Raw genomic sequence first — 67,742 nt, forward strand, 5'->3', positions numbered from 1 at the left:
CCAATGCCCCAGCTGTATTTATGGATCTTATGAATAGAATTTTCAGACCTTATCTAGATCATTTTGTTATTGTGTTTATTGATGATATTTTAGTATATTCCAAAGATAAGAGGAAGCACGAGGAACACTTGGGAATAGTTCTAGAAACTTTAAGAAAGAACCAGTTATTTGCAAAGTTTAAAAAGTGTGAATTTTGGTTAGATAAAATAGCATTTCTAGGACATGTTGTGTCTAGAGAAGGTGTGCAAGTAGATTCCCAGAAAGTAGAAGCAATCATTAATTGGCCTCGACCCACTAATGTGTCAGAAGTGCGAAGTTTCCTAGGGTTAGCAGGATATCACCGTCGATTTGTGGAAAACTTTTCCCGAATTGCTCAACCTATCACAAACCTAATAAGAAAAACAACGAAGTTTGAGTGGAGTGACAAGTGTGAAGTAGCATTCCAAGAACTGAAATTTCGTCTTACCACAGCTCCAATTCTTACTCTTCCTAGTGGTACCGAAGGTTTAGAAATATATAGTGATGCCTCCAGACAAGGGTTGGGATGTGTGTTGATGCAACATGGGAAAGTGATAGCTTATGCATCTCGTCAGTTAAAACCTCACGAGCAGAATTACCCTACCCATGACCTTGAACTTGCTGCCATTATTTTTGCATTGAAAATTTGAAGACATTATCTATATGGGGTTAAGTGTAAAATTTACAAAGATCATAAAAGCCTTATATACATCTTCACTCAGAAAGATATAAACATGAGACAACGAAGATGGTTAGAATTTATAAAGGATTATGAACTGGATATTCAATATCACCCTGGAAAGGCCAATGTGGTAGCCGATGCTCTTAGTCGAAAAAACTACACTACCCTTAACTTACTTACAATTCAGCCCGTTATCCAAAGAGAACTTCGAAGTTAGAAATTGAGTTGATTGTAGGTGAACGGGAAGGATATTTAGCGGCCTTAGAAATCAAACCAACCTTGAGTGAAGAAATTAAGGAGTTGCATAAAACATATCCGCAATTAGAGAAGATTCATGAAAGAGTGTTGATTGGGAAAGAGACTGGTTTCGTGATACAAGATTATGGATCACTTCGTTTTCAAAGACGATTGTGTGTACCAAATAGGAAAGAATTGAAAAATAAAATCATGAATGAAGCACATAATACCCTTTACTCTGTACATCCAGGTGGAAATAAGATGTATAAAGATCTTTGTGGTATTTATTGGTGGAGTAACATGAAACAAGAAATTGCAGAGTTCTTGCCAAATGTCTGACTTGTCAACAAGTAAAAATAGAACATCAACGCCCTTCAGGATTTTTACAGCCTTTGGATATACCCACTTGGAAATGGGAGTCAAGGGCAATGGATTTTGTTATGGGTTACCAACAACTCCTCAAGGGATGAATTCTATATGGGTTATAGTGGATAGACTTACAAAAAGTGCTCATTTCTTAGCAATTCATAATACTTGGGATCTTGAGCGATTAGCAAGAAAGTATATTGAAGAGATCATTAGACTTCATGGAGTACCTAGCTCTATTGTATCTGATCGAGATTCTCGATATGTGTCTAAGTTTTGGCAAAAGTTACAAAAAGCATTGGGTACACAACTGAACATTAGCACAACCTTTAATTTCACCCAACTACAGATGGCCAGACTGAGAGAACAATTCAAACTTTAGAAGACTTGTTACGAGCTTGTGTTTTAGAATTCAAAGGTTCATGGGAAAAGCATTTGCCATTAATAGAATTTTTTTATAACAATAGTTATCATGCTAGCATTAATATGGCACCTTATGAAGCTCTATATGGACGAAGATGTAGAACCCCTTTATGTTGGACCGATATAGATGAATCGAAGATAATTGGACCTGAAATGATACAAGAAACATCTGACAAGGAAAAGTTAAAAAGATGTTATGGATTGGGAAAAAATGAGTTAGAGAGAGAAACTCCCGCTTCTCTCTAGGTGGTTACTGTTCCATTGCTTTCTTCTTTCACCCTCTTTTCTTGGTTTACACCATTGCCATGGCGAAAAAGTCTGGAGGTTCAGGGAAGAAGGTTGTTAAGCCAAGAGGTCCATCATCGGACTCACAAGCTTTAAAAACTCGTTCCATTGATGAAGTTATGGTAGTGGAAGCACTGGATTTTGGATTGGGAGATGTATTGACCCCGAGATCATCGATACGTAGCTTAGTTCAGCAATCAGAGATTCGGCATACGTTCAATGAATGGATTGATTCTCTTCACAAGACTCAAAATAAGGAACGTAATGAGGTAACCCATGTTCCTATTTTGATTCCTTCATCTGATGATATAGTTGATGACATTGAGGTTATGAATATAAATGGTGAGAATGAAGTTAAAATTGACATAGAAGACATTCAAGAAAAGGTTGATTTCTGGAGCTCAGCTGTGATATGTTATGTTGTTGGATCAAATCCTCCTATTCAAGTAATAGAAGGTTTTATTCGACGAATATGGAAGAATTTCCAGGTTGATAAAGTGGCGATGGTGAAGAAAGGCATTTACATAGTGAGATTTAAAGTTATGGAAAATCGTGATATGGTGTTGAAGGGGAATTACTTCTTTGATAGTAAACCCTTGGTGGTTAAGCCTTGGAATCAGGACATGGATGTGGAAAAAGAAGAACTGAAATCAATCCCAATTTGGATCCAATTGAAGCTGGAATTTAAATATTGGGGTGAGAAATCTTTGTTAAAATTGTTGAACAAATTGGAAAACCATTACAATGAGATGAGGCAACTAAGAAGAGAGATAAGGTTCAATATGCGAGAGTGTTAATGGAGGTTCAATTGTCACAACAATTTCCGGAGTGTGTTCACTTTATAAATGAACATGGTGTTCGAACTCAGGTAGATATCCATTATGAATGGAAACCAATAGAATGTCATGTATGTCATCGATTGGGTCATGAGACAATTAATTGTAAAAAGGCTAAGAAGCAGCAATGGATTCAGAAAGCTGTTCAAAAGCCAGAGGAGGCAGTGGAGAATAGGCACATAGAAGTACCAGAAAAGGCTAATATACAGAAGGCTCAGCCTGAGGTGGACCCAGAAGGTTTTCAAAAGGCTCTTAAACCTATACGAATGAGAGTGGGGCAACACAAACCTACAATTACTAGCAATGTTTTTGGGACACTGGAAGGGGAAGCTCATGGACATGGAGTAGATGTAGATGGAATGTTAGATGGTGAAAAAGGGAAATCAAAACTAGGAGGGGGGGGAACCCTTCCTCTGACAATGGATAGGGTCTTAGCATGGAATGTCCGGGGAGTCAACAATCCTAAAAAGCAACTAGAGATTAAAGCTTTCCTCCATAAATATGTTGTGGGGTTGGTTGGCTTGCTGGAAACCAAGGTGAAGGCTGTTCACCTTGGTGAATTGTATCATAAAGTGTTTCAGGGATGGTGCTTCTCTTCAAATATAAGCTACCATCCAGGGGGTAGAATTATTTTAGCTTGGAAGCATGGAATATTTCAAGTAAACATTATTAAAGCAACAAGCCAGCTCATGCACTGTTTTATTGAGCCAGTGAGCAAAGTGCATAGTTTCTATTGCACTTTTATCTATGCTTTTAATCAATGTGGGGAGAGAGAAGTTTTATGGCATGATTTAGCTCAACTCTATACTACTGACCCATGGCTAATCATGGGTGATTTCAATTTTGTGAGATATCCTAATGAAAGGATAGGTGCTGTTATCAGGGCTCATGAGATGATGCCTATGAATAACTGGTGTGCTGGTTGTGACTTAGATGATTTGAAAAGCTCAGGGTATTTTTTCACTTGGAATAATAAGCAGCGGGGGTATAATAGAGTGTTCTCTAAAATAGATAGAGCACTTAGTAACATGGCCTGGCATGAGGTATTTCCAACAGCAGAAGTGAGCTTCATGCCTGAAGGTGACTTTGACCATTCACCTGCCTTGTTGACTGTTTATCCTAGAGGTGATAGTGGTAAAAAAACCTTTTAATTATTACACTATGTGGAGGCATTCTCCTCAATATGATAGCACAGTAAGGGATCAGTGGAATAAAAAAGTTGAAGGAACAAAGATGTTTGTTGTTGTGCAGAAGTTGAAGCTAGTCAAAGTTGCCCTGAAAAACCTTAATAAGGTAGGGTTTCATGATGTCCAGGTTGATGATAGTATAGCCTATCATGCAATGATAGATGCACAGGTGGAAATGCACAACCACCCAGGGCAGATTGCATATCCAGAGGCTGAGCAGATTGTTACTAGGCAATATCAAGTCAAGCATCAAATTTACACAGAATACCTTAAACAACAGGCAAAGCTTGAATGGATTAAGCATGGAGATGAAAACACTGTTGTTTTTCATCAGAGTATTAGAGCTAGAAGGGTTAAGAATCAGCTCTATGCCATTACTGATGCTCATGGTGTGTGGAAGGATAATGCAAAACGGGTGGAAGAGGCTTTCATTTACTATTATCAGAAGCTGCTGGGTACTAATCATGTTAATAGGAGACATGTGTTACAACAAATTGTTCAGAATGGTCCTAGGATCACTGAAGAGCATAGAAGAGTTCTGAATGCTTCCTATACAGCAGAGGAAGTGAAGGCTGCTATGTTCTCTATCCCTGGCAATAAAGCACCTGGGCCAGATGGATTTGGGGCCCATTTTTACAGAGATAACTGGGAGTTAGTTGGTAATGAAGTAACTGCTGCAATCTTGGATTTTTTCACTCATAAGAAGTTGCTCAAGGAACTGAACTCTACAGTGATTACTCTACTGTAAGTGGTTTCAAGCCTATCTCATGCTGCAATGTTCTGTATAAATGTATCACTAAAATTCTCTGCAATAGATTGAGAGGGGTGCTTCCAGACATCATTGCTGAGAATCAGGGAGGGTTTGTTCATGGAAGATATATTGTGCATAATATTATGGTTGTGCAAGATATGGTTAAACACTATGGTAGGAAATCAGCTAAACCTAGTTGTTTAATCAAACTTGATCTTCAGAAAGCCTATGATACTGTTGATTGGATGTTTTTACATGAGATGCTCATCCACTTAGGCTTCCCTAATCATTTCATAAAATTGATTATGGAATGTGTTACAAAGTTCTCCTTGATGATTAATGGAGTCATGAAAGGTTATTTTGGCTCAACAAGAGGTCTAAGACAGGGAGACCCAATGTCTCCTCTACTGTTTGTCATTTGTATGGAGTATCTGTCTAGGGTGCTAGGGAAGATGAGCCAACTGGAGCAATTTCATTTTCACCCAAAGTGTCAAAGCCTTAATCTCACTCATCTTTGCTTTGTAGATGATCTTATTCTATGTAGTAAAGGGGATTTTCCATCTGTATATCTGTTATTGCAAGCTTTCAAACTTTTCTCTGACACATCTGGTTTGAAAGCAAATGTGGGGAAGTCTGAGTTTTACTGTTGTGCTATGAATGAGGATGAGATTCAAAGGATTACTCATGTGTTAGGGTTGCAAAGAAGTTATCTTCCTTTCAGATATTTGGGAGTCCCTATATGTTCAAAAAAGATTTCTAATAGCCAATGTGAAATCTTAGTTGAGAAGATGGCTGCTAGGATCAAGATGTGGAGCTCAAGACATCTTTCCTATATAGCAATGGTGCAGTTGATTAATTCTGTTCTTATGAGCCTACATGTTTATTGGGCTCAGGTGTTTGTACTTCCAAAACAAGTTCTACACAGCATAGAAAGAATATGCAAAGCTTTTTTTGGTCTGGGAATACCTATACAACCAAGTCAAGCTACATTGCTTGGGAAAAAACTTGTAGAAGCAAAGCACGTGGTGGGCTTGGGTTTAGAAATATTCATGTTTGGAATGTGGCTAGTATGGGGAAGTATGTTTGGAGTGTGGCACAACATGCTGAGAATCTCTAGGTGAAATGGATCCAAGCTGTGTACCTAATGGATGCAGATTGGTGGGATTACTCTCCAAGAACCAGTGGCAGCTGGTATTAGAGACAAATATGTGCAACAAAACACACATTACAGCAGTACTTCAGTAGGGAAGAGTTTTACTCAATGAGTACTTACTCTACAAAAAAAAAAGTATATCATAAGATGATGGAGCAGCAAGAACTGGAGCATGTTCATTGGGATCACATGGTTTGGAATAGGATCAACACTTCAAAGCACAGGTTTATATCCTGGCTACCTATACAGACCAGATTATGCACAAAGGAAAAATTAGCTCAGTTTGGTGTTAGCAATTCAAATACATGCAGCATATGTGACATTGAAGTTGAGTCTCATGATCACTTATTTTTCAAGTGTGATTTTAGTAGAAGGTTGCTGAGTGAAGTTAAGCAGTGGATGGGAATTACTAGTAGATCTACTGATCTGGTTCGTTTGCAGCAATGGATACATCATAGTCAGAGGACTAAGTTCAAGAGGAATGTGTGGTATGTTAGCCTTGCTGCTGCAATTTACTTCAAATGGCAATGCAGGAACAAGGCTTATTGGGATCAAACTATTCCAAATCCTAGGCATGTATTTGTTAGTCTCAAACAAACTGTTAAGCAGCGAGTTGTTACTGTTATGCCTCAAAAGGTTTCTAAGGTTGATCAAAATTGGTTTGTAAGTTTGTAATGGATTGTCCTTGTTACTTCTCTAGGCTTAGGGGTCCAAACTAGTTGGTTTGCTTTGCCTAGAGAGTATTGGTTGTATGGTGTTTGAGCATTAATAATATTACACTTACTTATCAAAAAAAAAACATCTGACAAGGTTCGAATCATTCAGGAGAAAATGAAAACTGCACAGAGTCGTCAGAAAAGTTATGCTGACCTTAAAAGAAGACATGTAGAATTTTCAGTAGGTGAATCAATATTTCTAAAAGTTTCTCCTACCAAAGGAATAGTGAGGTTTGGCAAAGCAAGAAAACTTCGTCCTAGATACATTGCCATTTGAGATTATCGAGAAAATTGGAAGGTAGCTTACCGATTAGCACTCCCTAGTGAATTTTCTCGAATTCATGATGTGTTCCACATTTCACTTTTACGCCGATATATACCAGACCCATGCCATATCATTACTATACCCCCTATTCGAGTTGGAGAAGATTTGACTTATGAAGAGCAACCTGTTCAAATTTTAGATCATAAAGATAAAGTACTACGCAACAAAGTAATTCCGTTGGTAAAAGTGTCATGGTCTAATCACTTTGAAACAGAAGCTATATGGGAAGTCGAACAGGATATGCGAGACAAGTACCCACACTTATTTTGAGGTAATTTAACTTTAAGTTTCGAGGACGAAACTTCTTTTAAAGAGGGGATAATGTAATAACCAGGAAAAAAAATTAGTAAGAGATTAAAGGTTAAAGTATTATTATAAGATAAACTAGTCCCTAAGATCTTATATACGTTATTTTATCGTTTATATGATTATTTTAGGTGAAGTTATGTGTTTCCTTCGCTTTGTACATTTGTTCAGGAAAAGTTATATGTGCATACATATATCATTTATATTAACATTATAGCTTATAAAGTACTTTAAGGGTCAAGGATTAATAAAATTATCAATTACTAGTTTATGAGCTTATAAATATATCTAGTAAGATTTTTAGTAAGTACCACATAAATCTAGAATGCTCCAAACTCATAAATGGTTAACCTAATGACTAACGTTATTTAGTCTTTAGAATCGTCACTAATAATTTTACCTAAGAACTGACAATCGCTACCCATTTTCAGACAATACGTAAAAGACAATAGTTGTGGGTTTCAAATTGAACACCCAATGACACTTGACCATTGTTAAGTGAATACTTATCTTTCTTTATGGTGGTAAATCACCATACTTACGTGATTGCATTGATTTTGACCACTAAAAATGAACATCTCATTAGCCTAGGTTATTAGAGTGATGAACTAGAGTGATGAAATGTAACATAGAGAGGAAAGGGAAAAAAAAGAAGAAAGAAAGCAGCATGCATTGCCACAGCATAGTCAACTAACAAAAAAGTAAAACATTAATAAAGTTTCTTTACGTAAGCCGCAATTCATAAACTATAAATAGCATGAAGCTATTCAGTAATTTTTTTCAAAATAATATGAGCTGAGTACTGTAAGAACCAAAAAGAAAGAGAAAGAGAGTGTGAGAATAAATAGTAACTCAAAAATTGGGTACTATCAATATTATCAGGTACATTCTTGAATACCCCTTCTTAATGTTGTTTTGCTAGAATGTATTGTTATATTGATCTTTTTAGATAAATTATTAGTAATAGTTTTGCCTTAATAGTAAAGGTAGATTGTGATTTATAAAGTGTGTTTATAATGCAAATGGTATTTGTCATATTATGATTTATATACAAGGTAATTCTAAAAATACTATTATATGTGGTAATAATGATGGTATATAAAGATGTTACTATGATAAAATGAAATGGAGGTTTGTAGTATTATAAAATGGAGGTTCGTGGTATTATAAAATGGAGGTTCGTGATTTGTGTTGGAGGAATGAATTATATATGGAGTGGCGTACGTCATTGTAGGGGTGTGCACACGGAAGTATCAGGAGAGGCTAAAGGCCTGAAAAAAATTATCCGGAGTGTCGTACGTCATTGTAGGGGTGTGCACACGAGATTTGTTGGGAGAAACTATAACAAATAATTTTATATAATCGTAACCGATTATTTTATATAATTATCTGCAAAGTGTTTTTTTTTTTTACATGGTATTGAGAATGTACTGGACCCTTTTGGGTTGACTGTTATAAAATGTTTTGTTTTCAGGTACCAGTATTGGAAATGGGAAAGAGTGAGAAAAAAAAAACTTAGGATTAATATACTATATGTTGTTAACTTATGTTTTATAATATCAGTATCATGTTTTAGGTTGTTTTTGCCTTGTATTTCTATTATTAGGAATACGGCAGTAATGTCCTATAAACTCTTTATATCCTATAATAAACAAATATGTAATATTTGGTTCGATCCTGGTACTGGCATTTAATGTTCTTTTATTAGAATTATATAAATTACAGGCGTTACACTTCCTCTGTATATATCCGGTTAAACCTTTGTTGTTTACAACTTTTCTCTTTTTTTTAAAGCACGTAACTACCTAAGCACTTATGTTTCCAATGCCACTCCAAGATTCACTTTGCATAAATTACTGTGAAAAAAGAGAATCGGAAACTTTGGGACAGAGGGGGTAGATGCTTAACAACTCTTTATTAAAAAAATTAAATTGTTATTCAGAAAACTAGTCCCTTGTTTTTTTGGGTGAACAACCAAGGTATCTACTGCTAGTAGTAGTGACTAATCCCCTCGCCCCCGGGTGTTCCATTTAAGGGTAAAGGGCTGGCCAAGAATCTCTTTCTATTCCCAAAGGTTGAGGATCGAACCCCCGATCAATTGATTAAGGGATAGAGTAAGCAACCACTATACCAAGGCCACTTGATTAGTCCCTTCTTTTTACTAGCCACAATGCTTTTCTTGGTTTCACAATTTGAATAGAGAAAAGTTGGCATTTGGTTGTAGTTTTCATTTTCAAATTCAAGATAACAGTAAATTGCAGTCATATGGAGTGACAAATGTCATTTTCATTATGAATAATCTTAACAGCCTGATATCCGCAAGGATTTTCACCTTCCACAGGTCATTGATCAATGTGGTTCCATATTCGAGCCTTTAATGTCATTCAGAATTATTATAGTAATTAATGAAGATCCTCTTGGATTTAACTCCGAATACCACAGTCTACATGTTGCTTGTTCTCATGAATTCCTCATAATAATAATAATAATAACTAGTTATTAGGTCCGGGCTATGCCCCGGGTAAGAAATATTTCATTTATTAATATTGTGCTTTGATATGATAGCACTAAATACAACTTGGTCTAGTGGTTAAAACTTTAGTTCATGAACTTGAGGTCACAGGATCAAATATATTAGTATAGATAATAATAATAATAATAATAATAATAATAATAATAATAATAATAATAATAATAATAATAATAATAATAATAATAATAATTAATTTGAAGTAATACAGCATCTATAACATATCAATACTGGTTTGTTTAATCTAAAATTATGCAAAACCACGATTCTTTTTGTAATATCCAACCTCAACGTATATCAATCCAGTGTAAGATCTCGATGTTGACAACCCTGTATATTAGTTTTAAAGAGTAGCACACACAAAATGTATCATACACTCGGGTTACCGAGAACATAGTATATCCAAAACTGCTTTTTGCCCAATGCTCATTTGAAATCACCCAATTGAGCAAAATATACTAATAAATGAGAATTTCAAATGAGCAAATGAACAAATATATAAGTATTGAGTGTACTATGTAACATGTACATGATATACCCGTGTGTATGATGAATGAACTCGAGTAACATATATAAATGGGTTTGAGCTTCAACCTATAAATAGAGGTGCATCATATGCAAAGAAGCTCATGCACCTCATCATACAATAAAAACGAAATATATCCTTTCTCCCAAGGTCTGGAAATCAAATGGCAACTAAGAATAGCACATCACTCACCAAACTCATCATCTTTGGGTTCATGTGCTTCTTTATTACTTTGAGTCTTGGTATTGCTGCTTTAGATTATGTTCTGCATTTCTATTTTCTAATCATCATAATCATATACTTTAAAAGTTAATGAATTGCTGTCCGCACTCCCCTATCTTCCTTCCTGTTTGTGAATTTTGATAAAGAGAGTATATTGGAAGTTGCAGTTTAGTGGCGTATAAGTCAAAATCAAATTGCATAGATTGTTAGATATTTTTAATCAAATCTACGCACTAGGTTGCACATCGATGGGTATGGGTACGGGTACGGGTACGGGTGCAGATTGGGTACGGGAACTAAAAACGGCAAGATTTTGACATTTTAGGAAAGGGTACGCTTACTCATACAGGATACATATCGTATTGGGTACAAGTGCGAGTACGAGTACGTGACCTAGAATGCGAGTACGAGTACGTGACCTATAAGAAGTGCTCATGCTACATAGTTTACGTATGCTTAAAAGTTATATAGCATTAATAAGAAATTTGTTGACTTATGATTTATATGACATCATAAAGTAGCATTTTAAAGGACATTGCATCGATATTGTACAGTAACAATTTTTTTCTAAAAGAAATTGTTGGTCTTATAATTTGAAGAGGAGGTAATTTATAATCTAAGTTTTCTCAAAAGGATTACTATATATGAAGCATAGAGTTAATTTGTCATAATGATTTTGATCATATTTAATCCATTCTAATTACTAGTGACAAGATTAAGGCAATGCCATTATAGGATTGTTAATATTCAATAATTTTGGTTTATATTAAGTCATTAACATACAAATGCATTTGTGATATGCAGCAAAAGCAGCAAGAGAAGTCAAAATCGATGATAAAAGAGTGTATTTTTGCCTTCCAAATTCAGAGCCATGTAATGATACTACGGCGTGCTTAAAAAGATGCATGGTAGCCATACAACAAGGAGGTGTATGTCGTCCTCCCAAAGACGATCCAAGCACTACCTGTTGTGCCTGTTTTATTGATACTTAAGATAATGGTGATATGCCAATTACTAATAAAAGTTATTTGATCACTCTATATAGTCATTATAATAAATGTTAGTGTTTTGGCTCGTGCAATACAAATAATATCTCGTGTAACTTATACCATTAACATTATATAAACTGAGATTCTGAGAACATTTGAATATTGATGTGTGAAAAATGCGTTTTTGATGATAATGTGATTGCGGTAAATCAATAAGGATCACTCAATTAATGAAACTGAAAAGTTGAAGTAATTAAGACTCCATTAAATCTAGAATTTGTACCAGATAGATGAAACGCGAATGAATCATCAAAGGCTTCAAAGCACATGACATATTAATGCGCAATCCTAGTAAAATAACCTTCCTTTCAATGTAATGCTAGTTGATACTAGTGGCTATTGGTGCAGGTTGGGCGGGCCGGACCGTGGGTCATAGCGGGCTAAGATGAGATTTCACAGCCTAAGATCAGACTGTGAAATTCATGGGTTGGACGGGCTAGCCCGCGCGCTGAAAAATATTGGCCCACACCAGTCTGTTACCGGTTTTCACGATTTGGAAAGCGGATCTGGCGGTTCGTGGGTCTAGTGGGCTGGATCGGGATGGCGAGCCAACATGAGAATTTTTTTTTCAAAATTATTTAATCATTGAAATTATTCATTATTGTTACATAAAATCTTTAAAATGAATTAAAATATATATAATTATTAATATTAATGAATAATTTCATTATTTTAAATTTGATTGAATTATAATATATGCAATTCGATTAAAATATATACAATTTGATTAAAATATACGCAATTTGGTTCAATATTTACTTGGATTGGGTTGGGCTGGACCGGTTTCGTGGTCCGAGCTGGACAATTTTAGTAGCGGACTTTAGTGGGCTAAGCTCAAGAAATTTGGCCCACGACCCATGTTATGACAGACGTGAGAGAGAAACAAATAATGAATGCAAAACAATGAAAATCAGACAACCGATTTACGTGGTTCACCAATTTGGCTACGTCCACGGGCAGAGAGAGAGAATATTTTATTATGTGAAGAAAACCATATTACAGAGAGAATTAAGTATAATTCATCATATAAAACAATTAGGTTAATGACCTATTTATTATACTCCAGCGTCAAAAACGCATTTTCCGGACAAAACGTCGAACCGCCCGACTTGCCCGGGCGAAATCCGCCCGACCGGGCGGGATTTCACTTTCCCAAAACAGCTTGCGTGCCCGACTGAAAGTGCCCAGGCGAAATCCGCCCGACCTACCCGAGCGGGGCGCAAGACAAAACAGTTTCGTCAGTTCTTCGTAAAACAGTCATAACTTTCTCGTTTCTCAGCGTAATTGGGCATATGACCTATCGTTGGAAAGCTCTTGGAACAAGATATCACCTCCAATTTGAATCACATCAAAAAAATATATAGATCGAGAGATATGTGTATTAGAAGTCAGCCTTATGTCATCCCTTAGCTTTTTCATGTATTCTACCAAACACCTTCAAGGCACCATTCAAGGCACTATTCTTACAAATCTCCACCTTGACTTGAATCCTCTCACAATAAACCAGAATAACAAATGCATTGATCATAATGCCCAGAATCTCCCTACAACAGACTTGTCCCAAAAGACAACCAGACCAGATTAGTCCCTAAGGACCCCAGAATTGCGCGAAGGGGGCAACTAACAATCACGAACATTGAGTAAGTCCAAACAATGTTGAAACTTTGCGGAACCGGCTTGGTGAATATATCAACAGGATTATCAGCAGTTCCTACCTTCTCACCTTAATCTAGTCTCATCCTCAAAATGATATCTCACATCAATATATTAGTCCTCTCATATGGACTTGATCCTTGCTAACATATTGCACTCAGACTGTCACATACACAATAGCCTGATCTGATGTAACCAAATCACTAACTAGCCCTTTAGCCATATCCCTCTTTAGCATTGTCAACGCCATGTACTCTGCTTCAGTAGTAGACAAAGTAACTGTAGCCTGCAAAGTTGCCTTCCAACTAACGACAGAACCACCAAGAGTAAATATAACCAGTCATTGACCTCCTACTTCAACATCTCCAGCATAATCAGAATCGAATAACAGTGACTAAACACTGAGTATCATTCCCATAAATAGGACCAAGTAGAGTACCTCTAAGGTAACGAAAAATCCTCTTGACTGCCTGCCAGTGCTCCTTACCAGGATCACCCATGAACCTACTAATAACAAACTGCATGTGCAAGATCCGGCCTAGTGCAAACCATAGCATACATCAAACTCCCTACTGCACTAGCATAAGGAACCCGACTCATGTACTCCTTCTCCTCAGCAGTCTTGGGTGAAAAAGCAACAGACAAGTGATTATTGGAAGCACTTTGAGTGTCTATAGGCTTAGCTTTTGTCATGCCAAATCTTAACAGAATCTTCTAATATAACCTTTCTTGACAAGAAAAGTTTCTTCTGACTCTTTCCCTATAGATCTCCATCCCCAAAATCTTTTCGTAGCTCCCAAATCCTTCATCTCAAACTCAGCACTAAGAAGACCCTTCAACCTCTGAATATCAGACTTAGTCTTTGCAGCTATGAGCATATCATCTACATACAGGAACAAATATATAAATGACCCATCACTCAGCTTGCTGTGGTACACAACAATCATACAGACTCCTATTGTAGCCTAACTCAATCATGTAGCTGTTAAACCACTTATACCACTGCCTAGGAGACTGTTTTAGTCCATACAAAGGCTTCTTCAATCTGCAAACATAATTTTCTTTTCCAGGAACTCGGAACCCATCTGGTTGTGTCATATAAATCTCCTCTTCCAACTCCCCGTCTAGGAAAATTGTTTTCACATCTAGTTGCTCAAGTTCAAGATCCTGATGTGCAACTATTGCTAGTAGCACCCTGATGGAAGTATGCCTGACTACTGGTGAGAAAATCTCATTATAGTCTACTCATTCCCTTTATGTGAACCCTCTTGCAACAACCCGAGCTTTATACTTGACCCCCTCAGAGGGTGAAGACCCTTCCTTCTTCTTGAAAACCCATTTGCATGTCACAATCTTCCTCTCCTTAGGACGTTTGACTAGTTCCCAAGTCTGATTCTTATCTAGAGACTCCATCTCATCTCCCATTGCAGCGAGCCATAGAGTAGACTCACTGCCAGAAACAGCTTCTTTATAAGTGGATGGATCATGGTTTTCAACCTCCATATCCTAGCAACCTGTAGTGCATATGCAACCATGTCATACCTCTTTGGAGGCTCCACACTAGCTCTATCAAGTGCTATGCTTGGTTGATATACTTCAGATGTGGTTGAGTGATAACTAGAAGACTCTTCAGTAGCACCATGTTGATCTTCTCCACCTTGGTGCTGTGATTCACTCTCAGCCTGTGTGACTTGCAGCTCCACCTGTTTATCAACATCAATACTAACAGACACCACAGTAGACTTCACAAGAGAGTTAAGCATAGAATTTTCATCAAATATTACACTTCTACTAAGTATAACACGATTTTAAGAAGGTGACCAGGTTCTATAGCCCTTAACTCCACTCCCAAAACCCACAAATACACCCTTCTTAGCTCTAGTTCTTTAATTACCTTCATTTACATGATAATAAACAGTAGAACCAAAAACTCTCAACAGAGAATAATCTGCAGGCTTACCAGACCACACCTCATAAGGTGTTTTACAGTCAATACTTGTATGAGGTCCACGGTTGATCAGATAGCAAGCTGTACTCACAGCTTCTGCCCAAAATCTCCTAGCCAATCCAGCATTTGAGAGCATGCACCTTGCGCTCTCCAACAGTGTCTGATTCATGCGTTTTGCAACTCCATTTTGTTGTGGCATATTTCTAACAGTATGATGGCGAGCAATCCCTTCATTCTTGCAGAACTCATCGAACTCAGACCATCAGAACTCCAGACCATTATCAGTACGCAGCCTTTTGACCTTCCTTTCAACTTGATTTTCCACTAAAATCTTCCACTGCTTGAAGTTCTTGAAGGCCTCACTTTTATGCTTCATCATAATCACCCAAGTCATTTTTGAATGATCATCGATCATCGACACAAAATACCCGTGACCTCTAATAGATGCAACTCGGGAAGGTCCCCAACAGTCAGAATGGATATAATCAAGAGTACCTTTCGTTGCATGAACCGCTTTTGGGAACTTGCTGCGATGAAGCTTCCCAAACACACAATGTTCAGAAAACTCTAGATCCTGCACCTTGTGCCCACATAGAAGACCCCTCTTCGACAGAATTTGCATCCCCCTTTTACCCATGTGCCCAAGTCTCATATGCCACAGCTTGGTCAACTCCTCCTTGTGAATCTCAGATGATGCAACAGTAGCAGAACCTGTCACAGTAGAACCTTGAAGAATATATAAGGTACCAATTTTAATACCTTTCATAACCACCTTTGAACCTTTATAGACACTCATAACTCCACCTTCACCTTGAAAACTGAAACCCTTGCTATCAAGAAGACTCAAATATATCAGATTCTTTGTCATTAAAGGAACATGCCTAACTTCGTTCAAGGTACATAATGTACTATCATGAGTCCTCACCCTGATAGAGCCTATTCCAACTACTTTGCAGGCAGCACTGTTGGCCATAGAAACATTGCCTCCGTCTATCTGCTTATAAGTTGAAAACCACACCCTGCATGGACTAATATGATACGACAACCCAGAATCAAGAACCCACACATCCCTACAATGTGACTAGCTATTAACTACTAGGGCCAGATCTTCCTTAAAATTACCTCCAGTTTCTGCTAGAGCAGCAAAACCTTCATTCTTGTTCTGCTGCTTCTTTTTCTTAGGCCATTCATTTTTTCAGTGTCCCTTTTCCTTACAGTAATTACAGACATTAGTAGTTTTAGGACCCTTAGAATTCGAATTTTTAAAGTTCGTTTTCTTTTTACCATATTTCTTTTGTCCCTTACCCCCAGTAACTACTAATTCAGATGCCTGATTCTTTATACTAGAACCAGATGCCTGATGACGGACCTCTCTAGTATGAAGAGCAAATCTTACTTCTTCTAACAACAGACTATCTTTCCCAACAATAAAAGAATCCACAAAATTCTCATATGATACAGGCAAAGATACTAACAATATTAAAGCAGCATCCTCATCATCTACTTTAACATCGATATTTCTCAGATCTAGCAAGATAATATTCAGTTTATCTAAGTGATCCCTTATAGACGTACCTTTCTGCATATGCAGGCTGAACAGACGTTGCTTCAAAAGCAACTTGTTGGTTAGAGATTTCGTCATGTATACACTCTCTAACTTCAACTACAGACCAACAGCAGTTTCCTGCTCCGCAACTTCAGTAATTATGTCGTCAGACAGACATAACATAATTGTTGAATGTGCCTTTTCCTCCAGAATTTTCATGTCAGCGGTGACTGAATCTGTTGACCTTTTTGCCAACAGCGCCCACAACCCATGTTGCTTCAATAAAGCCCGCGTCTTGATTTGCCACAGACTGAAACTATTCCTCCCAGTGAATTTATCAATCTTCACATTCATCCCAGACATCTTTCTCACACAGATCGAACACAAAGCTCTTGATACCAATTTGTTATGACAGTTGGAGAGAGAAACAAATAATGAATGCAAAATAATGAAAATCAGATAACATATTTACGTGGCTCACCAATTTGGCTACGTCCACGGGCAGAGAGAGAGAGAATATTTTATTATGTGAAGAAAACCATATTACATAGAGAATTAAGTTTAATTCATCGTATAAAACAATTAGGTTAATGACCTATTTATACTCCCGCGTCAAAAATGCATTTTCTGGACTAAACGTCGAACCGCCCGACCTGCCTGGGCGAAATCCGCCCAACCGCGCAGGATTTTGCTTTCCCAAAATAGCTTGCGCACCCGACTGAAAGTGTCCGGGCGAAATCCACCCGACCTACCCGAGCAGGGCACAAGACGAAACAGTTTCGTCAGTTCTTTGTAAAACAGTCATAACTTTCTCGTTTCTCAGCGAAATTGGGCATATGACCTGTCGTTGGAAAGCTCTTGGAACAAGATATCACCTCCAATTTGAATCACATCAAAAACATATATAGATTGATAGATATGTGTAAAGTTAGCCTTACATCATCCCTTTGGTTTTTCACGCATTCTACCAAACACCTTCAAGGCACCATTCAATGCACTATTCTTACAACCCACCCACCTCTTTCACGGTTCGAGCTGGGTTGGACCGGGCTTTTTACAGGTGCGGCCCACACAATCCACGAGGCGGGCTGGGGTGGATTGGCCCGCACTGTTGACCATCTCTAGTGGCTACTATCAAGCACGAGGATTTGTTTATATCGAAATAATAAATAACTTTCTAGATGCTTGACCTTATAACAAAAGTTGTTGTCTTTAAAGATCTTTTAAATTCTAATGAATTACTCTCTCCGTTTCATAATATAGTGCTCACATTCTTTTTTGCGTGTCTCAAAATGTTATGCTTGTTTTCTTTTTTATTAATTTGCTTGGACTAAATTATACTCAATTTCTACACAAACTTTTCAAAATACCCCTACTTTTCTTTCAATATATGTGCCCCTATTTATTGTTTTACGCTATTCCAAGCAACACGCATTGCTTTTTGATGTTTTTAAAAAGAAAAATAAAATAAACGAGCTAGCTCCAAAATAAAAGTACCAAATAAACACTTTATTTAATATTGTTCTTGAGAAATCCTACTACTCCATCTATTTTCCTTAACTCCCGTGAAAAATGAGAAGTTAGTACTATATTATGAGGCGGAAGGAGTATGTTTTTCTATAATGAGAGGAAGAGAGGAACTTTAGAAGAAATACTTTAACAAGTTCAAATCTTTTATCCCACTTTTTTGTATCATTATATAAGTCACTTAATATTATTGGTCCATCCCATGAAAATTAAACAAACTTCCTCTTATAAAAAAAAAAAGTAGCATCAACCAATAAGATTTAGTAGCACTTAAAATTAATTCTACAATAAGCGGGACAGAAAAAAATTACGTTAAACTATGGTAGGGTCCAAGCAAGTAAAGTAAGATATGGGATCCATTATCATTCCTCCTGCTCACAGCATGCACTAAACTTAAGCAACAATCAATCTATGGAAAACCTATTGTCATTTCCTCTCATCATATAATACTCCCTTTTGATCACTCATTTTTTTCCCAAGTCTAAGCTTCTATGAATGGCGGCAATCCCACTCACACTAGTCCTTTTTACTCTCATCATCACCATCACTCATAAAATATTCCACTACAACCACCTCCACCACCAAAATTTTCACTTCCTTTACTCAATAAACCCATTTGTTACTTGTGAAACCAATCTTTATTATGAACCTACAAGAAGATATATGTCAAAACTCAAATCTTCAAATCAAAATTGCTTCTTGAATCATTTTCAAACAGCTTACTGTCTAAGATTCGACCCGTTTTTAATGGGATTAAGGCTCTGACGTTGTTGTCGTTGTAGTAGTTACTGTCTCGGATTGTCTTCTCAATCTCTAAAACGCAGCCTATTCAGTATTCACCAATGATGGGGCTGCTGCACTTGGAGTTGTGGCTTGTTTTTTTTCTTCTCTATGGCATGTTTAGTGTCAGTTTCTGTGATCCAGACGGTATGTCTTTTAACTAATGCCTTCATCTCTGCCTGAATTCCATTGCCTGCCCTTTATATGGATACCCGAAATTCATGCTGCTAATGAAAATATTCTATTATTAGTTGCTATTCTATCTACTTTTGAAGTGTTTTGAACTATCGTATGGTCCACCAAATTGTAGAATATTTACCACATATTAAACAACATTTAGTAGGATATATAAGTCATCTTAGATTAGAGAAATTGTTAAACCCTGATCATTTTAAAAAATGATATCCAGTAAAATTCCAGTTTGGAACAGCAAAAGTCAGTCTCAATTAGTAACAAAATAAGTTTTAAGTAGTGAAATCAGTTTTAATCAGTAAAATAATTTGTGTTATATAGAAATTGTGAACAGGGGTCTTTGTTGGTTCATATATATGCCAAAATGAATATACTTTCTAGAGTGGTAGATTTGAGAATGTTGTGTTAGGATTTTCAGAAACTTATTATAAATAGAGGAGATGGGTAGTATAGGAAGTAGCTTACTTCTAGAAAATTGGAGGACTTTGAGAGGAGCTCCAAAGCCTTCAACTCTGGAGAAGCTTCAAGGGTATGTGACTGTGACCCCAAAAACAGTGACATGCATGTTTGAAGATGGTAGCTTCACAGGGATGGTTTTATGGATTCCTCGTGCTTTTGTTGAGCTTGTTGTGTAGGACTGCTCTCCTTGAGAATCTCTCCATCCTTGGTGCACTCCTCTGGTTATGTAGTATATAAAGGAATAACCAATTACACTAAAATACGGAGCTAATACAGCTTGAACCACACTTGCCTGCACATGTGTTTCTGAATTCTGATTCGGAATTGAGGTACCCAATCCCCTTGTATAATGTAGAAAAATGTGTTGGTCCTCGTAATTTGAGTGAGATTGTCATTGCGCAAAAGTAGATATGGTCAGGTATTTCCTTGTTCTCTTTAATGGTTATGTTCTATCTATCCATGGATATTTACAACTTTGGAAATGAGGACTTTACAGAGCATTCTCACAAGAACCTTCTTTATCCCCTTAAGATATTGACTTTCGTCCCAGTTTCCTCAATCTTACATAATTGTTCCTCATCACTTCTGAGCTCGGGTCTTCATAATGAGAATGATAGCCAACGTTGTTTGACATGTCTACTGATGTTTTTGTTCAGGTTTTCTGAGCTTATCTTGTGGGGGAACTGCCACTTATGCTGATTCACTAAACATAACATGGATCCCTGATGATGATTATATCAATGTGGGTCAAACAACCACTATCAATAATGTGGACAGCACATCTTCATCTAACACTTCAATCCGATATTTCCCTGATGTAAGAGCACGTAATTGTTATAAGATTCCTGTGCAAAATGCATCATCTTCAGTTCTTGTTAGAGCCAAATTTGCGTACCAGAACTATGACAAGCTCATGAGAGGTCCAGCATTTTCTCTGTCCCTCGGTAGATCTATGGTTGCTACAATAAACCTCTCAAAGGTCGATCCTTGGATTGAAGATTTTGTATGGCCAGTTTCTAAGGATTATATACCAATTTGTTTCCATCGTATACAAAATGGTGGAGACCCAGTGATATCTTCTCTTGAACTTCGGCCACTTCCTCAAAGAGCTTACAATAACAGTTTGCATGGTCCTCAGAAGAATTTGCTAAGGACCTGTTATCGGATAAATTGTGGTTATACAAATGGTTCTCTTAGGTAACTTTTGTTCTATCCTAGTATGATTATATGCAAGGTTAGGAGCTCTTATACATCAATTCAAACATGATCAGGTACCCCTTGGATCAATATGATCGTGTATGGGATGCTGATGAAGATTTTTCACCCTCTCATCTGTCAATGGCTCTTTATACCAAATACGACCTCAATACCTCCTCAATAAATGAGGTACCGCCTATGGTTGTTGTGCAAACCGCCAGACTGCTGGAGAGAAGAAATCTGTTGACTTATGATCTACCATTAGATGAGCTTGGAAGCTACTATGTAGTTCTCTACTTTGCTGGGATTGTACCTGTTTCCTCTAGGTTTGACATATTGGCTAATGGAGGAATTATTCAATCAAATTACTCTGTGATTAGCAGAAACTCGACTGTATTTTATTTTACAATGGAGCAGATAAGGGGACTGAACATTACCCTCCAAAACATCAGCTTTTTCCCTCTAATCAATGCTATAGAGGTGTTCGAAATAGTTGATATACCTCCAGAAACTTCTTCAACCACAGGTAATGATGCCAATGATTTTACTTACATAGGAGCATTATATTATTTTTTTGCTTTATTAATTTTGTTTGTATTATTGGATTGTGCAGTTTCAGCTCTTGAGGTTATTCAGCAGTACACGGGTCTGGATTTAGGATGGGAGGAAGATCCATGCTTTCCAAGACCATGGAATCATTTAACATGCGATGGAAATCTTGTCACATCTATGTATGTGAAGCCATAAGTTATATCATACAAGTACAATGCAATTTCTCTCTGCAAATTCTGGCTAACATAGTCGGCCTTTTGTGCAGAGGACTTTCTGGCATAAAGTTGAGGTCAATCAGCCCTGCCTTCGGTGACCTATTAGATCTTAGAACACTGTAAGTTGTTTAACCTCAAAATATAGGCATAGAGCTACTTATGTTCATTTCTAATGTCAACTTTTGTTGCTGAATGCTCTAGGGACTTGCATAATGCATCCTTAGCAGGAGAGATACAAAACTTGAATGGTTTGCTACATATAGAGGAACTGTAAGCTTATGTTAGGTTATAACTTGTGAATTTTAGATCCCAATTTGGTAATCAGAAATCTTACTGCAATGATTTATGTCTGAAGAAATTTGAGTTTCAACAATCTCACGTCCTTTGGGACTGATCTGGAGAGCCTAGTGAATCTTCAACTTCTGTGAGTCATATGCTAGTCTTAAACAATAGACAGTTACCTATTCAGTAGAATGTAATCGTCTAATACTTGTTGATTGCTTTCTTTTTGGAGGGATTTGAAAAACAACAGCTTACAAGGAACGGTTCCTAACAAGCTGGGAGATTTGAAGAAACTTCACTTACTGTAAGAAAGCATATGCTGCACAAATTAGTGCAATTTCTTCCTTAAAATTCCACCTTTGTGTATATATCCTCTAACTTAACAGGAACCAAATTTCAGGAATCTGGAAAACAATAAATTACAAGGGTCTCTTCCGCACTCTTTACAGAAAGAAGGTTTGGTTGTCAGGTACAAAATGTTAATGTTGGAGCTATCTGGTAAATCAGCTTGCTGAAACCATTAACTTTGGTTGTGCTTGTGGTTCAGGACGTTGGGGAATTTGTGCTTGTCTTTCTCGACATTAGTATGCAACCATTCTGGGGATGCTCCAATTGAGGCACCTCAATTTACTGTGGTCCCTGAAAGGAAGCACAGAGGTCATATGCGTATAGTCATCATTCTTGGTGCAGTTGTTGGAAGCATATGTGTGCTTGTTACGATTGGTTTTCTCGTATTATTATATGTGAGAAAGAATGCACCTAAATTCAGTGATGTAGCAAGTATGTAGAACTTGATTTTGAGCATTTATGTTCAGTTCTAATGCTATTACACAAAACTGTGTCTTCTTCCTAACATGGGTATTCTACTGTAATTGCTAGGGGCTGAAGCTGATATTAGAAACTGGAATGCATCCACGGTATATTCTTACAAAGAAATTAGAAAAGTAACAAAAAATTTCAAGGATGTAATAGGGCGAGGAAGTTTTGGATCTGTTTACCTTGGGAAGCTTCCTGATGGAAAGATGGTTGCTGTGAAAGTTCGATCAGATAATACACAACTTGGAGCTGATTCCTTTGTTAATGAGGTTCAATCTCTTGTTTTGTCCATCATAAATTTTGAATTTATACTTGATATTGAACTTTAATCAATTTTTAAACCATGCATCATATACGAGGTTTGCATCTGTTTGTAGGTTCGTTTACTCTCACAAATTAGACATCAGAATCTGGTATCTTTGGAAGGGTTCTGTCATGAGTTAAATCACCAGATACTGGTTTATGAATATTTACCTGGTGGATCACTGGCTAACAGCCTGTATGGTATGGTTGCATTATCAGAAAGCTTAATACTTTGTAATTACTTCTCACATGTTTTGGAAATACCAAGTCTTTAACTCAATAATGTTCAGGTTCAAACAGTGAGAAGTTCACACTGAACTGGATACGGAGACTTAAAATTGCCATTGATGCCGCAAAAGGTATATTTCGCCTTCTCTCTGTCCTCCTAGAAAATATAACAATGAAAAGATCTTCACAACTACTTGAAAACCACATACTTTTTGTAGGTTTACACTATTTGCACAATGGGAGCGAACCAAGAATAATACACCGCGATATCAAATGCAGCAACATACTTCTTGATGCACAGATGAACGCAAAAGTTGCTGATTTTGGCCTGTCAAAGCAAGTAACTGAAGAAGATGCAACCCATGTAACTACCATTGTAAAGGGCACTACTGGATATCTTGACCCTGAGTGAGTATTATAATTTGCCCATGCAGAGACAATTGGTTATTAATTGTTGTTAAGTCTTTCTGATTCGATCTTGTTCCTTCATGCAGGTACTACTCTACCTTACAGTTAACTGAAAAAAGTGATATCTATAGCTTTGGAGTTGTTCTTTTGGAGCTCATTTGTGGTCGGGAACCATTTACTCGTCAATATGGAGCTCCAGACACCTTCAATTTGGTTTTATGGGTACGTACAAACTGATGTGTCCTTCCTGATATACATGTATAAGATTGTGACTCCATAATTTGTGTACTCCACAGCTTAGAGTAGATCCTTTCTGTGTTTCTGGTTAATAATTTGACACTTGCGTCTGTGCTTCACCCTTAAACTCAAACTAAAACCCAAACAGAAGTTTTTGGGGATCTAAAAACGTCAGCCTGAAAAAAAATTCGGAATTTTTCTGCCAGAAACTTCGAAACTGGAAGGACTCGGGTAATTAGCAGGTTTAATCTAATGGACTTTTCAATTCAAGGACCCTCAACATGTTGCAGGCTGACGTGATTATCACCTTTTTGTTCTGTTTTTTGTATGCTGGCGTTCAGCCGAACTAAATGTTTAATATTGAAAGTAGTAAGAAAATTACATGGTTTTGACTCATTTGATTCAGCAGAAATGGATGGTCAATTCTGTTTGGTGAAATTACCTGCATTCATAGATAGAATAGGGATTCTTCGTCCAAGCGCGCATTCTGTTGCCTGTGTCAGGAAGGCTGCTCTTCCCTGGCCACTTCGCCACCTTTGTTTGGTACGTAGTTTGTCAAAGAAAATCTCTTTCTTACTGTAATGAATGAATTCGGGGATTCCGACTGTGGGCTAAGCCCAGGGTCTTATTAGTATGACTGACCTGACTGAATAGTCTACTCGGATAATCCTGACAGCTTAGATTATGAGGAATCATTTACAGACTTGCGTGATATCTAACATCGTCATAATGGATTGTTGTGTGCAGGCCAAGCCATATTTGCAAGTGGGAATGTTTGAAATAGTGGATGATAACCTGGTACAAGACTTTGACATGGAGAGTATGAGGAAAACAGCAACTATTGCTTCAAGGTGTGTCGAGAGAGATGCGTCGATCAGGCCTACTACAGCTGAGGTACTGCATGAACTCAAAGAAGCCTACAGCCTTCAGCTTGCATATCTTGCTTCAAATGGACGAGCTACTTAAGAGCTTCAGTTCCAGTTCTAAGATGCAGCAGGAGTACGGTGCTTCATATAATAATCTTCATGGCGCTATATTTATGATACTAGCATAAACAGATACATATATTTAAGTCCGGCTTTAAGATATTGCAAGATAGAGAGATATACTATAGTTGCATACCTTGATTAGGATAAATGAAGAGAAATGTACAAGTATAGTTGAGAAAATTACAGATATCTTGATTGTATTTCAACCAAACTTTCAAGAATAACAAATACATCGTCTGCTTACACTGCTCAAAACTGCATCTGTGGGTAGCACAATATACAAATTCCAGGGATATCCTTTTTTGTCTTTGACAGAACTGCCCTCGTTCTTGCTTATGAGTTTGAACTTTTGATAATGTAACTGGTATAGCTCTTGGCACGAATATTAACTGATTCTAATATTTCAGGTTTCCCCTATGTGCAAAGGGTATCCTAAAATGTACTTCCTACCATTTAGAAAAATATATTTCCTTCATGCCCAAAAATATTGTCGTGTTTTACTTTCACTTCTCATCCGAATACTCGTTGAATAAATCACAACACGTGTTACTTAAAACATCGACGAGCATGACATAATTGTTATGGCTTCAAAATTGTGGCACAAAGGCCACCTCTAGGAAGCTAACCATAAATGACTATCTCCGCATAGCTAGCTCGTTCAGTCACAAAATTAACCATGCAAATCGTTGAGTAGATGTCCCTATGAGCTAGAGCTACCACATGTATATAGAGTTTCGGGAGAGAACTTTTCTTATATGACAATGTGAGAACAGTGAAATAGTAATCCCTTTTGATGAAAATGTAATATTTTATTAAGGTATTACATGGTTATCTTTTTTCTTTAAGAATTTAATCTTTTTGGAACATTAGTTAAGGAAAAAATGGTTACATTTTAGTCAAAATGGATTACTTTTGGTTAAAAAATATATATATATAACTTAGTGTTCTCAAGTTCTCACATCAAAGTTGTTCTCACTGGAACCCAATCATCTATGATTGTATGTAGTAGGCTATCACTCGAGAAAAATGCAAAAATGATCAAAGACTACAATAGCAAGACCAAGGTATAATTTTCAAAGTGCATCAGTGTGTTGTTGATTAATCTTAAAGGAAGATTTCATGTTACAGATCTACAGTTGTTTATAAACTCTATTTCATATATATCCATGCCAATAGAATCCATATTAAAATAATTGATTACAAGGTTAGAGAGATCAACTTTATGCAACTTCGTATGTAACAAACAAGAGCTGTAAGTATTCATTCTGAATGCTCTATCAGCTCGATTACATTACCATCATAATGTCATGATCCCCAAAAGTCACTATCATCTAAGCCACCTAATTTCCCACTCATGAAATACAGTAAAAGATTATTCATTGAATTACTGAGTGAATATATAATTGCACTAAAATTTTCTGGGTCAGGCAGCCAAGCTATATACCACCCTCTACCGCAGTCAATAAATATATATAATCATAGAGGGGTAAAAATCAATAGAATGATTGAATGACCATACAGAAGAGTCTTCTGTGATTAAGTTTTGGTATTCTCTTCTACCCTATTTGTATTTGAGGCCAGTCATTCTGCTATTTGGATTCAAAATATGCCAGGATGAGTTGTATGAATATTGACATTGTTCGGTCATGTCGCGGGTACTTGAGCAATTCTGGAAAGGCTTATGAAGAAGAATATCTCTGCCGCAAATAGAAAAACAATGCTGTTGAAGCGGCAATAGCACAAGGAAATATAGTCCAAATACCCTGAATCATTTAAGGGAAAACAGGTAAGAAAAACAAAGGTACGACTTCAAGGAAGGTTAATAAAAGGGAAAACATGTAAGGAAAACAAAGGTGCGACTACCAGCTTTGGGACAAACTTACCACAACAGTAGCAACAGTAGCAACGGCAAAAAGAGGGCGTTCTCTTAATAAAAACCCAATTGACAACTGCAATAACCACACATAAAAAGAAGTCCAAAATGTCAGCCTCTTAGTTTAATGAGAAACTGAAAGCCACTTATTACACTTAATGGCCCCTTTGGTAAAAGGCAGTAATGAGTTGTAAGCCAAGCTCTCTAAGTATGAGAGACAATAAGGCCCATGGTGATGCTTCTCCACCTCAACACATGTCTTTTACTTCATAAACTTCCGTTAAAACACTCAATACCATCTCTAAAATGGTCATGGGTGGTAATAAAATATCTCCCATAAAAAAAGAGTTGCATTGTCTTAATATACAAACTCATTACCATTACCACCATTATCACTGTTTACCATACGAGTAACATACGTTCTTGCAAACCAGAAAGGAAAAAAAGAAATGTGCTTGGAATGAAGTATTCTAAAGCTTTATCAAGAAATAGCTATTGATACTGGAAATAGGACTTCCATGGAAATTCTATGATACTCCAGGTTTTTGTACATACGCTTCTTGTTCAGTAGGCAGCAGATAACAAGTGAACATAAAGAATACAATTGCTAACCTGAACAGGTAGGGTGATCAATCCACCACAGCAGACACCAGCAAAGAAACACTCAGGAGAAACACCCTGTATTACATGGTAAAATATAAACAGAAGCATAGAACATAATTTTGTACTTATACAAACTATGTAAACATTGATAGAACAAAACTATGTACTTATGCAAACTCTTATTGGAAACATTATGTACTTATGCAAACTTTGATTGGAAATATTATGCACTTAGGCAAATTTTGAATGGAAAAATTAAGTAATTACAATGCAAGGTTATAAAAGACCAAAATATATTATAACTCAAGTACATATTCTACCTCCATAAAGTACTTCTAAGACACATATGACTGACCACTGCAAAAAAAAAAAAAAAAAAAAAGAAAACGAGAAGATGTTTCTACTCCATTGCAGGTTGCTCTGTTTCTTTCAATTATTATAGTTGAGGATGTTAGTGGCTGTACTTGCATTATGAGAATATCAAAAGCTTTCTAAAGGAGTTATAGACACTAACCATGGCTCCTGCAAGGAATGCCGTTGGATTTCTGACTCCAAGAGAGAATCGTTCAACTGTGCAGAAGGACAGAATGTAATGTACAAACAATTAGTAAATCATGCCAAGTGCTAAACAAGCAGCATACATAACAACACAGACCAAGAACCGACCATGGTCCAAAATGGAAGATCGCGACCAACAGCAGAAGGCAAGACAGGCAAACAATAAATCTTCTGAGAGTTGCTTGAACACTTATAAAAGCCGCATACATGGAAGTATGGAACTAAGTATAAAAGGTGTTCTCCTCTTCTCCATTAAGAAAAGGGGTGTTCACCTTTCGACTCTTTAGTTCTACTTCGTATAATAATACCATTGCTACAAAGCCTCCAACAAGACTGAAGGCTCCTATATGTGGTAATCTGACTGGACACAACCTCACCCTGTTACCCATACCATTGCAAGAGGCTCTAATAGCCAGACCCCTCAAGTTGCTTAGAGGCGTTGACATTCATATAGCATTTAGGAAAGTGGGGAACTTTTGCGCCAAATATTTTATTCTGCTGAAGCAAATTGTGTACCAATAATCAGATATATAATGTTCAAATCATAGAAGATAGAAATATAGAATAAGCTAGTCAGTGCCCCCAAAAATAACTTAGACAAAGACATCAAATGCTCAGAATTTTTTCAAACAATACAAAGATCAGATAACAAGGCAGTCAAAATCCCTAAAGAGACAAGGTATGAAGCTTACGCATAGTCCTAAGCAAGAGCAAGAATCCTAGTCATAAATTATATGCTTTTTTTATAACTATGAACTTAAACACCTGTCATTTATGCCAGTACATTAAGCATAACCGAACTTGTGACTACTTCCCCTAACCTTCATTCATAGTACATAAGAATAACCTACTCTAAAACTGTAAAACGTTAAAATGATTATGAAATAAGCCACAAAATAAGTTGAAGTCTTGGAGAAATAATCCAAAATATTTACCAAATCCACTAAGATTGCCATATCTTTTAACAGCATTTGCAATGTTCATAACCTTCTCTTTGCCTACCCCTACCTGCAATCACACAAAGGATATCTATAAGCTAAAAAAGAAAGAGAAGGGGAACATTAAACAATTTGGCATCAGAGTTTCAAGATTTTTGGAATACATAACATTTGCATTTGAAGTACAGAGGTGGAGCAAACCTTTGAATACAAATCATCAGAAGCTCCTGACTGTCTGAAAAGCTTCCCAAGGTAAAATGGTATCATATCACTGATGCAAACTCCCCTAAAGATCAGAAGATTTTGTGAGATCACCAAGAAGCAGAAAGACATTGAAATATAATATGGTCTCTGCAAAAACAAACAACACTAGGAATACGGATTATTCTTCTAGGAAATCTAGAAAATACATTTTTCGTTTTTTTTCAAGGAATTGAATAACGAAAATAGAATAGCCACTAACCAGTATACCCATAGAACCGTAGAAATTATGTATGGTGCATTGCTGGAGAACGATGCAGCAAAAGATTGCCATGTACCATCCAAACAAAGCTTCCGTGCCAATGTTATGCCAACCTATATCCACGATGATGATGTAGTTCACACATTCAGTTACAGTTCAGCAACATGAAGATGGCTATGGGACACAAAACAAACATTGGAGTTTGTGAAACAGAAGTACCAGCAGAAAGGACAGACCCATATATTTAAAGCCTCTTCACTGATGAAAAGTCCACATCCAGCAGCCATGAGCAACCAAAAGTAGATCCACCTGTCAATGCCATTCTATAGCTTTACATATAACCCACATTGAACAAAAATTTTCTCAAGCATGACAACAGTTTAACAAGAATCATTTCATACAAATAACTTAAATCACCACTGAACAACAACAATAAGTGCAATTTGGACAACATTGACCATGTAAAAGAAGAAAAGAGAAATTACACATCATGCAACTGTTGATGACACTGATGCCATAACACACAAGTTTTCTCTTACTTCAGCATGATTAATGCTTTTTAAAGGTGATCGCTTTTGTGAACCAAACAGACAACATAATGACATCATGAATAACTACATCATCCTTTCTGATTTCCATAAAAGGAAAAATCATTCCCTTAGCAGTTAAATGTAAGGCTCAGTGAGTAACTTGATACATACCCCGGAGCATACTGTGGAAGCACAACTCTGTAACCAAATGCTTTAAAAGAGAAACCAATAGTTGATGTGACTAAGCTTGTAGAGGATGAAACATCAGCCAGACGCTGAATCTCAATTCCAAGGGAAGATCCCAAATTTTGCTGCTTGAGGCAAATAGACAAGATAGTGACAGTTGCAGCCACTCCAACGCCGATTGCCAATTTTGCCAAAAATGAACTACCATTCCCATTATCTTTCGGGCCGCTGAACAACTCCTCATTCACCCTTGCACCTTCAATAAAGGAATCACTACTACTTGCAGCATCACCAACCCCTGCATCCTCTGGTTGAAAGCTTCTGATACTGTTGATGTCAAGTAAGATGACATTAATTTGTGAGAGATTTTTCTGCAGATATGACAACACACCTAGCATAAATTCTAATCTAAATATCACCCCAATAGAAGCCCTCCTTATCATTCAATAAAAGATTTAACCACACTGCCGAATGGCCAATGCTTCTTCGTTAAAGGAATTATAACTCACAATACTGAACTCTTCAAGTCAATAAGAAGACCAAGCACAATGGCATATGTCAGCCAACATGACAGATGACAAAAATCCCATGTTATGCGAATTGCGCCAAAATTCAAAGTGTAACTATTTTAGTGAAACGGAGAGAGTATTATATATTGAATCACAAATTTGTACAATGAAACCATGATAGCACCAGGTTAATACATGATGGTCTACTTTGGTTTTCATACACATATTTGTGATTCATATATAACATTAATGATTAAATATGCAACATTTGTTGTCAAATATACAACCAAAACAAATTCCTTAACAACTATATTCGGAATTTCTCATCAATTACCACCAAAAATCCCCAAAACATCAACAACAAACGAATTAAAAATTCAACAACATACTTTTACAAGTTAAAAACAACTAATTTTTCCTAACCACTTATACAATTCAAATAAACTATCAAAACCAGTAGCTTAGCAATTAACAAACAAACAACCCAGCAAAGATTCTGATACCAGGAAAATATATGCAAATAAACATACCGAAAAAAAGATAATTTGGAAAGATGGGCATCATAAAGAAGAACCCTTTTGCGAGAAAACACACTCTGACCGCCATTAAAGCGGCTTGAAAGCTTCGGTAAACGTGAATTAAAGACATGGGAAGTTTCTAGAAGCGGACGCGGAGATGGGTAGTAAGCCAAAACCGCCGCCATTGACGACATTCTTCCTTCAAAGTTCCAAGCTTTTTAAATGTTAGTAAGAAAACAGAGATATTAAAAATATCCTCTTTATTTTCTCTCTCCTCTTGTTGAGTGTAAGGTGAAGAACTGAATTGTCATTTTGATAGTAAAATTTCTGTAATTTGTAATCCAGTAAATTTGTGTGGGGGAGAGAGAGTAGAGTTAGAGAGAATGAGAGTGAAGGTTTGAGAAAGAGGAGGAAGAGTGCGAATCAGGAGGAGTATATGCTAAGTTTGTTGTGAGATATATCATATGTGTGTGTGTGTGTTGGGCTTTTAGTGGGGTCCTTTTCTTTGTTTGGTGGTATTTGTTACAAGTTACAATCTCCAATTGGAATTCTCTTTTTTTGTGAGTTTTGAGTATTGTGTCTTTTTATCAATGTTAACTTATTTAACCTATGTCAAGAACATGATATATGTCCTTTTTGAATTTATTTTTTTTTTATGGAGAGAGAGAGGTACAGCCTCAGGAATTTAGACACAAAAATAAAAACAACAGAAAAAAAACATAAATAAACTAGGGAAGCACAAAACGTGGCAAAGCCATGCCTACAATGTCCTCAAATAAAATTCTACCTAAGTTTAAAGGGGGGACTTGAATCAACTCAACTTTGTTGTTTTGGGTGACACCTTGGTTAACTAAGCAGTCTGCAGCTCTATTACCTTCACGATAGCAGTGTAAAATTTCAACCTCCCAGTCATTAGATGAGATTAGCTCTCTGCAATGGTTGATGATATGGACACATTCTCCCCCATATGCCTCTGAGCCCTTAAGGATCCAAACAGCAGCTAGATTGTCCATCTGTATTTGCAGCTTTGATATACCCACCTTTTTGAATGATACTATTGCTAACATAATATTGAATGTTGTGTTTGTTTGTTGTTCAATTAGTGTATATTATTATTACATGGTTGAGGGTTGCTAAAATACTAATAATTAAAGCTGATTTTGGACTCTAACAGATATGGTGATGGTTTGCATGCTTTACCAGCCAATGCGCTGGTAGTTCCTACAAGGCTAGTAGCCTTGGTAGGGGTTAGCCCTTGGGCTGACTTAATTTCCCAATTAAAAAAAATCAAAAAAAAAAGATATAGTGATGGTATTAATTAATTACGTGTTGATACTAGTAAATACTAATTGTTTAGCACCAACTATATACTTTCAGTACAAAAATTTGGTTTTCATGTGCATTGTTATTACTATGAAACATTGAAATTTTTGGATATATTATAATTATGAAACTTGTATTGATATTGTAAATTCTTATATTGGTATTCGAAAATTTTTATTTGATACCACCGAATATGTTGGAATCTGAAAATAAACTCTAATTGATAGTGATTAAGGGTTTTTCCATGGTACCCTAATAAAATTATTGAAAGGATGGGATACTTATTATGTCCAACTTTTTTGTCCTAACTAGTATTTAGCATGGGTTTTCAAAAGTATCTGACCCGATCGACCTGATTCGATTTTTCGCATACCCGATACGTTTTTTAGTTTTCGGATAATTCCGATCGGATACAAATCGGAAATTTTTTGGATATCCGGAAATATCGGAAACATGGAAAATTTCCGGATATTTATGGATATCCTATCCTAAATATACGTTTTTAAGGCTAGTTATCTGATGACCCGATCCAATCTGAAACTTAGTTTATGAACCTTCCATTTGAAAATTTCAATTTTTTTTAGTTTTTGGATGTCCGATGATCCGATCCGGAATTTCGGATATCCAATCCGTTCCGATACCAAATTTTTTGGATTGGATACGGTCGGATTTTGATATCCGAAAGGAACAGTATTTAGGCTCGGACGATGCCTCGGAGTTTCTCTGTGCTAGAATTTAGTAATAGTTTAATGAGTCATCTCATACTCATTTAAAAAAATCTTCTCATTCATTATATGGATTTCAAAAGTTTTCCATTCATATATCATCATTAATTTTGATTAAATAAGCAATAATAGTATAGTGGAGTGATGGTTGGATATCTTTCTTTCATACTTGAGGTTGTGGATTCGAATTTTCAGGTTAAAAATGCTTCTTTTTTTTTACTATATGAGAAAGAATGTTATTAAATGAGTGATGGTGACATGTGGCATATATACGTTCTTAGGAACGCTTTTATATTAGTATAGATAGATATAGATAGATAGATGAGGATTATGGATATCTAGTGAGCTTAGATAAGATGAAATTGTATATTGCTCAAAACATATTATTACACCATCTGTTGATGTTTAGAATAAGACTCAAACCACAACATAATGTAACCTTTTTGAGTTCAAAAAATATTCCATATACAATTTTAATCATCATTGGACCACCTTGGCAAGCTGACAACCTGATTTTATTCGTTCATTTTCGTGTTATGACCTAACTACTACGGACATCAAATAATGTAAAATGTTCAATCCTCCCTTGACCCCCTTTGCTTCCCCCCTTGACCTCTTAAGGGAAAACCGAAAGAATAACTATCGACTTTTCTTTGCCTTCTTTCTTTGCCTTTGTGAGTACGAGAAAGAGGAGGGGAAAAAATAAAGCAATCGAAATCGTTAAAGTAAGTGAAAATTCAAAAGAGCTTCTTATTAGAATCTCTTTTTCTATATAGGTAAGATGAAGTATCCTACTGAACTGACACTTTGCTCATGTTTAATCATTCAGGTTTACACGTCAGACTACTTGGGAAGGAGGGAGATGGTAAGGGAAACCTCACCCTCCAAACTGTCCTTGTGAGGCATGATCCTGTGATTTTAAAGAAGTGAGACCAAATCTTTACTACTAGGCCAAGTCTTGTTGGATATCTCACTAGAATCTCTTAGCATTCCAGACGAATCATTCTACCAATTATGTTTAATTCCTTATTCTTGTTTCATGATGTTACTTTGGTCTTACATACCTGTTTTAACTGGTGAACTAGTCAAATTTCCTTGGTGGATGCTTTTTTGATTTTATTTAAAAACTCTCCTTTTGCCTACTTATGCATGCTTGAGTCAATCACTACAACATTTAACATGCCATTTTCCCTTTGGGTCCTTTTTTGGGGAAGAGGAAGTGGTGACCTCTAACAAATACATCTCATGTTGGAACCTATGTAACACAATTACACTCAAAAAGTAATTGATGGAACTAATAAAAAAACATTAAAGAGATGGTATTGTGTCAGACTCGTCTGACAAACCATTCTCGTCGGACAAAATCACGCGCGTCTTAGTTAATTTATTTTTTCAGTTAGATTTATTGATTTTTCAGTTGTTCTTCATATTGTTTCATTTACTTGTTCAAAATTTACTATTTTTTTTTCAGGTAGACTTATTTATTTTTCAGGTAACTTACAAAAAGCTGCCATTGAATCGCTCAAAATCCAATTTCAAATAGCTTTCATTATTTAAAAAAAGAGAAAAGTAATAATCACTTCCTCCACAACTTGTTGCCAAGTAATTTTGCTAACTGACACATCACACATGGGGATATTAAGATAACTTTTATCTACTACTTTTCAAATTATTAAGATTTTTTTATTTTTTGAGGGAAAGCGAGATATGTTACTCCATAGATAATATAAATCAGATAATATAAAAATCCCTTGATGTTCTAATTGAACTGGTAATATATTCTTTATATTATTATTATATGTTCTTTATAAATTACTATCATGCTCTATTTCCATGGTCATATGTTCTTTTTTTCATAATGGTTTCATGTTTTATTTTATCAATGAATCATACAATTTTTTTTCCAAGTCAATACCATATTCTAATTGAACTGGCAATATGTTCTTTATAAGTTACTATAATGTTATAATTCCATGAGTCATACGTTCTTTTTTTTTCATAATGGTTTCATATGTACCTTTTATCAATCAATTATACAATTTCTTTTTCCAAGTCAACGCCATATTCTAATTAAACCGACGATATGTTCTTTATATTATTATTATATGTTCTTTATAAATTACTATGATGTTATAATTCCATGAGTCATACGTTCTTTTTCTCATAATGGTTTCATATGTACCTTTTATGGTACCAAAAGTAGATAGAAAATTGCGGGTGTTCTAGCAGAATCCCCGGAATTTATGGGGAGTTATCAGCTGGGATTGTTGGGAGTTATATCATTTTTTTTAATTAATTTCCTTTTTTCAAATTTGCGTTTCATATTCAAGGTTATGCGTTTTGAAGTAGGACCACGTAGAGGAAGGTGGTCTCTAGTCCACCATCCATGCTTTGCTATTCCAATTAGACTAAAAATTTTCAGTTAGACTAACTGATATTTCAGTTGGTCTTCGTATTCTTTCACTTAGTTTTACAAAATTTTCTATTAGACAAATGGACCATACTCAGGTCAATTGCTATTTTTCAATTAGTCTTCTTGATTTTCAGTTGGTCTTCGTATTATTTCATTTAGTATAATGATTCTTTCATTTATGGTCACTAGCTAAGAAATCAAGAAAAGATAAAAAAAAAAAAAAAAAAAACAGATCCACCAAAAATCAAACCAAATTATACCTAGAAACTTCATCTCTGATCCTCTTAACCATATTTGCGATGCAACAGTAATCAAATATAAAATTACGAACCAAAAAACAAAGTAAATTTCAACAATAGAAAAGCAGAAAAATTAAGAGCAAAACTAGAAATAAGGAGAAATTAAGAGAGAAGAAGATTGAAAAAGAAAAAATCAAGGACGAACTAGATAAGAAGTTTTAAAACCGTTAAAATATAAAACCTAACCGTTAAATAATTTTTTTTAAAAAAAAAACAAATATTAACAAAAAAATCCCACGCGCGTTAAGTTGGGCTCAGCCCGTCCGACGGAACCTATTGGGTCATACGGTGTGACCCAATAGTTTCACAACATTAAAATATTGAATGGTACTAAAAACTCTTTTATTTATATTATAAACCTCTCCTATAAAGTTAAGTACACAACTGGGTACTAAATCTTGCCTTTTGTTCCAGTTTTGGTACTCAATTTTCAAAAGTTTCAGTTTGGCTACTCAAAACTAACATCTGTTAGTTTGATACTGATCTTTGCACAATAATCGTTATCAGCACACAAAACAAATGATGATTGTGACGTGGCATAAAATTAGTTGATTCAATGCATTAAAACTCCCGCCCAATTCTTTAATGCATTAAACTAAAACCATAGCAACAAAAATAATTGAACATCCAAAGTATCTAACACCTTGTAAAAATTGTCATATTTTTGGAGCTAGCTAAAAGATGCAGACATTTTATTATAATTCATATAATTCTAAGTTCCCAAATCCATCACATAGTTAGACATTTACAAACCGGATAAAGTAGTTGTTTAAGTTCTATTGTTCACCCCAAAAAAATAAAATCATTAGTTCTTGCGTTTGAGTTAGCATGGAGGATGGAGAGGTTGATGATTTTGGTTGCTTTTTCACTGAGCAGCTACTGTTGGAAGTCTGCTAGCTACAAGAAGACACAAACATGAGTTGAAAAGTGTTTTCTATTCACAGATGTATAACTCAAGTTCCTTAAGCTAAACTCAAGTTGCCCAATTTTCAAACTAATTTGTCATATCAAAAAGTGTTGCGGGAATGGCTATTCTAAACCTACGTATTCCAATTACATGTTTTCAATGACCAAAAACAGCGAACGACAATCAATCCCAGGAAGTTATAGAGACAGATGCTTATAATTCACAATAAATAGTTCGTATATTAGCAGCTCACACAACAATGTAGCACTAAATTTGCACTATCAGACCAAAAACCTAACCAAAATTCACCAGTTTAGAGGTCAAATTCACTAATTTTTACTTTTCATAACAACAAGTTGGAGTAAGAAAATGTAATTATTCATAAAACAACAAAATTTAATTGATGAACACATTAAAATACAAAATACTAAACAAAGATAAGCACATAGAGTCAAGTAAAAGGCAAGAGGCGAATATTAAAACCTCAGGAACTCTATTGAGGTTCTTTGCGCAATAATAGCAAAGCATGTCATCTCATAGTCTTCATAAATTTTAAAAAAAGGCGAAGCTTTCCATCATCATTTTCGCAGAACAAATCATGGCATTCCCCCCCCCCTGATAGACATTCCCTCCCAATGCAACCCTTGTTCTTCATCCGGATCACCCTTAATCTCCATCTTCACCTCAGAAACCTTCTCTTTTCCCTTCCTCATGGGTGCATAACTGTCATTGGGGGTAATTATCTCTCTTTTATCCTCAGTATTAGGCTCACTAATTTTTATCCCCTTTCCCTTAGAGTTTTGAAGAGAAACCCTAGTTCTAAGTTTAGGTCAAGGGAACTTACAAGAAGGGGTGTTAAACACTTCCTCTTCAACCGTTTTCATTACTTTTTTCAACGCTTTGAAGGAGGCTTTTAATAAATTGGATGCTTCACAGAAGTAAACACATCTTCCAAGCAAAAAGACTTCCATCCGAAATAGAATATGCCAGATTTATGCATACATTCCTTTCCTCCTTTGTTTTCGCAGCAGCGGTTGCGTCTTTTAGGGTTGCATGTTGATCATCTTTTGATGAGAAGATGAGGAAAGGGAAAGAAATTAAGAGAGAGAAAAAGATGAACAGAGGAAGGAAGAAGATGGAGAGACTGTAATCAAATGAAAAGTGCAAGGAAGGAAGACAGTGAAGAGTTAATAAAACCCGCCAAAATATATTGCCTAAATAAGAGTGCAAGTGTTAGGTGGGGGTTTATGACTTACACGCGCCTAGAAAAATGCTTCAAACGACGAATTCAACAGATTTCACCAAAAAGTAACGTCCGTCCATTTTGAGTACCCAAACTGAAACTTTTGAAAGTTGAGTACCCAAACTGGAACAAAAGGCAAAATTTAGTACCCAATTGTATACTTAACTCCCCTCCTATAATACTATGAAAAGGCAAATCTATTATGATACACTAGATGATACTAATGTCATGTATACAAGTGACGAGAAATGATAAAACGCTAGCAGCTACAGACACTTTTGTCTATAGCAAAAGCTAACATCCATGTGGCAACATATAATTTGCACACATGTCACAATATTGTTTATCCAAAACAAATTACTTTTTGCAATTTTTGAACTTGTATATCTCAAGAAATATATTTTAGAAAAAAATAAAAAATATACCAATATTCATATATTTTTATTCTCTACAAATAGACATCCATTTTGATATAATTTCATCATATATTTATTTTACTCTTATCCTTATAACACACTTGTATCTTGTTATTACAATGCACCTATTTTATGTTAACATACACTTGTTTCTTATTACCATAAACTTGTTTCTTAATACAATATACTTGTTTCTTGTTAAAATACAATTGTTTCTTGTAGCACACTTGTTTCTTATCTATATATATATTTAAAGTAGAATCCTTGAGGCCACATGTCGCAAAGTTAGAGCTTTCAAGCCCACGTGACATGATGTGGCATGCTCCGTTGATCAGTATTTTCTCAAAGCTCAATGAGAGTGTCCACGTGTCACACGAATCAAAGGATATCAAATTCCCATAATCACCCATATCCTTTCCCTTAATCACGCATATAATTGATTCAGTAATCTATATAATTGATGTCAATTACGGATTTTAATTGATACGTAATCTATATAATTAAGGAAACTATTATTCCAATAACGTAATCTATGTAATTTACACTTAAATTGCCTAATCACGCATATAATTTTGGCATCATTATCATCAAATCTTTATATACATAATCAATACTAAATCATTGCCAAATTAGATTAATTTGATTAATTTGATTGATACGAAAATCTTCATGATGGCCTCAATCATGCAATTAGATTGATACTAGAATGGATCAAAATTAGGAAACTTTATGGATGAAAATCAATTCCCTTTGAATTATAACTTGCACTATATATATTGAAGCTAATGTTAAGGAATTATGTTGGTTTATTTTATAAGCCACGATTAATAAGTCTGAGCAAAAAAAATCCACCAATCTCTCCAACATCCAACACAGTACACTCTGAATCCACCGGTGGTCGGCTTACCTATGCCTTCTCTTCCACCTTCCTATGGTGCACTGGTGCTTCCGATGAACAGCGGTATACCAAAAGAGCAGAAGGACAGACTGTCTAAGAAGGAGGGTTGGACCCAATTTTGGGTTTCTTAATCTAATAATCTAAACAAAAAGAAAAGGAAAACTTAGTTACAAATTGAGATAGATGGAAAAGGTTGGATTGGTTTCATAGCATTTTCTGTAACATGAAAATTAGGAATGAGGGTGGTTAATGATTGAGGATATGAAAATTAATTATTTTGGCTAATCTTGAGCTTTCCCTGTATTGGGTCTGTTTTTTTTTTTTGTTTTGGTTTCAAGTTTGAGGTTTAATGAGGGTGGCGGAGATGAGATACAAAAATATAATTCCTTGTGAAATCAGATGATGATAATTGATAACGATGATTAATGATGATGAGATTAGTTTTAGGAAAAAAAAAATGAAATCAGATGATTCTTGATGAGCGATGACGATCGAGGGTAACATGCTTGATGATGATGATAAAACGATGCTTAGTGAATTGTGATTTTTTTTTTTTATTTGAAGTGAGGAAAAAATAGTTTATTATCCAGCTAATCATAGCCTCTCTCTCATACTTCAAAGAGCCATACTTCGCTTTTAAAATTTTGATCAACTCAGTATGACTATCAATGGATCTTCTTACTCAGGGAATCAGGGGTGCTTACCCTTACGAATACAAAACAGGCAAAATGAAATCAAATAGTTTTTTTATTCAAAACCAAAAGTCAATAGTTTTATTAAAGATTATTATAATTTCTTAAAATCATAATTAAAAGTACGGTACTTATTAAGGGGAAAAAATAGTTATTGTTTTTGTATTTGAAGTGAGGAAAAAAAAGGAGCCAAATTTGCAGACCTATAGGCAAGAATTGTAATGTTGTGAATTTTGATTTTTTTTTTTTAAATACTTCTATAGTGAATTGTGATTTTTTTTTTGTATAATTTTGTTGTGAATTGTGATTTTTTTTGTGTATTTGTGTTATAAGCAAGACACTTTTGTAACTTTTTTAATTTTGGTGTTGTTAATTGTTTGGTTGGTTAAACAAAATATGAAAAGTGAGATTTTCTAGGAAGCAGAAGAAGCCAAAGTTTATTGTTTGGTTGAAAAAAATATGAAACTTAGAACTTTCTGTAAAATGGAGAAATTTACTTATTCTTTTGGGAAGTTAAAGATAAGGTTATACACTTTCTAGAAAATACAAGTTCATGTGAAAACTAAAATTTTGGAAAAAACTACTTCAGACGTTGGACTAAACAAGCACTTAATTTGTACTTCAATAGTTTTTTTTTGTAACGGGTACTATCATAATAAATATTACGCTTTCCCTCATTCAAATTCCTGGATCCGCCCTTAATCCTCGAGATTTGTAGACCAACTTTTGACTTTTGGTTTTGAACTTTTGTGGAACAAAGGTCGAGCTATTGTAATTGATATAACATAATAAAAGAGAGAAGAGAAAATATAAACAAGTATCACAGAGCATTATAGCTATTGTAATTGATAGATCTCAACCATTGATAAGGTTGACTTTAGATTTATCAAACATATAATACTACGATTGATAAATTTTCCAAATTTGAATTAGTATAAACATCAATATATCTTCTGATCAATAATCAAATCTCTCCCGAATTTGAAGGACATTAATCATCCGTCGCTTTATTTTGTTTGGCAATTATTAATGGAGGTTGAAATGTGATTGTAGGAATCACAATTCACAAAAAGAAGAAACTAACTAATATCGGCTCTTACAGTGATAAGCAAAACAATTTGTAATTAGGTAGATCAAGAGGAGAAAAAATCGTGGAAATTAGTTATACTGTTGAAGTAAATTAGATCTACAAAAAATTACAATAAAAATGGAAGGTATGAATCTAAGACTTTAAATGGATGGTTGATGATGGTTAGGATATGTTCTCCCCAACTTATTTTCAGTTCAGTTAATAGTTCAGTTCTAATCGGTTCAGATCGATTCCTACGTTATCATCTAATTCATCTAATTTAGTTAACTTTATAGATTAGGCTGCATTTAGGACTTGGTATACACTCTAATGCACCTTCTAAATTGAGTATTTACAAATTTATAATAAATGGTATTGTGAGATATGCATAACTATATTAGTACTCAATTTTTTCCCCATTAGTCAAATTAACACATATGCTATCACATTATATGAGGCATTGATTAAGTTATTACAATTGTATAAATCTCTACAACATTTGGTGAATCATTCATATTTTGTTGCTTCATTATCAGTCTATTACCCCATTCCAGAAAAATTTTGTGTCAACATTTCATAGTTTGTTGCTTTTTTATCTTCACATTCCTATTCCATAAATCAAGTATAAAATAATGAAAAATAACCCTTAGAATCTATCATTCCTTTCCAATAAGATAAGTATATTTTAGAAATGATAGTAATTGCATATCAGTTTTGATAACGATATTGAGTGGCTCTCCTACACTTCATCATCTGTAAATAAAACGTGGGTATAATAATATGAAAAAGAATTGCTATAAAAAATTCTAGGTTATGTAATATGCAAGTTGCAATATCGAGAACTAAACACAACATAATATGCCTAAAAGTTTCTATATAATGTTTAACAAAGTATTACCATCAAGACGTGATTTAGTAGATAACGAACGCAAAAACCCTTTGAATGAATGAAATGTACTCTACAGAATTCCTATATACGATCATATTTTTGGGCGGTTACAGAATCATAGTACAACATTGAAAGTTCATACAATGATCGTATATAGGAATTCAAGTATGGATGCATCACGTACTTCAATGTTAAATGTGTTTTGGTGAAGAGAAGTTCAGTTAGGTTTAGGAGAATTCAGGTTGAATTGAGAGAACGCACCCTAAATTTTAAAGCATTTATGATATGGTGAATCATATGATACATTATCAATCACAAAAATCATGAAAATATCATGAAAGATGACCATAAATTTTTGGGGTGAGAGTTCATGTTGCAGAGAGAAAACACTTGGAAAGTGTATTATGTATATTATACATATACATATTTTCATGGGTAAAAGTATAGTTATGTACTTATGTCTTACAATTATATAATCCATAAAATATTATATGTTAATTAATCTTCTATAAAAGAAATGAATATATTAAATGTTCATATAATAAAATTGGGTTAAATCATATTGAGCATGAATAAAATGTGTGTGTGGGGTGGGGGGGGGGTTAATTCGACCTGACTAAAATTTCGGGTCTAAGTTGCATAATTTGTAAAAGAGGGAGAGCTTAACTTGCCATATGAAAGATTGTCGTTAAATTTGTTTGGTGAAAGTTAACATTATGATAACGAAAAAAGGTGGGAATGTAAGTATGCATATTTTTTGTAGGTAAAAGTATAGTTATATGTAATACAATAATTATAATTTTTTTCTTATTTTTTGTAGGTAAAGTCCATAGATAACTTATTTTCACTTTCATTATAATTGATCACATTTATAAATATAATAGATTATTGTGTTACATTTCCTTCATCTACTCATAATTTTGAAAATCGTGATTGTTGGTTGAAATGGATGTTAATAATGACTGTCAAAATTTATTAAATTTGTACACAACCATTAAATAAATATGTATTTAATTTTTTTTTAATTATAATATCTCTATATCTAAAACAAAATCCTTGAAGCCACATGGTATGAAGTTAGAGAATTTTTCAATGAAGCTAAAAAATTGAGTCATCAAACAAAATGGTAGATATCACTTGGTGAAGGAAAACAAAAGATTATGAAGATAATTTTAGTCAAAAAACAAAAAAGATCAAAGGAAGTTTCAGTTGATAACATCATAACATTATGGTTCAGATTTAAGGAATTCTTTAGATCTCAATGAGAAGAAAAATAGGTAACTATTTGATAACTTAAATAAAGTTCATAGATGATTAGGAGATTTCATTTATGCAATTATGATATATTAAAGAAGAAATAAAGTTAGAAAACTCTTTATATCTCAATAAATATATGTTAAGATATAACATAATTAAAATTAGTTTCATCATAAGTGGAGCATAATCACTAGAACTAATGCATAACCAAGATCGAACTAGATCTATTCATCACATGAAAATTTTAAATGTAAAGAAATGGGTTGGTTATTTTATTGATACACTTATCGAATCGTATTAATCATACTATAAGTTTAAATATTGACAAATCCAAACTTGACGTGTTAAATTTATTTAACACCTATATATTCATATCATGATTTTTATAGTGGAACTAAATAAATGTCTATAATACCCCTTTGTTCTAGAGATAACGATAGGTGATGTCAAGTATAAATTGAAGTCAATATTTTTATTCAATTTGAAGTTAATTGTATGATTAGTGGGGTGGCTATGGGAATAAAATTAAAGGGATGAGGGTGGTTTCTATTTAAGGTTGGTTTACATTAGTAGGGCAAAACAATATGAAAAATAGTAACGCTAAATTCTAATTTTACTAAGTTGCATAATAGAGGTGTGGTTTAGTGTGCATTTTGGTCGAGTAGGACCACTTTCTATTAGTAAGTTATGATAGTTATGGTAATCATAATTCTTTAAAGAAAAACCATAATTTTGTTTGAGTAAAATTAATGACTTTAAAATAACATGGATTATACAAATAATGACATCAACGTGATGTATTTATCTCATGCCGTTTGAGTTTTTTTATTGCACGGGCTATCTCATCCCGTGCATTTTTATTAAACGTAAATTATGAATTATTTAATTTTCTACAAAACAAGTCATATTTTCTACCGATGGGTAGCGTATTTCTTACTTCCACTAAATTTGGTTAATTATGGTACATGGATGATCGAACATTCATCTCGAGGTCATAGACATGTTCAAGCTAAGGGGCTCCAAATAAAAGGAGACTACACTACTAAAATGAGAATAAAAAAAGATGGAAAACCAACCAACAGGCGGTGGAAGGACACGGGGTGGCTCAAGGAGCCAGCAACAAGAAAATCAATCACGTTACTTTTTTAGCTGGGGAAAGGGAAATGATCCTATATCAACTATATATAGTAGAAAACATATATTTGGTATTTTCTAGAGAATCATTTAAAGGGGGCTGAGTATGTCAAGGAAAGGGGAGTAGTATGGTATTTATACCCCGTATGACACTCATTCTGTCAAATGGAATAAAATTTCCCTTGAATTGTGTTTTGCAATGATTATAAATAAAAGTCAAATATATCCCTATCACATATGGGTTTGTATCTCCAAGTTCGGTTTTCAGCCATAGCCAATTTTATGTGGTCATTTTTAAAGTCACGGTAGAAAGTGTATAATAATACTGATTAGTGAGAAAGAACATGATATGTCTAATATTACAGCTAATGACATATATAATTAAGTCTTCTACAACCCTAAGAGTGTCATGTATTTGCAAAACAACTTTATAATTAACATAAAGGAGCATTTTTTGTCTTTCTGTGTAAAGTGCATCATTGATGCTTTGTTTTTGTTAAATATGTATAGGATTATTCTGTATTTCAATACATTGTTCAAAGTTTATTAATTTAATATGGTATAGAGGTTAAACTCATTTGAGTTTCGAGCAATACATAAGCTTATATTAAATCGAGTAGACGTAGAGAATCTTTTATATGCTTTTACTGTAGTTGGTATATAAACACGCTTATTAAACAAAAAAGTTCCCGTGCATTTTTGCACGGGTCCAAAAGCTAGTTATTACAATACACCTGTTTCTCGTTAACATACACTTGTTTCTTGTTAACATACACTTGTTTCTTATTATTACAACACACATGTTTCTCGTTAACATACACTTGTTTCTTGTTAACATACACTTGTTTCCCCATACAATACATTTGTTTCTTGTTAAAATACACTTGTTTCTTTTAACAATACACTTGTTTGACGTAAAGTAATTAAAACTGATATAAATTTTAAAACTGATATATGATAAAATTATATCAAAATGGATGTCTATTTGTAGAGAATAAAAATATATGAATATTGGTATATATTTATTTTTTTTCTAAAATATATTTCTTGAGATATACAAGTTTAAAAATTGCAAAAAGTAATTTGTTTTGGATAAACAATATTGTGACATGTGTGCTAATTATATGTTGCCACATGGATGTTAGCTTTTGCTATAGACAAAAGTGTCTATAACTGCTAGCGTTTTATCACAGCTCCTACAAGTGACACATTTCTAGAACACCATTGGAATAGCTGATGAAACTTATAAGCCCTCGTGCGGGTAAGCCCTCGTGGGAGAAGGGGGTCAACGTGACAAAATGGTTGCTTTTTATCAATCGCGATAGTACTGCCTCCTAGATTTAGTAGTCACGTTACTAGTTTAAAACTATTATCGACGTGACAGTTATATTCAAATAAAATGAATGAAAGCAAGCATATACACTAAAATTAGGTGAACAGTACTTCAGAAATCCCACTTAGCTTCTAAATTCCTGCAAACCTGTACAAGAAGTTCATATTCATTTGCATCCTACAGGACAAGGTTCGATTCATGCACCCAAGCATATGGAGAATAGAGCAACAACAATGTTATATTTTAGGGAAGATTGGATCCACCAAAGCATGGTGCATTGGATCAGCCAACCAGAGTTTTGACAGTTGATAGTATGAAGCTGTGCGGCGATGAACTTCCTCAACAAACCAGATGGTTGCTTCTGCTTTAAGAGGATGAATAACAGTGTCCAACGGCTGGAATTCTTCACCAGTTTCAAATCTTGCCTGATCCCACTGTTTTAGGAGAATGTTCGTGAGGTAGTGCAGAGGCTGCCCATATAACTGCTTCATTGATCTGGCTAATCCCATCCATGAGTTGCACGGAATGATTGATCCACGTTGGCAAGGAATGGGGACCTTCTTCATGTAATCCTGATACATTTTCGCCCTTCTGACTATGCTACCTGCACCATATGAAACATAGTTTAAGCTGCTGCAATATCCATTCAGAAATCAAATTCTGCACCAGGCAGTATATCAAAACATACATAATTACAAGAGGAAAGCCACACAGAAAGATACACTAATGCACATAACCCGGAACGATAAATACAAGTTCGAAACATGAGACCTTTTTACATTAATACTGTAAACAAAAAAAAGTTCTCAACTCAGACAGTTGAAACCTAGCTAAACAAAGTAGATATAAACCTTCAGTACTTGTTTCTTTCCGACTAGACAATTACCTCTCTCCATCATCATTTCTCTTATCATTCGGAAACAGAAATCAAACCCCCCCTACCCCCTACCCCCTACCCCCTCTCCTTTTAAGAAACCAACTTCATCCACAAAGTATATTCTATCTCCTCATCAGAATCACATTTAATACCCAACACTCCAGTTCTTTTCCTGGCCTTCCTCTGAAAGGCAAAACAGTTTTTCATTTCTTTACCAGCCCATTCTTCCTATCTATTCACATATTCTCCTCCTACAAATTTTGGGTCTCGAAGAATCTTCTGTGAACTAGTAACACTTAGCCTAAACCCTTCAAAGATCCCAAAATCAATTTTAGATCTAGCATTTGGGAGGTGTGAGAGATGATGATCATTTATTCAGCCTTTTTGATGCAATTGACTACAGTTCTGGCCTCTGGGTGGTGCCTCCCAATCTCATTTATTCAGCATCATGCTCACACTTAGATTATCTAATGATTTAGGCGCCAAGGCTGAAATTGAACAAAGACATTAAGTCATTAATGACAAGCAGAGGAATAGTCAAGTCCAACAAGAAAAAGATACAGCAGTAACGAAAGTGAAATAGAGCAAATTATCTGTTCAAGAAAAGTTCAACATTTATAAATGTGTAGAATTAAGAACCACCGACAGCATGGTGCTTGCTGCTGCTGCTTGGGATCCTCCAAAGGGCCACTAGACAACCATAAATATTTAGAGAATTTGAAATTTGGAAGTAAGGAAGAGTTCATTATATGTCAGTGTTGCAACATATGTGCTCCTTGGCATATAAACTTGTATCATTGGAAGCTAGGTAGAAGAGAATGGCATTATCTAAGCTTCTAATATTTACATTGAATTTACATACCAAAACTAAGTCCAGATACCCAGATAGATTATCACCTAGGGATTATGGTTATCATTTGTCACAAAAAAAAAAAGGACGTATACACACACCAATAAGCAAAAGATCGTTAGACGAGAAGCAACAAGCATTTCATCCATCAAATTACAGAGTAGCAGATTATTAGGTACCTTCAGAAGGTTTTTCATCAGGCTGCCCATTAAGTACATCAGTGGTTTGCTTCTGGCCAAAAAAACCACCATCTGTTTCCATATCTGCTGCTTCATCATCTGAAGACACGAGATCTACCTGATCGTCCCACAGGATGGGCCTTTTCGTCATTTGATATACGTCCAAATTGGATCAGAAGTATTGCTAACTTTAATCTGGTTCCAGCAACAGAGGCACATATGATAACATAAGACATACTAGATGTACGATAAGGACGTGATAATTAATTTGCGACATTATTTACTGCTCGTAACAATGCTAAAAAGTGATATTGGAAATGGTGTTTATAGAGTACATTGGGGTCAATTCAACCCAAAATCTTGAGTTTGATTAATCATTTTACTCTCTGGGGTGTTTGGTAAAGAGTAGATTGGGGTGAATCTACTTGTTTTTCAATACACTATTTTTTTTTAATGGTAAGGAGAATGTCCAGACCTCTACTCTCACAATATCTTGGTTTGACATTTGCAGGTTAGGTACTTGAGATTTGAGAGTGGGGGGGAATTCGAAGCCATGTGACCAAGACCTATAATAGGATGTAACATAAGTGTCTTGTCAAGTAACCAAGTACCACTTGGTAGAAGGAGCATATTAAAGAGTAGAATTCTTTTCAAAGCTAAAATACACAATTAGCCCTAAGAATATTAATTATGATAATACCTTATATTACCTTTTCGAGTATCTTTCAAAATTTAAAACTAACAGCTCATTGACCAAACACTTCCATATGCACATCAAACTACTAATATAATATGCTATCTGCTATTAGCTAATTGCCAAACAAGGGCCACGATAATTCTCCTACGATCTACAGAATTAATACAGAATAAATGGTTCAGTGCAGAGTCTAAGTCTAACTGTCAGAAGCCAATTTCTTTTTTTACATTGTTATTTTCTAAGAGCATTTGGATTCGTTTTAAAACAGACCTCTAATGTATGCTCATGGGTATTTTAATTAGAATATATTAACTCTCATAGACCGTGGAAATACTCATACTCTTCTATAACTAAGTAACAAACACAGTAATTTTGGTAGACTATATTCTCGCTTTCTTGAGCTTCAATCACTATGGTCTACCACTTCACTTTCGCAAGCAGGTAGGCAGAACTAAAGCCAAAGATACAAACTACATCAAGAGAGAAATAAGGAAACATGAATTATTGAGATCTCTGAAACATGAGGTATCTTCGGTATACAATACGTAAATATATCACATCCTACTCAACTATCAGTGCAATTTACATGGGCATAGTTGCTATGTGAACCCATAACTTAGATGTGAGATGAAGATAAACTGAAGCAACCTCTCATACCCATTTGGTCAATATCTGAACAAGACTCCTTTTTGCCTAACATATGATTCCCTATAGCTGATAAAAAACTGAAGAGTGCCTCCATAACTGACATAAAGCCTACTGCTACAAGTCTATCAGAAAGTTCATAGATTATACTCCCTCCGTTCGTGCTACATTTAATTAGGGATGAAATTTTCAAAATTGAACTAAAAATATAATAGCACCCTGCACTACTGAATCTTCACACCTCCACCACACTAATATAAATCTTTCTTAAGGTAGCATAGAAGGGTAATATAAGTACAAAGGTTACCATACTAAATCCAAAAAGTGGCCTATAATCCCGAAAAACCTAACTTACAGATCTGGCAATTGCTTGGGTATAGTGATTGTAAAAAATTGTATTTTCTAAATTATGCAACTATATTGGTGACAAATTTTTCAATCCTATATTTCTCTCATAGGATACAAGTCATCTCAGCTCAGACACGAAACACTAATACAATCAGGCATATACCATAACATATACTTAACCCCACGACTCTAATAGGCTACTGCGAATTGCACTGTCAGAGGATCTGCCGTACACAATCTTACCTGTATTGTAAAGTGGCTCCATTTAGTCTTACTCATCAAATTGAGTCTACTACTCCACATGCTATCTACTATATCTATCCCCCACGCATACCTCTAAAGACTGATTGAAACTAGAGCTTCTGAAGATATGATTGAGTGAACGACTTAGGTTACCATAACCAAGATTTAGAGAGACCTAAACCAAGAAGTTTTTTTCAAAGCCTAGATCACACTCAATACCAAAGCTCAGACACCAATGAACTGGAACTTGCACCTAGGTTCAGATATCACAAATTAAAAGAAATCAACTCTCTACAAACCACAGTTGCAAATTATCAGAGATAAGAGGTGGTCGCATTTACAGTAAATAAAGATGATGCTTCTTCTACAGAAAAGCAGAGAATCACAATGCTCTGTCTGCTCTCGTCCATTGCCTTCATTGTTCTGCATGTAAATTCGATCCATATAAGGCTACAAGTGAATTCACAATCTGTGGCTGCACCAACTATAGAACTCTGCAAACAAATTAGATCGAAGCTATACTGTCCCCAAACTGAAGACTCCCTTTCTCCTCACCATAGACACAAAGTAACTCAATTCTCCTACACAGGAATTCGTATTTTTTGCTCCACCTGCACTAGAATTTTGCTCACTACAACTATAAGATGCAAATAATATACCAAATATCTGACAATTCTCTACAATCATAAATTTATCATCATCCCCAAACCTATAATCCACCAAACTTGTACTATATCAAGGAGGCAAAAAAAAATCATCATTTATCTTGCCGCCACCACAGCTGAACCCTTCCCATCACCACCACACCACCAACACCCCTTCCGCCATCAAAAACTGAATGAATAAAGAGAACTTCCCTCCAAAATTTACCTCAATCTTTTTGGGCTCAGATTTTCATAATTAGAGAAAAGATTCGTGGCCCAAATTTGACCACCAAGGCTCAGATTCTTAATGGTGGGAAAATGTTTTATGCTAAAACTTTTCCTATTTAAAGAACTTTTGGTAATCAAATTCAACCACCAAATCCAAGTGAAGTAGGGGAGAGGTGGATAAGGATACAGGGGGAATAAAACATTTGGGGTGGGTACAAAGAGAGCAGAAAGAAATATAACATTCACATACAAAGGGCAGCTAACCCCTCTTGTTAATTCTATTATTATTTAAACAAAAGAAACTATTAATGGTACAGCTATCAAACATTGATATTAGTTTATCATTAATCATGGAGACCAAGTCACTAGACAAAATACATATCAACAGCTTGATAATCCAGTATCCATATCCTGGATGCAATTAATTCCCAGGACCAGAGACAAACTGAAGTTGTGGAACATGGCAACATAACTGAAGAACTAAAAAAGAATCCACTACAGTACTTCTAGAGGCTTTCCGTAGGAACTCATCATACTAAAAAGAAACGAGCAAAACTAAACTAAAAAAGAGAACCCAAATCCTTGCCACAGATTATATCACGTCCACCTTAGATCCTCTCTTCTGCAAAACTTCTTCAGCATTTAAATAGCTAAAATCAATGATATGATTCATGTGATATTAAGGAAAAAGAAGCAGAAAGTGAGTTCACTATCACGTTTTCCCTTGTCACTATTCTAACCATCATCAGAAACACAAGTCCTCCTATATGGGTTATAATTTTGCCTTCAACATTAATTTTTCAATCTGCTGTTTAGCTTTCCCCATACCTTTCTGCTCAAGTTTTTTCATCAACAACTGATATGTGTTATCCCTAGGAACCATTCCCTTCAAGACCATTAGTTCAAAGAAGGAACAAGCATGCTCTAGTTTCCCATTCTTACACAGTCGATCCACTAGAAGGGAATATATTGAGAGGTCAACACTAACATTTTTCAGAAACATGTCATCAAGCAAGTACTTGAGCACCTTCATCCTCTTCTTCGTACAACACATTATTAGCAATGGCGTATAAGTTTGGACATTAGGTCTACAAGATTTCTCCTCCATTTCCTTGAGTAACTCAAGAGCGTACTCTTCTTTTGAATGAGCACAAGCTGAAGAGATCATGGTACTGTATGTCACGACATCAGGGGCAACATTCTGCTTTTCCATATCCTTAAAAATATCGCACGCATCTCTAAACCTTCCGGAGTTGCTCAGGACAAAAATCAAGGCACTATAGAAGCTAACATCAGGAACACAACCATCCTGCTTCATCTTCTCATAAATCTCCAAGGATTCATTTATCTCTTTGGCCTTCCCCAAAGCAAGCATATAAATAGTATAAGTCACTACATTTGGGGGGCAACCTTTCCGCTGCATCTCATCGAAAATTTCATTGACCTTCCGAAAATCTTTCTCTTGACAATAATACTCAACAAAACAAGTATATGAGGCCACATCAGGGCCACAGCCATGCTTCTCCATCTCCTCCATTACTTTTCTTGCTTCATTGAATTTCCTGGTCTTACACCAACCATGAATCAAGATATTGAAGGTGCGACTGTCCGGAGCTACTTTGTCTTTTAACTCCAAGAACACTTTATGAGCACGCTCGACATTCTTTTCTTTCACTAAGGAATCCAATAGTATATTCATTGCTCGAGTGTCTTTAGTCAAACCAAAAAGCTCAAATTTCTCAAATGTCTCAACGGCAGCGTCACATTTCCCAGCTCTAGAAAGCCTTCTCATGACCTTGGTCATTGTGAAAATGGAAACAAATCCTTCCACTTTATGCATCTCCTCGACCAACTCCCACATCAAATCAAATTTCTTTGACATCCCCAATATATCAACCATCATATTGTAACATTTATCCGTGTGCATATAACCAGTTTGATCTTTAGCCCATCTGAAAAATCCGAATGCAGGGATCCAATTATTACGAAATCTCAGCAAGATCTTTTCCACCAAGCTCTCAGATAGAGGGATTTGGCTATGCTCAGCAAGGGCATCACCAACAGCATCTGGTGACTCAAACCATCCCTTTAGAACTTCAGCCAACCTATTGACGTCACTATCCACGATTTCACCTACAATGTGTTTGACATGCTTGCTATGATCAGCATGTAGCTTTTGAGTGTCAGCCCATTTGGCAATTTTGGGTAACACAAAATCATCATCTGATTCAGCAACAGAAGGGGTTTCATGTTCACAAAACTTAATCCAATTAGGAAGCTCCGGTGACTCAACTATATCGAGGGAGTCGGCTGCATTCGGCGACCCCAAAACAGTGCAAAAGGAAGCACAGAGGTAATTAGTCCCGCTGGTGATGTTTTGATAAACACAAGAAAAATGTACAGCTTCTCGAAGCCGATAACACAAAGGAACTTTGGCGAATTTGTGACTTGAGAACATCTTTATTTGAGTTTTCTTGAACTGAAATATTGCAAATAAAAAGAAATGGAGAAAGAGAGATAAGGACTAGTGACGTATCCAGAATTTTAGGTGGCGGTATCGATCATAAAACTAACTAAATTGATAACAGCACAGAGGTAATTAGTTCCATGAAACAAACAAACATGAATTGACAAGTTATCCCCAGAAATTCGAATCATAAAAACATGAAATAACCAAGTATCTGAGCTAAAGAAACAAATAGATTGAATTCATGAAACAAACAATGGCATGAATAATCACATGAAGTATATCTAAAAATCGCAATTTGACACCAAAATTCGCAACAATAACAAAAATCGTCTGAACAAGTAGATTAATCTAAGGAACAAAAGAAGAACCTGGAACGAGCTTCTGCAATTCGAGCACGAGGAAGAGGAGAGAGAAAATACGAAATTTCAGATTCGAATGGGCATGTGTGAGAGTGTGAGTGAAACGAAAAATGTATGGAGTTTTTCACTGAGAAAGCCCTAGTATCAGATGGTAGAGCAGTTGGTTAATGTATTTTCATTTACAGTTTGTTTTGATAAAAAGAATTTGGAAGGAAAAGAAAGAAAGTGGAAGGAAATTTGTTACTTTTCAATGTTTGGTTCACTAAAAAAAATTAAGTGAAAGAAAATGGGAGGAATTGAAAGGAAAGACTCTCTAATAAAATTTCATTTTTTTTTTTCCTCTCAAAAGTGGGGGAATTTGGGAGGAAAAAAAAAATTTATACCAAACATGGGAAGTTAAGATTTTTTCCCTCTCTTTCATTCTTTTCTTTTCTCTTCTCTTCCTTTCTCTTCGCTTCCTTTCCTTTACTAAAAATGAACCAAACACACTTTATTAATATATTAAGGAACATGAGATTGTATATTAGTTGGTTAATGTATTTATATGTCAAATGAGATGTAATGGAATCAAGTTTTAGAATACAAATTCATTATAAGTTCATCTGGTCTTGAGCAGGAGTGGATGGTTTCCTATGTTATTTTTTCGTACCATTATAAAACAAATATTATATCATGGCCGTGATTTTGGATTTGGATTCATTTTTTCTTCATAGTTATAATCTTATAGAACAACCTTTCATCTTTTTCGGATTTGGGATAGTGTATACTCCCTCCAGTCTTTATTAGTTTACTCAATTCTTTTGCACAAAGTTTTAGGAAAACAATATTGTGGGACGTAAAAGGAAAGTGAAATTATTATTTTATGTTAAAGTTGAATGAATGTGTGATGGAAAGTCAATGGTCTCGTTCCAAAAATAAAAACAAAAGAGACGAGTAAACTAATAAGGGACATATCAAAAAGGAATACAAGTAAATTAATAAAGATTGGAGGTAGTACAACGCAATTGAAGTCAGTCAGGACCTCCTCTAGATCATTTCTTTAATCAATAAATTAATATCTAATCTTATATATCATAATTCCATCTTCCTCCCTATTTCCTAGATATCGATTATGAGAATTATATTTTTAATTGATTACTATATCATATACATTAGTTTTGTTGTGCTAAATAGCTAAAGTGCATAGGTTGAAATAAAATTAGTAGATCGTATGATCAATAAAAATTTGGATTAAACTATGGATTATTTGTCTCTGTATTAATAATACAATTAAATATTGGATCATCACCTAATTAAAGTAATCATTATTTTAAAATTAAATTTGACTACGTTATGTAATACAAATATTGATGAATTTTATGTGATATGAATAATTATTAATCGGTTATTTCACCAATACCCCCGACAAATCAAGAAATTCACCATATACCCTCAATGTTTCAACAATTCACCATATACCCCTGCCATTTCATTTTTGCGCACCAAATACCCTTTTTTTAACGTCCGTTATTTCTCCGTTAGCTTTATTTACGATTTTGCCATTATTAATCCTAAACCCTAATTCTAATCTAACCCTAACCTTAATCTAACCCTTAAACCTAAACCCTCACCCCAAACCCTAACCTACCCAGCCCACCACCCCTCCACCCCCAGGCCCAACCCCCACCCCACCCGCACTCCCTCCCCCACCGCCGATGTGTGTGCCGGCCTCCCCCACCCCCACCGCGGCTACTTTTGCCGGCTTCCCCCACCCCCACCGACGCATCGTCGACCACCCCCTGCGCGTCCGACCCTAATCAGATTTCAACCACGAACAGAGGAGAGAGAAAGCGAGTGCGACGCGCAGCTCCAGCGAGCAGAAGTGCGTGGTGCGTGGTGCGTGGTGTGTGGTGATTTCGAGCAAGGGGAGGGGTTTCCGCGACAAAACAGACGAGGGATTTGCGCAATGAAAACAGAGAGGGGAGAGGGTGGGGGTTGCGGCGAGGGAGGGGGAGGGGTGGGAGTTGCGCGACGAAAACAGAGAGGGGAGGAGGTGGGTTGCGGCAGAGGGTGGGGGTTGCTGCGAGGAGGGGGAGGGGGTGAGGGCTGCGGGGGGGAAGGGAGGGTGGTGGGGGTTTTGTGTTCGAAAGGGAGGGTGAGGAGTGGCGAACAGACGCGCAGGGAGGGGAGGGGGTGGCCGGCACGCGCAGCGTCGGTGCGGTGGGGGTAGGGGAGGCCGGCCAAACATCGACGGTGGGGGAGAGGGAGGGGTAGAGGCTGGGGTGGTGGGGGAGGGGTGGGGTGGGGCTGCCAAAGGGTGGGTTAGGGTAAGGGGAGGGTTTAGGGGTAGGATTAGGGTTAGATTAGGTTAGGTTTAATTAGGATTAGGGTTAATGATGGCAAAATTGTAAATAAAGCTAACTGTGGATTAACGGCAGTTAGGCAAAAGGGTATCTGGTGCACGTTTTCGAAAACTCAAGGGTATACGGTGCATTTCTGAAACATTGAGGGTATATTGTGAATTTCTTGATTTGTCGGGGGTATTTGGTGAAATATAAAGATTTGAAATCAGTTGCTAAGAAAATATTTAAATCACAAATTCTTCCATTACGCACATTATAATAATTGATAAAAAAATTTATTAGACATTTAATTTTTTTAATAGATATAAATTTACTCAATAAAGAAAAATTGACAAATCATGGAGTTGAGATTGATTACTTGCCGAATTTTAAAAAAATCACATTATATTGCCGAAAAATTGGTCATGGGAAAATATAATTATTTGAAATCAGTTCTTGAAAATAATTTGTAAATCACAAATCTTGTCAACCTTGTATTCTATAATTAGGCTAGTTTTAAATTTATTGGGAAAGATGAAATAAAGACATGTTGTAACTTTTCGACAATATTAGAAAAATGGTTAGTAGACAATAGTAATACTCAATAGGGTTGTTCAATATTGGATATCGAATCCAATATGATCCGAAATTTCAAATATCCGAAAATTTCGGATCAGAGGAATTGCATTCTGAATCCGATTCGAAATTTTCGGATCGCATCACCGGGTTTTCGGATCATATCACCAGATTTTCAGATCAGGACGTTGATATTTTTGAAAAATTCTGATCCGTATCCGATCCGAAAATCCAAATTTTTTCGCCCTATCCGAAATATCCGATAAAATCGATCGGATATCCGGAATTTCAGATCGGATCGGCGGATTTTTGGATCAGATGTTTTTGAACAGCCCTAATACTCAAGTTATAAACAATGCTACTTCCAGTTTGAATGTCAAAAAGCTCAAGTTTTATGCGCTTATGCTTATATTATAATTCAATTAGCTTTCTATGCACGTGATGCCTTCGTCGATTGTTTGGATTTGTTCTTAATTAATTTCATCTAAATATAATTTTAGAGGTGTGATTTATAATTATTTTTCTACACACTAATGTAAATTGCTTAGAAATTGTAATGAACATCTAGATGTAAGGTCTTATAGTCAAATTAAATTTGTAATTTTTTAAAATTAAATTAAATAACCATTTTTCTCATTGTGTCAAGTTACTTTGTTATTGCTTATTTAGTTTATTTTATCATCATTAGAATATTCACTACATCTTTAAATTAGGAAAGGACATATTGTAGAAAAATTGAATATCCAATTATATATTTAGCTAGGGACAAAAAGAACTTTTTAAAGAGGGACATCATAGTTCCCTCCTTGACTTATAGAATAGAGATCTAATAATCTATAATATATTTAATCAATAGTGTAAAGCAATATGATTGATTAGTAAGAATATCAATCACAAAATAGGTAAATATGGCTAAAAGACAGTTTCTTGAATAAACAAAAAAAACTATTAATCATTTGTTGCTATCAGTTTAGAAGTGGATTTATTGAGTTAGAGAATCACTATTTGCATGGTTGGAAAGGAAAAAGGAATGAAAATTTTACGTGATTAATAATTAGTGAAATTATAAATCTCAAAATAGGTAAATATATTAGGGTACTTTGGTCATTTTTACATATTTAAAGTATAAGTTATTATTTATGACAAGATTGGAGATATTACTTTTGTTCTACTTAAAAAGCAAGTGTGTAAATTGGTTGGTAGATTCGCTTATAAATTATTAGAGCGAAAATCAAGAAAAGATATTTTCATTGTTTTGTTTTGTTTGTAAACAAAAATATAACATATCTTTTATAAAGAAAGATTATCAAACGCTTCTTGGCAAATATATATATATATATATATATATATATATATATATATATATATATATATATATACATATATATCTTAGAAAGCTTTTACATAAAAGAGATAAGTGTTTATATATCTATTTAATGATTTTAAGTAATCACATATTTTATGTAGTCATACGTTAAAAATTATTTAAATAGTTTAAACATCTTTGAATTGTAGTTTAAAGGATTTTAAAATGGATTAGAGGAACCCAACCCAACTCAAGTACACAATCATTAAATGACTATTGAAAGCCCAAATACATTTCCCTAAACCCAAAACTGTTAACTATATTATAAACCCAACAAAACCCAAAATTCTCATACATTACACACTCACCTAAATTTTCACTCCTCTCTTTTCTTTCTCTCTTTCCTCTCCTACATGCTCTCCCTCCCCTTCGGTTTCTCTCACGGCCAGTCAGCCGCCGCCCAGCTATCGGTCCTCTTCATCCCTCTCCCTCGGCGTCGTCTTTCCCATCCTTCCTCTCTTTGGTTTATTTTGTTCCTCCTCTATTTTATTTAATGTTAAGTTTATGTTTTTAAGGATTTTCATGATTAAAGTTTGTAGTTTGATGATTTAAATATAAATTTCATATTATGTAATTTATATAGTGAAATAATTAAATTTCAAATTTACTTATTATGTTTTAACTAAAGTTTTAAACATCAAAGCATGAATTTTTAGCGTTTTTTGAGTTGGAAAATTGTAGCACTATATTATAGTTTATTAAAATTGAATACTCGATCTTATGATTATGATTATGTTTAAGCATGCTTTAAAGGATTTTAAACACATTATAAATTGCCGAAATTTTTACTAGTATGCTTGTGATGAAGTTTTAATTGTCAAAGTATTGGTTTTTGAGAGTTTTAATGGCTAGGATAGTGGTACTATATTAAATATTATAAAGTTGCTAGAATTTTATTTGAGTATTGATTAGTGGTTGTATTGATATTTGGTAGGCGAATTTTTTTCTTTAGGCGACTTATAATATAAGCAAGGTTGTTAAAGTGGCCTCGCATATTGTCTACACAAAGTACATACATATCTATGTGTTGGTAGACTATTATCATGTCCTAAGATTAGGATTGATGTAGTATCATGTATATGGAACTATTTATAGCTCATATATGATTTATATTTAAGTGGAATTGTATGTTTTATGCCGTTGTAGGCATAAAACATGTTGACTATGTTGGTTATATTATGTTTATATGGATAATTGATGCAAGCATATGGGATTGAGAACTTTATTTTATTAATTCACTTGAGGGATTAATAATTAGGTTGTTATTGGATCATGTTGTTCCCTTTGGATTTTTTGTTTACTTTATGACGACCGAGGGCCTTATTTGGTAAGTTGGTTATTCACCTATGAAAGGTTGGTTGATTGTTGACTTGAATCAACAAATAAATAATGGTTATGAAACTCATAATTGGATTATTTTTGTATTATTAAGTAGTTGATGATCACCTTATCTAATCCTCAGATAAAAAGGAAAGTTTTATGTATCCTTAATGACTATATTGTTCGTCTTACTTTATGACTCACAACAAATAAATAATTTATTAATCACTTAAAGTGAAAGTGAATAACTATAAGTTTTAGACTTGTGCACATCTGAAGTGTTGGACTAGTATGAGTTGGAGTTCATGGTGGTTGCTCATGGCTTTTCTTGGGACTAGATTGATCACTGTGTCCTATTTTATTTAAAAAGTTCCTCGATATCATTGGTCACGGGAGTACGGAGTCGCGCACTTACTTTGTATCTTCTATATTGAAGATTGGTTTAGTTTGGACAACTCTTTCCATTGCCTATTCAATCTAAAATTAATTAACTTATTGGTTGTGGAGTCAAGTTCAGTAAAGTTAGTATGTCATGTTATTATATTATTATTTTAATAACTTTGCCTTAATGTTGTTAGTATCATGTTAGGCTTTATATTAATTTATTATGTAGTACTCAACTTTGCTGATTACATACTTTTGTGTATATGTCGATCATGGATGTGCCTTATCGATCTTGTGAGACTCATTTGGTGAACAGTCTCTCAGGATCAATAGTGCATCATCCATTTCAGGTTTGAAGATGATGCACTACGGGTTCGGAATTTGCGGAGAGCTTGTGTTAGCTTAATACTGTAACATATCGATAATTCTCTCTTTTCCAAAAATACATTTTCAACATAAAACTAAGAGAATCGTCAAAGCATTATCGCCAGTGTGATAACGTATCGGCTTGTTCAGAATTGTGCAGCGGAAAACATATAACTAATCTTCATACTTGAAATATAATAAATAATCAAAGTACTTAAAATTCAAACACACTATTAATGTTAACTTCAAACCGAACTTAAATAATATGTTCCTACTAAAAACAACAATTAAGTCAATCTGTTACACAAACTCTCCATTCCCATATTCCCATAATGCAACATCTGCAAACCTGTAGATGTTAATGATCCAAAGAATCTGCTCACCAAAATCGATCATCACAGGATCAATAAGGCAAAGTCATGATCAACACATACAAATAAATAAACATTTCTAACATGATACTAATAAATAATAAGCATGGATAAAATAACAATATAACAATCCAACATTTCGCAGATAACTTTTACTGAACTAAACTTTAACCATTATTTTATTACTTTAATGGAATAGTTATTGTACCGAGTTGTCTAACTAAAAACCAGTCTGCACCTAGGAAGATGAAATACGGGCGCGACTCCGTATTCCATAATGACCTGTGATATTGAGGAACCTTTTAATAAAAATAGGAACGATGATCAATCCAATTCCCAGAAAAAGCCATGGCACGCTCACCATGTGCCTCAACTCCTGATTGCCCAACTTCAGACGTGCACCATTACTATCCACGTTGTACTTTACATGAATTACCAATTATTACTTGTTATGACACATAAGCAATACAAACACATGTAATCAAACATTCACAACTTAATTCCTTTTTATCTTAGGAATAAACAAGTGATCATATAACTTACAACCCAAGATTAATTCCTTCTTATTTCAATCCTTCTTATTTGTTGAATCTAGCCAACAACCAACTTACCTTTCAAAGGCCATAAATTATCAACTTACCAAATAAGGCCCACAGTCCTCATAGAGTAGTGAAAATAATAATATAAGAGAACACATGATTCAAACATCATCCAACTCAATAAATATATTAATTCCCCCATGTGAATTAATAAATAAAGTTCTCAACCAACATGCTTGCATCAATATTCCATACAAACATGATATTCAACTCATAACTAAATCATATAATCAACATGTTCGCACACATGTATAAAACATGTAAAATTCAATCATAATATAAATCATATATGAACTTACAAAGTTCCTATACATGATACTACAACTTTTCCTTCCTAAAATCATGAACTACAATCACATAACACATAGGTATGTACGTACCTTGTGTAGACAAATTGGTAGGCCACCTTTAACACTTTAAAAACCGCCTACTGAGTAATCTCCGCCTAAAACAACCAATATAATTCAAAATCAATACTCCACCTTGTGTAGACAAATTGGTAGGCCATTTAACACTTTAAAAATCGCTTACTGAGTAATCTCCGCATAATACAACCAATATAATTCAAAATCAATACTCCAAAAAAATTCCAGCAACTTTAAAATACTTTAAATTCCCTTTATAAATATTTAAAAGTTATTTTTATCATTAAAACCTCAATTAATTATATTACCTAGCATAGTAATACTACTATACTAGTCATTAAAATCCATAAAATTCCATTAATAACAATCTTTCCAAAATTCCAGCAACTTATAAATTATGAAAACTCTCTTTAAATATACTTAAACATGCTTCAATTCATAAGTTATATCAATTTCATAGTTTATAACACGCTACTATGATTTCCCAATCTTTAACATCCTAAAAACTCATGCTTTGATGATTAAAAACTCAATCTAAATATGATAATAAAATCTGAAATTTTATTCTTCCAATACATAATTTATATAATCATAGATTCATCATTGAAACAGTAAATTAAAGTTACTAATCATAATTACTAATAAAACAAACACTACAAAAAAAAGATCATATAGCGATGGATTTTTGGTGACGGATATATATCTGTTTCTAATTTAGAGACGGAATATTGATAATCCGTCTCTAAATTAGAGACGGGTTTTAAAATCTGTCTCTAAATTTAGGGACGGATTTTTAAAATCCGTCTTTAAATTTAGGAACGAATTTTAAAAATCCGTCTCTAATTTAGGGATGGATTTTAAAAATCCGTCTCTAATTTAGGGACGGGTTTATAAAATCCGTCCCTAAACTAGAGCCGGGATTTGAAAATCCGTCTCTAAATTTAAATATAAATATTTTATTGCACTTCTTTAATTTAGGGACGAATTTTAAAAATCCGTCTCTAATTTAGGGACGGATTTTAAAAATCCGTCTCTAAATTTAGGGACGAATTTTAAAATTCCATCTCTAAATTGAGGGACGAATTTTAAAAATTCGTCTCTAAATTTAGATATGAATATTTTATTGCACTTCTTTAATTTAGGAATCCGTCCCTAAATTAGAGACGGATTTTAAAATTTGTCCCTAAATTAGAGACGGGATTTAAAAATCCGTTTCTAAATTTAAATATGAATATTTTATTGCACTTCTTTAATTTAGGGACGAATTTTAAAAACCCGTCTCTAATTTAGGGACGGATTTTACAAAATCCATCTCTAAATTTAAAAATAAATATTTTATTGCACTTCTTTGATTTAGGGACGGATTTTAAAAATTCGTCTCTAATTTAGGGACGGATTTTAAAAATCCATCTCTAATTTAGGGACCGATTTTAAAAATCCGTCTCTAATTTAGGGACGGATCTTAAAAATCCATCTCTAAATTTAGATATGAATATTTTATTGCACTTGTTTAATTTAGGGTCGGATTTTAAAAAACCGTCTCTAATATTTCTTCTACATATTACCAATATTACGTAGAGAAGTATACAAGTTGTATTTGGTGTAATTGGCTGGAGCTTCTCCTCGTGCCTTTGAGGTCACAAGTTCGATTTCTACGAACAACGGTTCTTGCGACTGTGGATTCCCCTTATCCTTTCCCTTGTAGAGTTGAGCTGGGTTTACTTGAGTGATATTCCGAACTGGTAATGAGATCAACTTAAACTAGGTAGGTAATAATAGGTGAGTAAATATAATCACGACAATATTAGGAACTATCTTTTTGTTAAGTTCGTTTAATTTTTAAATTTTCAGTGAATTTTAGTGACGGATTTTGAAAATCCGTCTCTAACTTAGAGACGGATTTTTCGTCTCTAAAGCTCAAAATTCGTCTCTAAGCTTAGAGACGGCAAAATCCGTCTCTAAGTTTAGAGACGGATTTTCAAAACTCATCTCTAATTTAGGGACGGATTTCAAAAATCCGTCTCTAAACTTAGAGACGGATTCAGCAACGGATGTGTATCCGTGTCTAATTTAGAGACGAAATGATAAAAATACGTCCCTAATCCAAATAAGCGACAAGGTCTTCAACAACGGGTGTGTTCCGTCCCTAATTTCATCTCTAAGCATATGTAGCGACGGAATGTGTTGATTTAGAGACGGATGTTTTCCGTCGCTATATAGCAGTTTTTTTTTTTTTGTAGTGAAATCATAAAAACATAATTTTCAATCAAAACTTGAGGAGGAAGAAAAGAATTAAACCAACAAAATAAAAAAGAACAAGAAGGAAGAGGCGCCGGCAACGGCGCAGCAAAACCATCGGCGATGGTGGTGGTGATTTCGGTGTTGTGACGTTTCTTGGTTGAGAAGAAAGAAAATAGGAAGAAGAAAAAGAAAGCGTGAAAGGAGAGAGAGAGAAGAGTAGGGCGCCGGTTTGGTGAGTGTGAGGAGAAAGAAGATTTGTGTGGGTAAAATAATTGGGTTCAAGGTATTTATTTGTAAGCTTTCCTTTTGGATTTAGGAAAAGACAATTAGGTTTCAATATAGTTTAATGATGAATAGGATCGATGATTTAAAACTTCTAACATCAATAGAAATTATTTTCCTAATCCACTTAGAATTTGGGTTCCTCAAGCCCATTTAAACTTCTTTTCCAAATCCAATTAGTATTTCAAATTTTTTTCAAAGCATGTCTTAACAAAAATATTTTAACTTCCTTAAATCCTTAAAATAATTCATTTGACTTTCAAAATAGTCAACCTTCTTTAAATAAATAAATCATTTAAACTAAATTATGGTTAAATATAAATATATAAATACTAAAATTCATTTCCATAAATTTACGGGGAATTACAAATACTTTTAGATGACTATTAATTACGGTTTGCGTTTGACTTTATATTTGTTCGACTTTAGTTTGGTTTTGAAGTTCACTTATGGTTGACTAAATTATTGATTTCAAAGTTAGTTTGAAAATATAATTCCATTAATAAAATAACACAAAGTACACTTTTAAAAAAAACATTGCAATAATTTTTGACTGGTGTGCTACGTAGAAGCTTTAAGGCTATGTCCGTTCGTGTTCGTTGCATAGAGCTGCTACGATGCACACACGACTGCTGCGTTGAGTGCACATTGCCTGCACAGAGCTAGGCAAATTCCAGTTTTTCCAAAAACCTGAATTAACTTCTAAATACTATTTATTCAGCCCTAATTTTGGCTATGTTGATGACAACAAGAATAAAGTAGATAACTATAATAATGCTAGATCTAAACGTGTAATTACAAGAATTTAACTAAAATAAACAGACCAATAATGACATGCAAAATTTTTATAAATGACATGAAATAGTTCAAAAAATGACATAAAAGAATTCCAAAATAATTTGTAACACACCAATAATGATATGAAACACTTTCAAAATGATATGAAATACATCAATAATGACAGGAAATAGTTTTATAAAGTAGTACTTGGGCCCGAGTGTTGTCCCGAGTTGATATTGTTTTTCGAACTTGATATGCATTTTTTTTCCATTTCTATTAAAATATATTAAGGAAAACTCAACATTTACAAGGTATAAATATAATAATGTGGATACCTAAAACATGATTAAAAGTTGTTTGAGATGATAATTGTGTCATGTATAATAGCATGAGATCATGGGTTCAAATCTTATTGCAAGCTAATTTTATTTTTGTGGCTTGTATATATACATCTCAAATTTGATTTATTGTCATAATATAACTTATGAATCCAACCGAAAAATTATTGGTCGATGAAAAGATGTACAGTATCAACAGTTAGAAAATTTACAATAAAAGTTTGGATTCAAGATTTCATGTTAGTTCAATCTGATTTAGATGAGATAAGGATGGGATATATGGTGCTACGATGGAGGGCACTTGGCATTTTGATTGTGGTATATGCTTTAAAAAGCTTAAAAGAGGTGTTATAAAGGCATATCAGCTGGCCGTTAACTCCACAAAAAAGATCAAATGATGGCACCAATCACCTTCATGATTATACAAAAAAAAATTCATACAACCACATGGCAACATGCTTATTTTAAAGAGGTGTTTACCAAATTTTGGGTTTGAGGGATAGGAACTTAGGAAGTGGGGACACTTTTCAATTCTTCTCCGTAGGCGTTGTTATGCTCCCTTAAATTATTAGTTCAATTCCCCTAATTTAAGGAGTAGTTTTACTGTTGAGCTAATTTGGTCACACTCTTTGACCCTTCCAAGTTAGTTTTATCTTATGGCGTTGGCGTACTTCACGGATTCTTCATTTCAGCGATTTACCTCTACCAGGTGAATAATTTAGGGTTGGTCAAAGTTGATCTAACTTGACAATTTTTTTTTGGTGCAAGTCTAACTTGACAATTTGATATGAACCTAAATAAATAGTATAATAGGTTAGTTCAATGAGGGTTGGAAATTTCAATTCAGTATTTACGAGCTAATATTTGGAAGGAGAGAGAAGGTAAATAAATCTCTACTTCCGAAACTTTGACTTGGTAGGATCTAAGGGGTCGTTTGGTTTCAAAATATGTAATCGAAAGGAATGGCTTCAAATAGTGGAGGAAAATGTTAACTGAAGGAGAGAGAAGGTAAATAGATCTCTACTCCCGAAACTTTGACTTGGTAGGATCTAAGGGGTCGTTTAGTTTCAAATATGTAATCGAAAGGAATGGTTTCAAATATCGGAGGAAAATGTTAACAAAAATGGTTACTTTCATTAAGTGTTTGGCTCAAGTCGATAAATGAAAAAATAGTGAATCGATGAGGAGTTGAACCAAACAAAAAAAAAGGAAATCGTTAATTAATTCCGTTTATGAGAATCGAGAAATAATGAACCAAACGATCCCTAAATTTTGTGCCTCTAGGTAAAACTCTTACTAAAAATGAGCCAAACCCAGGTTGCCAATTTCTAACATGTTACATGGCACTTGTTACTTTAAGTCTTCACTTATACTTTATCAAGTAGGTTTAATTAACAATGGTTAAATGAATTATCTTGTAAAAAAGGTTAAACAAAACCTTAAAGCCTCGCTAATTAAAATACCATATATTTCATCTTCTCATTTATATCACGGGCATAATAATATTTGATATAAGCGATGCAATTAAAATATTCTCAATATTTTCGCATTTGTTCATCAACCAAGATTTTTTGTAATCATCTACCATCATTATTAGTCACTTGACCCAAAAGGAATGTCAACCATAGCATAAACAATCAAGTAAACTATTTACTCTCTATATATAGATACATTAATAACAATTCTGGTGAAGATAACAAATACTTTAATGGAAACTTATTCTCTAATAGATGTGGTAATTGATTCTCACATTATATATATATATAGTAAAATAAGTCACACTTTTAAAAAAATACTGTTAAATACTTTTGTATGCATCAGATTATCTCTTGATGTAACCTTTTATAAGGTGGTTTCACGAATCACGATCCCACATTACTCTCTTGAAGTGGAGATTTATTGAATTTCTTAGTAACTATTCATAAATTGATATCCGTTGCAAAGCCATAAGGATACGATAAGCAAACATATATTTGATCAGGTAATTAGAACAAAAATTTTAAGAGATAAATCACCTACTAATGGATTGGAGAAAACAAGTCTCTTACAGAGAATTGGTAAATGTAATAAATACTTACAAACTACTAAATTTGCAAAATGAAAGAACATTTGAATTTACTACTGATAAAAATAAAAGCAACCACTAAAAGCAATTCTTTTGAAAGCTAGGGTTTTAAGGAGGAAATAAAGAACATAAAAAACAAGGAAAATATTAGGTAAAAAGGTGGGATGAAATTTAATTTATAGAGACAAATAGGGAAGAGAAATGGTGGAAAAAGAGATGAAATGTAAAAATTTTCATGTGAGCTTACTTTTTTTGGGTAGGTAACGTGAAGGGCTTTACCGGGTCGTATCACAATCGCTTTCAAGTTAATCCGGCTTGTGTTGGCTAGCAAAACATTTTGAAATGGCAAGGAGGGTTAAAAGGATCTCTTCTACAAAAGTGCCTCTAATGAGAATTGAACTCCCAATTTTGAGATTTCATATATAGGCTTTCTCTATTCTACTGAGCAAGCCTCACTTGGTCGAAAAATCAAGCTAAGAGCAAATTAAGGAGGTGAATTTTTAGCAAGTTTGTTACTTGAGGTGGTAAAATTAAAATAAAAAACCTTAGGTGGTTTTGCTCAAAAGGTGGCAAATAAAATGCGATAAAGAACTAGTTCTAAATTAAACTTTTGGAGTAAAGAGAACCACAATGGCAAAATAAAATAGACGAAATTTAATCATAAGTCTTAAGTATCAACACTCAAAACTTTAACCAACTAAATCAATTGACATCCATTTTAATTAGGGCTGGTAATCCCTGATACGACCTGATAATACGATACGAACCCGATCTGAAGTTAATATAAGTTAAAATAATCTATATTAAATTGAGACTTCTAAATCTCAAAAAATCTTAATCAAATTTAATCTCATAACCGCAATTAGGAATTTAGAATACCCAAGCTACCCCAACCTTTATTAGTAAGCTAAGCTTTACTCGACCTAGGCCCCAATTACATGTCTTCATTCTTTTTGTTAGCTTTTACGTACACCACACCACCTCCCCAAAAAATTCCTATTCATATACAAAAAAAAAAAAAGTACTCGTACATACAGCCGCCGTTAATTTGATTTTAATAAAACTCCACACTAGTAAAGGACTAAAACTAGAGGGAGCAAACAAATAT

General features: G+C 34.7%; 5 protein-coding genes across 5 annotated transcripts; 3 read left to right on the top strand and 2 right to left on the bottom strand.

The window, feature by feature from the left end:
* The first annotated feature begins 2,807 nt into the window (after positions 1-2,807).
* On the top strand, positions 2,808-3,998 carry LOC125491981 (uncharacterized). The gene has a single exon (XM_048634062.1). It carries the CDS (start codon positions 2,808-2,810, stop codon positions 3,996-3,998), a length of 1,191 nt encoding a protein of 396 aa, XP_048490019.1.
* Positions 3,999-6,088: 2,090 nt separating this feature from the next.
* On the top strand, positions 6,089-6,613 carry LOC125491982 (uncharacterized). Its single transcript, XM_048634063.1, has one exon. It carries the CDS (start codon positions 6,089-6,091, stop codon positions 6,611-6,613), a length of 525 nt encoding a protein of 174 aa, XP_048490020.1.
* Positions 6,614-18,738: 12,125 nt separating this feature from the next.
* On the top strand, positions 18,739-25,189 carry LOC104899507 (probable LRR receptor-like serine/threonine-protein kinase At5g48740). The gene is made up of 16 exons (XM_010686705.4): positions 18,739-19,213; positions 20,374-20,914; positions 20,989-21,440; positions 21,528-21,645; positions 21,732-21,800; positions 21,883-21,951; positions 22,037-22,105; positions 22,196-22,267; positions 22,364-22,432; positions 22,511-22,743; positions 22,843-23,048; positions 23,157-23,283; positions 23,373-23,441; positions 23,529-23,718; positions 23,805-23,940; positions 24,703-25,189. Exons 1-16 carry the CDS (start codon positions 19,129-19,131, stop codon positions 24,919-24,921), a joined length of 2,724 nt encoding a protein of 907 aa, XP_010685007.2. The 5' UTR covers positions 18,739-19,128; the 3' UTR covers positions 24,922-25,189.
* Positions 25,190-26,080: 891 nt separating this feature from the next.
* On the bottom strand, positions 26,081-31,563 carry LOC104899508 (hypothetical protein). Its single transcript, XM_010686706.4, has 10 exons — positions 31,135-31,563; positions 30,081-30,422; positions 29,616-29,688; positions 29,380-29,492; positions 29,118-29,202; positions 28,914-28,986; positions 27,935-27,990; positions 27,430-27,495; positions 26,828-26,893; positions 26,081-26,707 (listed from the first exon to the last, which is right to left on the bottom strand). The coding sequence occupies exons 1-10, from the start codon at positions 31,314-31,316 to the stop codon at positions 26,624-26,626; spliced, it is 1,140 nt and encodes a 379-aa protein (XP_010685008.2). The 5' UTR covers positions 31,317-31,563; the 3' UTR covers positions 26,081-26,623.
* Positions 31,564-50,672: 19,109 nt separating this feature from the next.
* LOC104899509 (pentatricopeptide repeat-containing protein At3g22670, mitochondrial) lies at positions 50,673-53,433 on the bottom strand. Its single transcript, XM_057396144.1, has 2 exons — positions 53,270-53,433; positions 50,673-52,910 (listed from the first exon to the last, which is right to left on the bottom strand). The coding sequence occupies exon 2, from the start codon at positions 52,887-52,889 to the stop codon at positions 51,204-51,206; it is 1,686 nt and encodes a 561-aa protein (XP_057252127.1). The 5' UTR covers positions 52,890-52,910; positions 53,270-53,433; the 3' UTR covers positions 50,673-51,203.
* Between the last annotated feature and the right edge of the window lie 14,309 nt (positions 53,434-67,742).

This window comes from Beta vulgaris, chromosome 7, assembly GCF_026745355.1.
Source record: "Beta vulgaris subsp. vulgaris cultivar EL10 chromosome 7, EL10.2, whole genome shotgun sequence".
Classification (NCBI taxonomy): Eukaryota; Viridiplantae; Streptophyta; class Magnoliopsida; order Caryophyllales; family Amaranthaceae; genus Beta; species Beta vulgaris.

Coding starts and splice junctions, on each gene's coding strand:
- LOC104899509 (XM_057396144.1), bottom strand. CDS start 52,889: ATGTTCTCAAGTCACAAATTCGCCAAAGTTCCTTTGTGTTATCGGCTT.
- LOC104899508 (XM_010686706.4), bottom strand. CDS start 31,316: ATGTCGTCAATGGCGGCGGTTTTGGCTTACTACCCATCTCCGCGTCCG. Junction 29,689..30,080: donor CTTCCACAGTATGCTCCGGG/GTATGTATCAAG, acceptor TGGCATTGACAG/GTGGATCTACTTTTGGTTGC. Junction 29,493..29,615: donor AAGAGGCTTTAAATATATGG/GTCTGTCCTTTC, acceptor TCGTGGATATAG/GTTGGCATAACATTGGCACG.
- LOC125491982 (XM_048634063.1), top strand. CDS start 6,089: ATGGAGCAGCAAGAACTGGAGCATGTTCATTGGGATCACATGGTTTGG.
- LOC125491981 (XM_048634062.1), top strand. CDS start 2,808: ATGGAGGTTCAATTGTCACAACAATTTCCGGAGTGTGTTCACTTTATA.
- LOC104899507 (XM_010686705.4), top strand. CDS start 19,129: ATGATGGGGCTGCTGCACTTGGAGTTGTGGCTTGTTTTTTTTCTTCTC. Junction 21,952..22,036: donor TTGCTACATATAGAGGAACT/GTAAGCTTATGT, acceptor TTATGTCTGAAG/AAATTTGAGTTTCAACAATC. Junction 23,049..23,156: donor CTGATTCCTTTGTTAATGAG/GTTCAATCTCTT, acceptor ATCTGTTTGTAG/GTTCGTTTACTCTCACAAAT.